The following is a 72089-nucleotide window of genomic DNA, read 5'->3' on the forward strand; positions in this document are numbered from 1 at the left end:
CATTAAGCATGTAATTGGGTCATAGGAGACCCAATAACATGTATTATTTATGTTGGGCCCAGAAGCTATGTTAATGAGTCACGAAGGCCCATTAAGCATGATTAGAATCTCTAAAGCCCAACCACTTGAACGTTTACTTGTTTTATATAGAATTTATGTTGCGAGTTGTTTAATCGATGTGTCGTATAAATCACGAATTTGTTTTATAACGATTTATAGATTTATAAAAATAGTTATTTTTCTATTTACAACCCATAAGTTATAAAGTTTTGTATATTTTGCCCCAATTATTATTATTATCAACATAATTGACCAAAAACATTTGTTTGACATTTTCAACCCCTTATTTTGTAAAGTTGACAATTTTTGCCCTTTTTATAAAAAGAATGACATTTTAGGTCCTTGAACCATTTTTCTTGACACCTTTGACCCAAACACTTATTTAAATAATGTTTTAAGCCCAAAAGTAAACTTTGGAAAGTTTCAACCCTTTAGTTAAAAGATTTGCATTTTAGTCCACCTTTTTTGCAAATTTTACACTTTTTACCCAATCTCCCAAATCCGGTACCAGGTCAATTCGGAACTCGACTTGTCTTTCTGGGGGTATCCCCGGAAGATCTTCGGGAAAGACGTCCGGGAAGTCGCAAGCCACTGGGATGTCTCGAATATTGACCTCTTCCTTGGACTTATCTACTATGTGTGCCAGAAACGCCAAGTCCTTCTTTTGTAGACACTTTTGTGCCTTAATGCAAGAGATAAGACGAAGGTTCGTGCTGAGTTTGTCTCCGTATATAATTAGGGTTTCGTGATTTGGGAGATGAAGGCGAACGGCCTTCTCGCGACACAAAATTTCGGCATGATGGGGGCTCAACCAGTCCATGCCGATAATCACATCAAAACTCCTAATAGTTACAGGCATCAAGTTTATTTGAAAGGTATGTTGATTTAAAGTTAGGGTACATCCTACATAGATTTCCCTGGCTGATTCTGTTTTCACATTAGCCATTTCCACCGTAAAGGTTTCATTAAGCTTTTGGGGTTGTTGTTTTAGCAAGTGTTTGAATTTGTTACTCACAAAGCTTCGCTCTGCCCCGGTATCAAACAGGATGCATGCATAAGAGTGGTTAAGGAGAAACGTACCGGTGACGACAGCGGGATCCTGAACCGCTTCTCCTTGCCCTATAGTCAACACTCTTCCTGCTGCTCACGTCGCCTGGGTGTTCGCATTGGGACAATTTCGTCTGAAATGTCCAGTTTTCCCGCACCCATAACAAGTATAACTGGCTCCGTCCTTGGTGTTGTTGTTGTTGTTGTTGTTGTTGTTGTGCATCTGGTTTTGTGGAAACTGGGCCCTACAATATTTTGCTGTATGGTCCTTCCGGTTGCATCTTGTGCACGTCATCTCTCTGCATTCCCCGAGGTGATGGTAGTTACATTTGTTACACTTGGGAAGATTCCTTGTGTACTGCTTCGGAGTATTCGGCGTGGATGAGGCTGGAGCATGTGGTGCTGGGGTAGCTTGGGTTGCTGCGTGGACAGTCACTGTCTGTTGCTTCTTAGATGATTCTGAGTTCTGTTTACCTCTTCTCTTGTTACTCTTTCCTTTCTTTTTCTCTTCTTTCTTATTAACATCCGCTTCCACGATCTTAACACTCTTCTTGTTGCCATGATCATACAGTTTCTTGGCCAATCTTTTGGCACTATCAAACGTCTCAGGGTTTGCCGCAATGACATTCTCTTGGATAGGTGCAGTCAATCCCCAGATGAACCTCTCAATCTTTTTCCCTTCTGAGGTGATCATACCCGGACACAGAAGGGATAGCTCGCTAAACCTGGATATGTATGCTTCGATGTTGGAGTTTTGAACTGTCAAGTTCCACAATTCTTGTTCCATCTTTTGTATCTCGCCTCTAGGGCAGTACTCTGCCAACATCATTTCCTTCAGTTCTTCCCAGGGCATCGCGTTTGCCACTGGAAGGGTCATGGCTTCAATGTGACCATTCCACCATGAAAGAGCTTGATCAACAAAGGTACATGCTGCGAACTTGACCTTGCACCCATCTGGACAACCGCAAATTTCAAAGACGGATTCGATTTTCTCAATCCACCTCTTTAGGGTTATGACGCCTCCCGTTCCATTAAAGGTTCGTGGCTTGGCGTTGGTGAATTCTTTGTAAGAGCATGTTTTGGTAGGTCCTTGATTTATTCAGTTGTTTGAACTTCCAGCTCCCTGCCCGTTTCCTCCGCCATTGTTCCCCTAGTGGATTTGCGCCATGGCTGCTGTGACCGCAGCAGATACATCGGCTTGAAATGCGGCTGAGTTGACTTCCGGTGGTGTCGGTGGTTAGTTATTTCCGCGGTTTGGTCTCTGAGGCATCTTGCTGTTACGGAACAGAAAGATGTTGAGTATGTATTGTTTTTAAGTTGAGAGTTTCGTGAATCGATTTTTGTATCTAATTGTTCCCATAAATTCACACCAAACAATAATAGTATAAAACACATAGCAGGTCACAACATCACCATAAAACACATAATATTTTTCACTAATAATTTCCTTACTTTGATACATGAATATTTGCTCGAAAGAGCATACATAGAGGTACAAAGTTCGACAGAATAACGACTCTATGAGTAGTGTAATCACTTAAACATGGAGTCGGTAGTACATAATATAGCGAACATAGAGAACATAGCACTAGTAGGGTAAAGCTGGTCCTAACACACTAGGAAGCGCCCAATGGCGGTAATGAGATCATATGCCGAAGTGTTGTCCCAACAACTGGGCCATCTCAGTCATTTCTCCAATGACTTCATCTCTTTCGTGTTCCGCCTGCACCGCTCGTGCTTCCATGGCGAATAGCTGTTGTCGTAGTGTGGCAGCCTCAGCCTCCGGGGAACGATTCTCTCTTACTGGATTTCCTGGTGGGGCGGGGTGGTTCTGTGGTGTCGCGCCAGTAGGTGGTGTGACGGAGGCTTCGTCTATGCCTCCTTCTTCCTCCATATCGTCATCGGTCCCATCAAACTCGTAGTCTGTGTCTGTGCACTCGTCGGGTCCAATGTCGTGTGCTCTCCCTTGCTTTTCCCCCAGGTCGTCCTCAATCATCCCATGGGCCACCAAGACCTGATGAAACTGGATGCCCTGATGCTCCTCGTCCATGGTGGCTGTGAGGGGGAACACGTAAGGAGGTCCACGTTGGGCGTATGTCACACCTCCGAACCAGACGGCGGAAACGTCCGAGGGCTCGCGTGACTTAAATTGAAATATCATCACAATGAATATATATGAAACATAACACGTGCATCACCAACCATTACATAGTACAACTGGCATTGTTTACATCAAGTACAAGGTTTACATTACATGATTTCCAAATATAAAGTGTTTGGTGATTAGCAACTACAAAAGAAACTTTCAACACACTGGATGCTTCCTTGTCTAACGATTACCTGATAATACAAGTTATTTTGAAAACGGTCAACATATATAATGTTGGTGAGTTCATAAGTGTGTTTGATGTAAAGTAGTTTATGTCATTGGTAAAACCCAGAAAATCCGATATTTTCTGTAATAAAACTTTTCTTGAAAATGTTGTGATGATCCAGTAAGTATATGCGTGAATGATTTCAAAACATGAATAAATGAGAAGTTTTGCATTATAGTTTTTGAAAGTACAAATGAGTAAGATTGGTTTCCTCGGAAAACGATGTCTTCCGAATAAAAAGTTATGATTGTTTTTGCTTTATTGAATCGTTACATCGAATGGATATGATTTCCCTTCATTAATGAGTTTCCTTTGATTAATGATTTCCCTTTATTAATGATTTCCCTTGATTAATGATTTCCTTTGATTAATGATTTCCCTTGATTAATGATGTCGGATTTCTACGTGAGTCGTTATAACCATGCATGATAATGACTAGTTCGTCTGTCTTGGTATTCAAATGAACACCAAAATTTGATCTTAAGACTTTGTCACCCTAGACTGGCCGAGTCTAACTGTAGCGAACAACTTAGGTTTGGGGGAGTCACCCCCGTATAGATTTATACACAAACTCTCGCTCTCCATCTAGGAGACTTTGATTACAACTACAGACTACGACCGACACTTATTGGTGTCACCCGTTATTACTCACTCAATCCACATGAATTTGATTAACCTTGATTAATGATCTAATTTTATTTCACTTGAAGAGAAGGTAATCCTAACAGACGAGGAGAAGAGGACTACTAGGCCCTACTAATTTCGTATGTTATTTAAGGCTGTGGAGTGTACGAAAAGCGCGTTGGCCCATTTCGCATATAATTTATTTGGACCTTACTAGTAATGCATAATGGGCCACTGAGGCCCAATAGCATGTAAAAACCATTGAGGGTCCATTAAGCATGTAATTGGGTCATAGGAGACCCAATAACATGTATTATTTATGTTGGGCCCAGAAGCCATGTTAATGAGTCACGAAGGCCCATTAAGCATGATTAGAATCTCTAAAGCCCAACCACTTGAACGTTTACTTGTTTTATATAGAATTTATGTTGCGAGTTGTTTAATCGATGTGTCGTATAAATCACGAATTTGTTTTATAACGATTTATAGATTTATAAAAATAGTTATTTTTCTATTTACAACCCATAAGTTATAAAGTTTTGTATATTTTGCCCCAATTATTATTATTATCAACATAATTGACCAAAAACATTTGTTTGACATTTTCAACCCCTTATTTTGTAAAGTTGACAATTTTTGCCCTTTTTATAAAAAGAATGACATTTTAGGTCCTTGAACCATTTTTCTTGACACCTTTGACCCAAACACTTATTTAAATAATGTTTTAAGCCCAAAAGTAAACTTTTGAAAGTTTCAACCCTTTAGTTAAAAGATTTGCATTTTAGTCCACCTTTTTTGCAATTTTTACACTTTTTACCCAAAATCCAAAATCTTTGCATTTTCAATCCTTTTTAACAAATATGACCATTTTAAACCCCAGAAATAGATTTATTTACCTTTCTACCCACTGTTTTGTGAAGTTTACCATTTCAGCCCCTTAAGAAACATATTTTTCGCAACTTTGGGCCTATGGGCCGAAAAGCCCAAAATTTAGCCCAATAAGCCACAAATTTCATTTTTAGTCCTTTAAAAATACATAATGTTCTTAGAAACTTTCATTTTAACTGTTATGACAAATTGAACCTTGTAAAAAAAACCGTAAATGACAAATATTTCCCAAACTTTTGTTTATTTGACAAAAATAGTCCAATATTGAGTTTTATGTTGTAGTGTGTTATTTTAAAGCTTGTATGTTAGTTTATCTTGACATGTTAGGTGAAACATGAACTATATCACATATTTTTCCTTTTTGAACTATAGATCTCGAATTTATCTTTCATTTTTAGCACATATATACCACAAAAACACAAGAAATCACACATATCATACAAATACACATAGATCTTCACATTTTACTTGCATTCTCCCCCATAAAACATATGAAAACCGAAAATAGAGGGGTATGAACTCACCTTGATTTGTTGCTCACGGTTTTGAAGAAAGAAATGAAGAAAATTTGGTCCTAGCAAGCCTTCTTGGGTGGATCTCGATCTTAGGGGTTTCTAGGATGATGATCATGAGTTTATATGAGTTGAGAAGAGAATTTTGATAAAACAAAGAATCTAGATCATGGATCCAAGCATCAACTTACCTAGTATGATGATTTTTGTGGACAATCCTACTTGTAATGCCCAAGATCTTCGAATTTTGATGAAGAAGAGGAGAAGTTGTTGTGAGTTCTTGAGAGAAAACTTTAAGTGAATTGTGTGTGTGTGTGTGTTCTTCCTTGGCCGAGAGTAGGAGATAAAGAGAGAGGAGGTGAGAGATGAGGTGACATGCATGGGAGTATGAGCTTGGTGCATGTGTTTTCAATGGATAATTATGAGGTGTCTTGCCCTCATAATTCTACATTTCTCTTTTTTTTGTCTTCTACTTGGGCCGAGAGAGAGGAGGAAAGAAAAGATTTGGGCCTTAGTGTTTGAGTTTCGAAATGTGAAGCCCAACTTGATAGTTTTCGGCCCATTGGGCCTCTAAGGCGTCTCACGGCCCATATGACTTAAAAGGTTAGGTTTTATGGCCCATAATAATCAAATTAGGTTAGTTATGGCCCAATAAGGAATTTAAATTACTCATGGCCCAATAAGGCCCATTAAAGGTAAACCAATCCATTTTAGGCCCATTATGGCCCAAAAAGTTAAGTTTCATGAAAGTGGGTTGAATTTCAAACACAACATGAATTAGGGTTTACGGGTTTACAGTAGATAATGTTTACAAGAGTACAAAATTTCCTAGCTAGAATGCTAGTTGTGACAGCGTACGTGTGGTACGTCGGGCGTATTATCCCAGACTCCAAACTCTAATTTTAAGGGTTCCTCCCTGTTTAAACAATCTTATATCCCCTTTTGACCATCCTTATCATCCACCATTCCCTCCTCAAACCCTAATCCTGAGTCTAAGTTGTTTATGTGAGTTTTGGGAGCTTATTGAGTGATTTTGGTGCATATTGTTGAAGAAGGAGACCAGAGAAGAAGGAATGGTTGCTTGCAAGCTTGTAGATCCAGAAACCTTTCCTCTTTGTGCATCTTTTTCAGGTATAAATTTTATACCTTGATGAGTTTTCTATTTCATCTACATGGTTGAAGTTTTATGAGCATTTTGTCCCCAAGATTGGACCTTTATGAGTTTGGAGCACTCCAGGGAATTTTAGTTATACTTTCATGCATTTTAGGACGTGTAGATTCATAAAAATGGTTGCTTGATCATTCCCTATGGCTCATGCATGAGTAAAGTAGCTTAGAGTGTGTTGGAAGTTAAATTTTGTTGCATTGGGTCCTTCCTAGCCATACAAAGGTTTAAAGTCGACGACTTTATGGATTAAGACACCTTAGGATGGTCAGATCTAAAGTTGGGTTAGATGTCTTAAAGGATTACGACACAAAGTTGGTGAAAGTTGAAGGAGACGGAGTACGCCGGCGTACTCTTGGGCATAGCCGGTTCCGTCCACGATGGGTCACTGATCACGTTGTACGCCCCGCGTAAAGAAGTGTACGCCCAGCGTATACGCTGGGCATTTGACTTTCGACTTTTGGTCAAGATTTAGGGTTTTGGCCCATGAGAAGTGCAAAATAGTCTTTTTGTTCTTAGAGGACTTAGTTGTGAGATTTGGACTCGTGAGTTGAGCTTTGGACCTTAAATATTAATTAGGATTAATTATTTCGTTGACTAGGCGGAGTCTAGTTCCGACAGTTCGGGTGTGAGATTTACTTGTCGTTAGTATCAGGTGAGTCTCCTCACTTATTCTTACCCGTGTGGTAGAATACCTGTATTTGTGATGACCAGCTGGGTCTACTGTTATTATGTATTATGTTGTTATGTGTGAATGAGACTACGGATAGTCTCCAGGGTTGCTGATAACCCATAGGGTGTGTTGTTGCCCACTGGGACTGCTGATAGTCCCCGGGGTTGCTGATAACTCATAGTTGTTTATTTATGTTGTGTTATATGTGGTATCTTGGGGAACTCACTAAGTTTCGTGCTTACAATTGTTAATTTATGTGTTTCAATACTTATGAGGACCGCGGGAAGGCGAATGTCTAACTCTACACACTCGCTGGGAGGATTGTTACTGGGACAGTTTGAGAAACTATGATATTTTGTGATAATGGTTGTTTTGGATAATTATGTGTTTGATAACTTGGTTTGTGAAACTTGTTTTTGGTAAATTAAAAATGAAAATTTTGGTCTGCGATTTGAGGTGTTACATTTTGTCAATAAGTTCTTTTTGACAAAAGTCTTTTTCAACTTCAAAATGAAATCTCAAACACAGAGTAACACATTAATATTATCATATTTTACTACATATAAAATGATTATAAGTTGAAGATAATATAATTGAAGGCATGAAACACTATCTTTTTTTCACATACACAAAATAGAAATTAATCAGTCGGAACTCATATCTTATATAATAATGAAATGATGAAAATTAATTTAGTTAATCCAAATTAAACATTTTAAAACAAATTACTAAAATAGTCTTTGTGGTTTGTAAAAAATACACATTGGTCTCTAATTTTTTTTTGCACTTGGATCGTCCTTACTGTTTAATTTTGTTGCATTTTTTGGTCCCTTATAGACATGAAAAAAAGCTATATTGCCATTTATATTTTTTTCATTTTTTATTATTTATTAATAAAAGAAAATATATTAATACAGATAGGTCACACCATCACCACCATCTATTAATGTCAATCATTACCTACCACCATCAAGGTTGGAGCCAAAATTTTAAAATAAAATAAAGTAAAAAGATATTAAATTTAGAACAATAGATGCTTAAATGGATGATAGACTTTAGGGTTAGTTAGTTGTGAACTTATTGTCCAAGTAAAAGATATTAATTCGGGGGTGGGAGTGGGGGTGGGTGAGGCGTCAAAACCCAACTGCCCCTATTAGCTTTGCCACTAACATTGAAGATTGCCCGTTGGACCCGTTGGACCCCACCGGGGCGATGCCCCTTGGAACCTGACTAAGGGCACTTGTATTTGACCCCATGTTTTCGAGAGTAATTTAGTTTATTCGATGTTTTCGAGAGTAATTTAGTTTATTCAAACATACATTTCGTACCTCTAAACTTGCATTATAGCTAAAATTGAACTCGGTTCATCTTGAGTTAATAATGATTAATACTAAGTGACTTGATGACACTAAAATATCAATCATAATGTTCTCTACAAATACACATGGGTCTATGATTATCGTATCAATTCAAGTATCATATCACAAATTTGAAATTTAACCAAACACTAAAGGGAAATTGTCATAAAAGCCCTTAAGTTTTCCAAAAAGTGACGGTTTTACCCTTGGATGAGTTTTGGGGGCATTAAAGTCGGATACTTTCATTAAACCTATCAAATATTTCATTTAACAAGTTGGACCCTTTGTAGCCGGTTACCATGTGCTGATTTGGCACTTAATTGACATGTCAAACAACGTGGGCCCCAACCCTCTCCCCACATAACCCTTCCCCACCCCCCTGTTTCTTGCATCCTCTCGCACCGCAATATCCCACGCAAAATATTCTCCCACGCAAAATGCCAACATCTTCTGCAAAATCAAGCTCGAATTCACATTCACGATTCAAGAAGAAGATCGAAGTTAAGTGTTGGTGTGAAGATTTATGCCCTGTGTTTGTTTCACGCACACCAGAAAATCCAGGCAAGAAATTTTGGGGGTGCCCTAATTATAAGGTAAAAATCATTTTCCCTTTTCTTTAGCAGGATTGCAGTAAGGGTATTATGCATTGACCTAATTATGTAGGGAGAAGGAGGTTGTGGGTTTTTCAGATGGGTTGACGATGAAGGAATTCAAAAGCAAGACATGATGCCAGAGTCAAATCGCATTACAGAGCAGCGACAAATGATGGCATTAATGCAGATGGTTGCTGTTTTGTTAGGGGCTATATTGTTCATCCTTGTTCTAGTGTTATGCAAGATTTAATGGCAATAAAGGGTGTTTTCTGAAGGAAGTAGTAAAGGGTGGCTTTTCTGAAGGGAGCAGTATTGTGATCTTGAAATATGTAGCTTTTGAGCTTTTGATGGTATTTGATAGTTTGTTAGGTATATGTAATGTTAGGATTGTAATTTGTAATGTGTGGATGCTAATTGCAATGTATGGATGTTAATTTCTAATGTATGGATGTTAATGGATGTTAATTTCTAATGTATGGATGTTAACTGGAATTCAAGTTGGTTTGCAATGTATGGATGTTAATTTCTAATGTATGGATGTTAACTAGAGTACAAGTTGGTTTGTTTTGTAAGTATATTGAATTAACAATTGGTAATTGGTATAAATTTCTGAATGGTAACAACTGGTGAATGGTAACATTTGGTTTGTTTTGTTTTAGATTGAATTAAAATGGTAATTGGTATAAATTTGTAGTACAAGTTGTTGAATGGTAAGATTTGGTGAATGGTAACAAGTGTTTTGGTGAATGGTAACAATTCTAAAAGACTGAACAATTGGTGTGTATTTGCAAGTTTGAATGGTAACAATTGGTGTGTATTTGCAAGTTTGAATAACATTGCATAAAATGGTATATTGCAGAAATAATTAGTGAATGGTCACAATTCTAAAAGATTGAACATAATATAGAAGGGGGGGTATCCATTACATATAGTTTAATTACATACTACCAATATGTAGCAGCCATCCATTTGTACCAAAATGCCTAAACAATGCATAAAAAAGGCAACCTAAATGGTAAGAAAATTAACAATTGGATGCATGCTACAATCAAAATGCCAAAAAACAAAGTTTACAAAAGCGGCAACCTATACCATTCCCCCTACACCCCCATCCCCCTTCTTGCTAACAAACTACTCCAAGTTGATTGGCTTTACAGAAGAAGAACCACCACCATCTTTGTCATAGACACCCTTCCTTAGCTTTATCTTGGTAATCCTCTCAGAAGTTTTCCTTGTTCTCTTCCTAACGATTGGGACAACCTGATGTCCTTCATCATCACCCTGGTTTTCCTCACCATCATCAACATCTCCACCACCATGACCTTCTTCATCACCATCACCTTCAGGCCCATCACCATCATCAACATCTCCGCCACCAGGACCTTCTTCATCACCATCACCAGCAGCTTCATATCCAACACCATGATCAGGTCCAGCATCCAGACCAACATCATCATCCAGACCACCATCACCAGCAGCTTCATCTCCAGCACCTTCAGCTCCACCATCCAGACCAACATCATCATCAGAATGATGACCATCAATGAAATCATTTACATCCTAGTGTAAAAAGATATAATTAGGTCACAAGAATCACCAGAAAAATTGTTAATTAATAAAAGATAATAGGTCTTACCAGTTCAACTGGTGGGGAATCATCCAATTCCACTTGTACCCCTGGCATAGCTTCTATTTCTGCCATGCTATAACCAGCTTCTAGCATACTAGCAATTTCTTCAGGTCCTAATTGTATCTTCTCTGGGAGAATATCATCCTCTTTGCCCTCAGTAAACTCAATAAACTGATTATCTTCCACCTCATTGTCACCATTTAGTGACTGGACTTTGTTTTGTTTGTGAAGTTAACCCCTTCTAAAATTGCATCAATACCTTGTTCAATTTCATCATTTATTGATTTAAGCTTCCTACCAATACTGGACCCTACTTGCCCAAAAGTGTCACTACCTTCCATCACACTTGCTTGACTACTTTCTCCTTCTTGCATCATATGACCATCTTGAATATGAATTACTGGAACTTCCTGCACAACTGGAACTTGTTGAACCACACTTTGACCCACATTATCACCCATCACATTTTCACCCTCATCAACAACTGGAACTTGTTGAACCACACTCTCTTAAGTACCTATAGTTGCAGAACCAATCCTCCCACCACCTCTCCCTGTGCACAACTTCTTCCTTGGTACATCAATACTATTTCTCCTAAATCTTTTAGAACCTGCCTGTTGCTGATGTTTTCTAGGACTCATCGTCAATGTGTTATGTTTTCTTGGACTCCTCCTCACTGTGTTAGAGCATGAAGGTTGACTTAGGGGTTGACTTGGGACATTTGGTTGACCAGGGCTTGTAGACACATGGGGGATGGGATGTTTTCTTGGCCTTCCTGTCTTCTTTGGTGGGGGAGGCACATATTGTTTTCTCTCATTCTTACATGCCCTCTTGTTATGACCATATTCCAAACAATTACCACATCTGGTAGTTCTTGCAACCTTCACTTTTGTTGTTGAAAACTCGCTCTCCTTCTCACTGGCATGCCTCTTTCTTTTGGTAGCAGGCCTACCAGGCATCCTCCTAGACATTGGAGGCAATGGCTTAATGTATTCAGTTTGGGCCCAAAGATTGCTGCCATTAACAGGTTCAATGTTTGTTGAGTAACATTGCCTAAATTTATCTTTAGAGAAGTATGCATTGATGTATGCATATGGTGTTTGATGGATAAAATTAATTGCTGCATTTGCATGCACACAAGGGATGCCAGCCAAATCCCACAGCCTACATGAACATGTCATATCATCTAAGTCCACCCTATAACTGTCACACCCTCTTCTGGCCTCAAACACATGCCCTTGACTATGAATTATTCCCCAGAACCTACAATCAAGTATCTAGTTAGTAACAATAATTAATGATTAAGATAAGTTTTAGAAAGCATAAAATAGTACCTCATATTTTTTCCAAATCTATTCATTTTTTTCAAAATTTTTGGACAAACATTTGAATTCCACTTTTCACTTTCCACATTCATGTAAGCAAACCTGTCCATGATATAAATCCGCATCTCTTCAAGCATAGTGATCAAAGGTTTTTTCCTAGCATCCAATATTATTTAGTTGAAGCACTCTGAGATCCCATTCTCAACTGCTTCACATGCATAGCCTGTTCCAAAATAGGCTCTACACCATGTTTCTGGTTGCTTTGACATCAAATATTCATATGCAGAAGGGCTCAATTTCTTGATGCTTTCCATATGCCTCTTGAAGTCACCTTCTGTGCAACTCATAGAGGCAGCCCAAAACAACTTCTTATACTCCACACCTGTGAAAGCCTTTCTAAAGTTGGCATAAATGTGCCTAGCACAATTCCTGTGTTCAACATGAGGCAGTATATCTTTCACAGATTCAAGCAGACCCTACCAGACAACCATTTAATTAGTTTAATAGAGGACAAATATGTAATAAGATAATTATGCAATTAAGTAGAGGACAAGTATGTTAAATTTTACCTTGTGTTGATCTGATATCACTACCAAACCTCTTCCACTATCAAGATCTAAATCATCCCTTAGAAGCTCAAGGAACCATGTCCAGTTAGCCTTATTCTCAACATCGACAACAGCCCAAGCAATTGGGTAGACCTGATTATTGGCATCTCTACCTATGGCTGTCAACAACTCACCCTTTACTGCTCCCTTCAGAAAGCACCCATCCAAACCAATAACTCTTCTACACCCTCTTTTCCAGCCTTCACATATAGCTTTGAAACCAATATAAAACCTATGAAAATAGTTTATCCCATCTGGATTGACAGTAACACACACCTTACATGTAGAACCTGGATTGGATCTTAACAACTCTTGTGCATAATCCCATATTCTGGCATAATGTTCAATCAATTTACCTTCAATTAGCTCCTTGGCCCATTTCTTTGCCCTACGACATTGGCCTATAGACACGGCACACCTAAACCTTTGTCTGATGTCAGTAATCATCTCTTTAAGCTTCACCTTAGGTTTATTTGCAATTTCAGTTATGTAGTGTCTACCTATCCATTCAGGAGTAACCATACAGCCAAGTTTGAACTTCCTACCACAAACATGAGTAGCTTCTAAAGTCTTGATTTGAATAGATCTTTCATTGAACATCCATGAGGCATATAGTCTAAAAGGGCAACAATTATCCTCATTTCTTTTCCCACATCTTACAACTATTCTTGTACTGTCACACTTCTCAAAGTAAAGTTGATACCCATTGTGGACTGCGTAGTTTTGGATACAAAACTTCAGTTGTGTAACATTCTCAAAAATGTCACCAAGTTTTGGTTCCATTTTGTCCCATCTTGTTTTTGGATCATGTAATCTGTACTTGTTTATCACCTGTTCTTGCTCTTCTTCATCTTCATCACTTTGCAAGTCACCACGATGATACACTTGTGCTCTTACATCATTAGTCAAACTAGAGTTTCTAATATTTTCATCACTTAGTAACACATTAAGAAATGCATCCTTACACTTGTCTAGTGGAGTAATGAACTCTTCGTCTGGTTCATGATCCATGTAGATGCCATGAAGCTCAAAATCCATCTCATTAAGACCAGAGAAAGGCTCGCGTAAACCAAAAAATGGGTCTGTGTTACCTTCGTGTTCTGAATCCCAATCCATCATAACCTGAAAAAAACACAAACACATATTGTCGTTATTCGTTAACCTTTGAAGAACAAAGAACTGTAATAACACAATCTTCAAAGAAATTACACATACCCTGTGATAACGGCGTAACGTCTGTGCCAACATGTCAATTAAGTGTCAAATCAGCACATGGTAACCGGCTACAAAGGGTCCAACTTGTTAAATGAGATATTTGATAGGTTTAATGAAAGTATCCGGCTTTAATGCCCCCAAAACTCATCCAAGGGTAAAACCGTCACTTTTTGGAAAACTTAAGGGCTTTTATGACAATTTCCCAACACTAAATGCTAAATTATTTATCTAGAACTAGGGAAGGACCCATGCTTTGCATGGGTCAAGAAGGGTTTTGTTTTTTGTTTCAATGGGTCAACATAATGCACTTATATACGAAAGTGGATTGCACTTAAGAGTAGATATTACAAAAATAGTAAAACAGCCCCTTTAATGGTCATGTAAACAATTTTTGAAAAATAAATTCCAAAACAAATGAAACTATGATGAGTTTTGTTCTGTGCTCTATCTCTTTGTCCTAAAGTAAATATAATCACCCATCCCAGAATCCCATCAGTGTTGTTTTCATATGAAAAGCATGCTTCCCAACAACCGGTCATTTCTGTAAATACAAAATTTCACAAAGCCAAAACAACAAATTAAGATTCAATTCGGGTTATAATGTGATGATTAAATATCTAAATTCTAAATATTTAAAAAAAGAAAGACAGGTTACTAATGTATCCAACTGAAATTTGAAATTTTCATTATTATGGATCACTTTCTTGGTTATGAAGAAGTACAAAATGTTAGTCCCTCAAAAGTTTCAATTTTTTTTTTTCAAATTTGTTTTTAGCCGGCTCACAAACACATTAACAAACCTGATGGTTACCTAGCAGGTAACCTGGTCCTTTTTTTTAAACTAAAATAACAATAATGGTCTTTTTTTTTTTTTTTTACAATTTTGATACCTCATTATCTTTTCAAGTCATTTTCCTAAAAATAATTATTAAAAAGTATCATCATGGGCTGATCTGAACAGAAGCAGGGATGCTGAAACTAAGGTGAAAGAAACATGATCTGGTATTATGGGCTTGGCTGCCCATTTTTCACAATTTTTTGCTTTATGCATTTAAGAATCAAATTAGAGGTTCCTAACTCATATAACATTTAATAAAAGATTATAGCCTTCTTTGTAAAACAAAGAATTGAAATTATAATTAAGATGCTAAAATAAATACATTAATAAAAGTACATTTTATTTCTGCATCTAACCAATAATAAAATGTGATAGTCTAACGAAATATCCCTGGTTGCTAATATAATATCTTTATCACCTACACAAACCACATTTTCAATAAGCGATTCCAAAGTAAGTAAGCTTCTTTCCTAATATGAAAACTTCTCAAGTTACAGGCTCCTAAGAAAAAAAGGGTTTCAAGTTAGTTTCAAATACTTGGCTACTCCAGTTCCACCTATACTGTTGGTATCTGACTTGGGCAAAATAATAAAAATAAACCGAATTTGAAATCTAAAAGTAACCATAATTAATACCATGATGAAGTACTTCAGGATTCTTCCATGTGATTGTCAAAAGAATGGCCTTCAGAAAAGACTGTTAAAAATGGATCATTAATACCTTATTGTACACATCTGATTTCTTTCTCAATCTTCAACGACTTCCAATCATGGTTTTTTCATTGGTGTACATCACAAAATGATTAGCCTTAAGAATTAAGATCCACCAAGCCGTCAACAACAACTACATTCACCCATTATACACCAAAAAGCCAAATTAGAACAATAAACAAAGAAAATCAAATTCACAAACTAAAACCTTTCAAACAAAGTCAATAACTAAGTAAATGCAGAGAAAGGGAAGCCAACATACCTTGATACGATGTATATGAAGAAAGATTGATCTTCATTGATAATTTAATTTAGAAACTCGGTTTGTTCAGATTCAAAGGCTCGAATATCATCCATCTCTTTGTTCTGCTGAAGAGAGTGAGAGAGGGCCTGAAATTCACGCCAAAAATATGGAATAATTTCGAAAAATTTACAGGGAAATTGGTTTAATGTTACCAAAATAGTTATGATTGAAGAAATAGGAAAAAGAAAGAAACCTTGTTAGGATGAATGACAGTTGAGAACTAACAAAAAACAAAATTGAACCCTAAAATCAAAAGTTGAGAACTGATTAAAAATCCAATTTCATCCAAAATTTACGCCTGAAAGTGAAAAAGTACACAGTTGCAAGATATTCTTACCTGATCAACAGTAAAGAGGCAGTGGGGAAGGATCCGGAGGCGGTGACCAAGGTAGAGTTAGAGTAACCCGACGAAGAACACGTAGTAAAGGGCGTCGTCGGAAGCGGGATCATTTGGAAGAATAGTAGAAGAAGTCTAAGGAGAGAGACGGTGAAGGATTCAATCGAGAGGCAAACAGGTAGAGATAGAAGCACAGGCGGTGGTGGTGTTCTCGAAGAGGCAGAGAAGAACACGTAGCAGAAGAGCCATGAGTCACGCCGGTTTGGTGCATTTACTGTGCCCAATTAATGATATTTGGAGGAAAATGATTGAGTAATACACAACACGTCTCCAAGACATTAATCCACATTTACCACATATATTTATTGTTCACAAAGGAACATAACGGTCAATGTGTGCATTAATGCCTATTACTCCCTCCGTCGTCCTAAAATTATTGTCCACGGATAAAAAAAAAAAAAAAAAACAAATAAAATGACAATTTTATCATCACTTTGCATTTAATGTTTCATTAAATGTTTAGTTGGTTCTGTAATAATAAGGGAGTATTTTGGTAAAAATGTTATTTATTTTTTGAAATTGATTATTATTTTAGGACAAACCGAAAATGAAATATAGACTATAATTTTGGAACGGAAGTAGTATCATTTTTATAAAAAGTCAACCTATAATCAACTTTCTATAATCAGCTTTTTCGAAAACAATAAAATTTCAACCAATAAAAATATTTTAAATTTTAATTAGGGTGTCTATATGGTAATATGGGGTGTCTTTTTAGCCAAGGTGAACTCTTTTTTTTTCAAACTAGAGAAGAAACCCCGCGTTGCGGGATTAGAATTGGTAAAGGAAACATTGAAACTTGAATTTATTAGCTTAGATGGAAGCTATGACATAAGTTGTATTTGATCTAATTATCGTTTATTATATATTTATAATTTCCAATTCTTATCTGGATACATCCAAACATGAAAGCTATATTGTCTTCCATTGAGACTTGCAAAGGATGTGTTGACTGGTGATTTGAATGGACTTCCCTACTTCTTTTTTATAGTAATGCCACCATCGAATTCCTTTTCCTCCTACATACAATGTGATGAATAATGAATATTAACCAAAACGATGGTTTATAAGAAAAAATACCATCCTGTAAATAGTCTGATTTTAACCTAACTACATTGCTATTTGGTTCATTCACCACCCAAATATGGGAAGTTCACCAAATGTAAAGTACATTGCTATTTAGCACATTTACCACCTAAATATGAAGAAATGCAACAAATAGCAATGAAATTTGTTTTATGGTAAAAAAATCAAAACTAATAGCAAAAAATCCGCAGCTAATGGTAGTGTCTTTTGGTTTTTGGATGTCATTAAATTAAATAGATTTATCAAAGTACAAAATAATAGTAATTAAATTCTTATCAATGTGAATATTACAACGATTGTTGTTTATCTTTTCAGAAAATCAAATTGCAATTCACATGAGCAAGTGTTTTTTGAACAAATTTCAACTTATGCAATTTTGGACTTAAGTAAAGTTTTCTTGGCCAAAAGATTGAATGCAAAAGAATTAAATGATATAAAGTTGGTAAAAAAATATAAGTGCAATTCATCACATCATGTAACATAAACGTAGTTAGTTTCTTCAAACAATTAAAAGTTAAAAGATAAAGAAGATAATATAATTATGAGATGATGGAAATACCTTTCCATATGATTTTATGAATTCAATATCGACCTCATTTGCAACAAAACACAGATTGGAATAAAATTCAATTCTAATTCCGACTAAATCCCAGGGAATTATTGATCATCTATATTTGTATGCTCAATAAAAGAAATTGTCAAACTGAAGATGGCTATTTATTTGGATCACTTGGCTCGTTATTTATCGTCTTCTGGCTAGGGTTTTTCAACCACTCACAAACTGAAATTAAAAGTGAATAAAAATTAGATAAGTAAACCAACTTTGTGCCTAAGTAGCTTACTCTTATAATGATTGTCGACTACCGTTTAGCATTGTTGACATAACCTAAAAAGATAAAGCACTATAATCAGTCTTAAAACAAAGCATACAAATTTTATTAAAACTGATCAAATGTACATGTCAATATTAACAAAGTTATGAAGGAGTTGATTTACATACTTCTTAGATGAAGCTAGTAATTTTAGGTCAGCTTGTGGTAAATAGCAAAATATGAATTTCATTTTTCAAATTTGGTCTTACCCTTGAAAATAGCTTAATCTTACAAAATTTAGTTCGTTCTTTTTTGTAAATATAAGATCAAATATGATTATTAAAAAGTCAAAAGCATAAATGAATATTTAACCTAATTGTTTTTGTTTCTTGTTATCTAGTACATAAGGCGTGGACTTCCAGCCACCTGGCTTTTGTTGGCCAGATTTCGTTTGCAGTGATGGTGGTGAAGAGTGGTGATCAAGGGCTTTTCTGACATCATTTTCTGGCAATGGTGATTTAAAAAGTTAGGGTATTCAATTAAGAATTAATATGAAGAAATAGAGGCGTGATCAGTTTCGCCCAAAGCGAAATTCCATCTGTTATCTAATAAAACTCAGTCCACATTTCTCACAAAACCCAAATCGCCAAAAAAAATAGAGTACAATCTGTTTGTATATGCTGGAATGGGAGGGGGGAGGGGAATCAATTTTCTAACCTGAAACTGAAACGAAGGCGCCAGATGTTCTCCAATGGAAGATGGAATCTACGCCTTTGACCACTCAGATTCGTCACCCGATTGGAGGAGAAGGCCGGTGGTAGGGAAGGATCAGAGACGGTGGTGGAAGATAAGTGGAGAACAATGGCCGTAGACGGTGAGTGTAATAACACATGTTAGTAACTCAATAAACCAAATGTCAAAATCGATGACCTAACATGCTCGATAAAAAATAAAATAAAGGAATGAAGATTATTTTCTAGAATATGAGTTCGAGTTCGGCGCATAACCAATTTCATAGGTATTTTCGTTTAGTGTAATCTCCAAGTTAAATGATTTTGTGACCAAGTTTTAAAAGTTTTTATTGACATTGATTAGTTCGTTATGTTTATATATTCTTAGTAGCGCTCGTATAAGAATATGAAATAATTAAAACAAATAAATGCAAATTTTTTTATGAAAAAACTTCAATCAACATACACAATCTTTTCAATCAAGAATTTAGTTTTATATATATTTGAAATTTTTATTATCATCACCTAATATAAACAATGAATATTCATTGATTTCAATTAGACCTGGCAATGGTGCGAGTTTTGACCCTGATCCAATCCAAACCCTTAACAATTATACGAGTTTGGAGCATAGTTTTTGATCCGTTTACCCGTTAACGACCCGTACCCGCTAACCCTTTGATTAAAAGGGTCGGGTATGGATCATCACCGATCCGCTCCATTTATAACCCGGCCCATATAAATTTTAGAATTATACATTTATATTTTATACTATCTAAATTTTACTATAAATTTCAATCGAAAGTTTAAAGAGAAAAGGCCAAAGAGTTAACTGTTTTTACATAGGACTCGAAGACTCAATTTCCAGCCTTCCAGTATTCTCCCAAGAATCATGATGTCATTTCATTTATATTTCATCATGTAATCATCAATTTCATTTATAAATCAGTGGGGTCGTTTGATAGTTCCTAACTGGGTTAGAGCTGACTGAGTTTGAAGCTGACTGGGTTAGAAGTTCTGACTGAATTAACTTCTGATTGAAACTTGTTGTTTGATTTTGCATCTGACTGACTGTACAAAATGACTATATTACCCTCACACAACATTTTTTTTATAAAAATTCATTTATGATTTACCATTTATTTTATAACATTACATTTTTTATAAAAACATTCAAAAAGATGAAAAATGACCATATTACCCCTCGATGGATAAGAAAATAATGCCCTTATATTTGTTTCAAACCATAAGAAAATGCATATAAATTTTTCTATGACAAAAGTGCAACTAATTTTATAGTAAAATAACACATAAATATAAACAAAAACATACAAAACCACCTAAAATCTAAAATGATACCTGAATGCATTCTATAAATACATCTTGTACATCAATATCATATTCCTAACCATTTGTCACAGTGGATGCATAATTTGTTTTTAATTCATCATGAGACCCATAAACAGATTCATAATGTGAGCCATTGATCTTCATGCCTCTAGATAAGCTTCTTTCCCCTTTAGTGGATTTTCTCTTTGGTGGATTCTTTCCGTTGGTTAATCCTTTTTTATTGTATGAAAGATGAAAGGAATGCTTTTTGTGGCACTCTAAAAATTGATTTGGCATATGTTAAGTCATAATTTCCTTTTCACACATCTAGTAGTCTCCACATGTGCCTTCTGGTGCATAGAAATAGAACCTTCAATATGGCGATGCTAATAAAAAATGAAAACAAAAGGTTATTTTAATATGTGTAATTGATATTACAAAGTGAGATCCTCTTATAGAAACAAAAATCATAATGGTGCAAGAAGCATCATAATCTTCATTAAACAGAAAAAAAAAGTTCTGGAATTTAGTAAGAACATAAACATGATTAATTCAAAAACGTTGTTGAAGAACATCTTATCTAGGAAACAATTAAGGTAATCAATCAATAAAAACGCAGGAGAAAGAGCAGGTCGCACCTGAGTTGGAGGAAGGATGGTCGGAGGTTGCGTGATCGGAGGAAACCGACAGAGGAAGAGGACGGAGGCTGTGGAGGAATACGACGGCTAGAAATCACTTTCTTCTTCCGATCTGTGCTTTTGTGTAGACGATTGTTTAGGGCATAACGGGAATTGGTTATTTTGGAGCCGATTTGTCCCGGTCCTTCACTCTAGAATAAGGGACCGAATCAATACATTTCTTTGGACCGAGTCTAAGTTTTGGACCGAGTCCAACCTTTTAGAAGATGTGTCAAACATTCCAATTGAGTTTTTTGGTCCCAGTCCACCCTTTGGACCCAATTAGAAAGGAAATCAAACGGACCCTAAATTCATTTATCAACCAGAAGAAAGTTTGTAATTGCTATTCTCTATCAATGCAATCGAGGGTCAAAAACCAATCGAAAATAACTACAATAATGATTTTAATTCCAATCGAAACTCTTCGAGTACATAATGTGTTTTCTAAATCAAGATTTGTTTTATTTAACAAATGTGGTTTTATGATTTAAGTAAAATGTGTTTGATTATTCAAAAAACCTACGGGTTACGGGAAGGGTTTGGATATCTTTTGATTCGATGGATAAGGGTATGAGTTTGATTATTCAAAACCCTGCGGGTTTGGATGGGGTTTTAGAATTTGCTAAAAGGGTTTGGATCAAGGTCGATTCGGTCCAAACCCGCCCCATTGTCAGTTATAATTTCAATTTATAAGATAAAACGGTTACAATATGTGTGATTTTTATCCATTTATCCGTTGTGCTGTAAATGCATAAGTGGGTAGAGATTACATGTTGAGCTACCAAAAAAAGTAATAGCAAAACCTAACAAAAAAATAAAACGAATTATTAATTATATAATAAACACCCTTGTGTCCACGTCCTATTCACCCTCCCAAAAGAATAAGTGCATATCATTTTATAATGTGTCTGTCCCTAAATTCATTCTATGTATACCCAACAATAATAAAAGTACTATTTCAAAAAAACAATAATAAAAAGAAATACAAACAACTATATAATGGTGAGTTATATCAGTCAAACCATAGTTTGCAGACTTTGCAGACGTAACCCAAAAAAGGTTAAAACAGTAACTCCTACTCCTTGGGAGTTGCCAATCATGGCCCCTATAGAGAAGTTGCATAAAAAATTCCTCTAGAAAGAAGCTTAGTGCATCAATCACGACGCTCTTTTTTGTGTTTGAGTGTTATTTGGGGTTTACTTTGTTGACTTCAAAGTCTTTGTATGGAAGACTTTTGGCCAAATGCATTTACGTGACTATACTCAAAATTTAAAAGTGTTCTAATTCAATAACACCAATTCATCCAATGCCAAAAAAAAAAAATTATAGCAATATTGATATCAAATTTCAAATAAAATGCAGTAAATTACACGAATGTTCCCTTTGATTTAAGGTAATTTACATGCTTGGTCCCTTATTCTTTTTTTTTTAAAACTCCGATCATTCATGTGGTATTTTTTTGTAACGATTTGATTGTCTATCAGACTAGGTTAGAAGCTGACTGTGTTAGAATTTCTGACTGAGTTAATTTCCGACTGAAATTTGTTGTTTGATTTTGTATATGACTGACTATATAAATTGACTATATTACCTCCCAAACAATATTTTTATAATGGACACTTGTATATTTCTTAACACGTGTATACTTCACACATTCTTGAGGTTTTTAACATACAGTTAACCATATAGAAAATGATCTTGAACTTATTCTTCTCCTGTATAAATCTCGTACCTTTTTGTATTACAAAATCCGGCTCGAAGCCATTACTAATCATATAAATAAACACCATTTTAATCCCTCTGATCTAACTTCAAGCTAATACAATCATCTACTAAAAACTCACTCGTATTATAGAATCATAAACCCAAAATAAAAGGTAATTTAACATTCAGTTAACTATATAGACCGCCATATAGACCGTTGTAGCTGCAAATCCTAAAAATAAACCACATCAAACCATAAAAGAAGCTTTATCGAACCATCAGCATAAAGGAAATTTGATCAAACCATGGGTGTATTATAGAATCACAAACCCAAAATCAAAAGGAATTTCACATACAGTCAAAATTAAATTCAAGTCAATTGATTTCAACAAGTTGAAAATTTACATTAAAGAGAGCTGGCATAAGATCTAAGAAACTTGATCTAACCATCAGAATTTCACAAACACCAACAAAAATATCTTAACTCATCAACAATCTACAGCAACAAGCACAACAAACAAGCACAACAAACAGCAACAAAAAAAATCCCAGAAACAAATCGAGAATTTCACAAACTGAATCTATTAACTCAAAACAGTGGACAACGATCGTGTAACTCTCGTAGATCCGGGCTAGTCAATTTAGAGACGATAAGCATCAAAAATGACTTTTTGATGAAAGTTTATTTAGAATGAATAATCTTAACCAAGTTGAGGTATATGTCACAAGGTTTCCGAAAATATAAAGAATGCCGAAATCCGAGTTATAACGGAGAAGTTATGACCTGTCGAAGTTTCGCGACAGAACCGACACGACACAACGCGACGTAAATAGTGAATTTACGATAGAGCGATATTTGGATTTAGCGATCTACACAAAAGTCGTAGAATACGTTAAACCGAGAGCGTGCATAAAAAGAACGTCTAAATCTGACTTCGTATGAGGAAGTTATGATTTTTCGAAATTTCGGCTTAGCAGTGTACAACCCGAAGTTCGAATATGAGATCGAGCGATATTTAGCCGAAACAATCTAAACGAGAATTGAAGATCTCATCGTTAGTAGTCCAACGGTAAAAAGACAGACGAAAACGGACGTCGGATGAAGAAGTTATGATTTTATAACGGAGTTTTTCCTGTCCCGGCCTACTAAAAATAATATAATAACAATAAAGTCAAAATTAGGCAACGGAGTCTAAATGAAAGTTGTAGAGCATAGTCTCAACTATGCGTGGATATAAAGAACGTCAAAAACGGAGCTCGTATGCGAAAGTTATGAATTTTTGAAGATCGTGGCACGCATACCAAAGCTTATCCGAAGAGTACGCCCAGCGTACTCCGAAATTACGCCCAGCGTAAATCGAGTTTCAGCACCCTATAAATAGAATGTGAGGGCAGCCGATTCCTTTGCTCATTTTCTCTTCTCTCTCTCCCATTTTGCATCGATTTTCGTGCAAGAGATACCTCGAAGCCCCGGTATCATTCCCGAGCCCCGAAGCAAGTCCCGAAGCCCCGAAGATCCCGAGAAGCAAAGTTTCCGAGCCGAGACTCTACCCGCGTAAAGCCCGATTTTGGAGAAAACGTCCCGGTTTTATCGGAAAAGATTATTTTAAGAGACGAGGTGCTGTCTGATCATCGTGTTATCAAGTGAGTGTATAGTCACTTTCACCTTACACATATATATGAAGTATTTTCTTTAAAATACGTGTTATGTGTAATTATATTAATTGTTTAATTAATGTGACTGTTGAATAGATGTTTTATACAAGTTTTAAACTGTATATGTATTTTTATCTACAAATATGTTGGGTAAAACATGGGTAAATGAATTAGATGATGTGTGATGAAATAAAGGTGATGAGAGGTATCGATGTTTAAGATGATCTAGTCATCTAGCAGAGTATAGACAACGGCCACAGACTATTTTAGATAGTCCAGTGGAACGTTAGCACACTTGTAATCGGTAGGTATGTTTGAACTATATGTTCATAAGGTGTTCTCGAACTATATGTTCATTAAGTGTTTTTGAACTATGTGTTCATCCGTTAGTTCTTCTTTTTGACACTATTACGTGTCGGGGTACGGGAGCGTACGAGAGTACTTTATTAGTATTTTCCCTATACTTTTATTTTGAAGAGCTTTGGAGTCTTTGTTTCTTTTATGAAGTGATCGGACGAGCTTCATGAGTCAGTGTTTCCATTTTCGATGCCGGATAGGGGTGAGTCTGGGGGTTATATATCTCACGATATTCAGACCACAGCCTAGGCATTAGTCCGTGTTTCCATTTTCGATGCCGGATAGGGGTGAGTCTGGGGGTTATATATCTCACGATATTCAGACCACAACCTAGGCATTAGTCAGTGTTTCCATTTTCGATGCCGGATAGGGTGAGTCTGGGGGTTCAGACCACAGCCTAGGAATTAGTCAGCGTTTCCATTGCCGGATAGGGTGAGTCTGAGGGTTCAGACCACAACCTAGGCATGAGTCAGCGTTTCCATTGCCAGATAGGGTGCATCTGGGGGTTATATACCTCACGATATTCAGAGCACAGCCTAGGCATTGATAATTACCCCTGACTTAATTGTCTTGTGGTTCTTTCTTTTACGAACAAAGGTTCGTGGTTAAACTTATTCCATTCATTTGATGTCTTCTTCGATCCTCGTTTGCTGCTAGGGAATTTCCGAAGCAGTTTCGTTAGTTGGTTATTCATATCGATCCTTTAGGCTAGATCTAGTAAGATCACTGTATATGATCAGTATGTGGGGATCGACGTTGGTAGTGCTTGTAGTATAAACCTAGCAACGATGGACTTCGTGCCTATTCCTTAGGATGAATCCTTAGGAATGAGTGATAGTTGATTCTTAGGGTAAATCCTTAAGAAATGAATAAGATAATGGGGTTTGGGTAATTGGGTTGATTGTTTGATGTTTAAGCATAATAAATTTATTTATTGTGGGGTGAAAACCCTATATGCTCACTAGGCTCCCAAGCCTGACCCACTCAGTTTTCTTTGCATTACAGGTAATAACACAAGAGTATAAGTTGGTGGACTTGACGAGAGATTTTGGATTATAGGTCAGTAGTTATAAATAACTGTTGTAAGGTCTATTTTATACTGTTTATGCTTTTGGTATGTATCGGATGATGACATCCCGAGATTTTGTTATTTAATGAAAATACATTTCTTTAAAGAAATGCTTGGATAAATTCTTATCATATTTTTTTTGGGAACAAATTCCGCAACCGTTTTCTTTAAACGATTACTCTGATTTTAAAACAAAGAATAAACAAATCGGTCTTTTCTGGCCGTAAAATTGGGGATGTCACAGATCGACACATATGTAAGTTATCGATTTGTCAAATTATCGTGATCACATCACAGAGAAGAAATCTGGATTTCAATAAAATAAGTCGGCGACCTGTTTGAGTTCCAATCGTACCCGTTTACGATCCCAATATCACCGATTTGTGTTCCAGAGTCGATCAATTCTCGATCCCAATTGAATCAGATACAAAATTGGGATCGACACATTTCACGTTCCAGGTTACGTATGCAGTTTGTCGATCTTGGTGACTATGAGAGAAACTATGTGGTTGATTGAAGGGAACCTGCGTCGAAGGCTTGACATAGGACGAACGAAGCAACGCAAAGGGCATAAATGAGAAAGACGCACAATGGACTCGGTCAGCTCTCTTTCAATCATGGACCGAGTAAGGAGCTAGGTCAGTTATTGCCGACCGAATCAGACTTTAGCAAACAAGTTGACCCGGGCCGAGTCAGCCTAAATTACTGACCGGACCCAGTCAGCTCACCATCAAACGGAGCCTCAAGCCATAGTTTGCAGACTTTGTAGACGTAACCCAAAAAAGGTTAAAACGGTAACTCCTACTCCTCGGGAGTTGCCAATCATGGCCCCTATAGAGAAGTTGCATAAAAAATTCATCTAGAAAGAAGCTTAGTGCATCAATCATGGCCCTCTTTTTTGTGTTTAAGTGTTATTTGGGGTTTACTTTGTTGACTTCAAAGTCTTTGTGTGGAAGACTTTTGGCCAAAACGTGACTATACTCAAAATTTAAAAGTGTTCTAATTCAATAACACCAATTCGTCCGATGCCAAAAAAAAATTATAGTATTGATATCAAATTTAAAATAAAATGCTAAAGTAAATTAGACGAATGTTCCCTTTGATTTAAGGTAATTTATATGCTTGGTCCCTTATTCTTTTTTTTTTAAACTCGGATCACTCATGTGGTATTTTTTTTGTTACGATTTGATTGTCTAACAGACCTAAAAAGACATTTTTATCCTTGCTACATATTTTACATTTTTATTTATTTTACACACCTTATTATTAATATTATTGATAACGGTGAGTCTAAAACCGTCAAACACAGCCGTTTAAACTCCCCTTCTTTCGATCTCAGCCGAGGTTAATCAGAAGAAGTTTCTTCCTTCCTCAGCCGACGACTGCCCACCTCTCACGTTCTACATCCCACAAATCACTTGCATCTCTCCTCCTTCTTCTCCCTAGGTTCTCAATCAATAACTGTCGTCACTATATAAGAGGTCGATTTCAATGTAATCGATCATTCCATCAATCAATTGCTTCAAAACTTTGTAGCGTCTGATCAATGATGGAACACAAACCCGCTGAAAACGCTTTTTCCTGGATTAGTACAAGGACGTTCTCACTCAATTGGATGAGATGACGTCGTTTCAGTGGTGGTGGTATGGAGTTCAATAGTGGAACACAAACCACGATTCCTCCTTCTTCTCCCCATTTCCTCAGAGTCAACGGTATTGGAGAAATCGGTTTTCAGGTTTTCATCACGGAGCCTTCTTATTCGGTAACTGCAGTAACCACGTCCTACAAATCCTGTCTATATAAGGATGCGATTTCCCCCTATTTTTCTGATTGTGTGTGTGGTTTAGGAGTATAAGAAACATCTTCTCGATCCCGGTACATATTTTTTCTTTCCCTTCGTCCTCTCTCCTAATTTGATTTGAATTATTGTTGCAGGTTTCAAAATAATTATATTATGTTTCGATTTTTCTTTATGGTGTTCATGTTTCAATTTTTATGAACAACTTCCTAATTTCTACTCTTGCTGACATATTAGTAATTTAGTATAAATTATGAATTTTTAAAATCGTTATTTGTTAATATGTTGCTTTCGAAAATTGATTGTATGAATGTGTTTTGTTTACAGCGTCAACTACAAACCCTGTTCCGGAGAGCACCCTGAAGAAATTGCTTACATGAATTTGCTAATTACATGGACGGTGGTGTCACTAGATGGGGAGGGAGCGACTGGTATAGCAGAGATACATTCAAGGTGAGTTCATTTTCAAAAATATGAACTTTATGTTTTTCTTTCTCTACTAAACGAGAGATTCACATCTTAATCATCAACTTTCTCCTATGCTTTCGTTTCTCTTGCCAACAAGAACCTCATCAGAAATATCCTTAATGTTATCAAAAATAGGCTGAAGGTTTTTTTACCATCGATTTAACAGGTTCACCATCTCTTCTTCCCACCTCCTGACCTTGAATCTATATGTTTTATAATAATCTTTACATGTAAATGTCGAATTTATGGGTTTTCTTTTCAAGATCCTATTTCAGGGTATGGGTTTTCATTTATGCTTCTGCTAACAATGATTTTACCTAAGTTCTCCATCTTGGTTTTAATTGGTTTGTTGTTTTCAAATATCGTTAATTTCTTCTCTAACACTTTCACCTAATCGATAGTTTGAAATAAAAGCATCCAGATAATACCATGGAGTTATGTATTGGCTGTGGACATTATGATTTGGATCTATGAACCGGTTCATAGAGCCAAATCAATTGACAAAGTATAAACAAAATAATATCTACAGAAAATGAGTTTTAAAAAGTGAGTTTTCAAAGAATTATCTTCAAAATATTGGAGGTTGGATGCCTTATAAGTATGATTCTACAGAAAATGCCAGCCTAGGTATTTTTATTTATCGAAATTTGTTTTGACCTTGAAATGGCAGTTTTCACTGAGATGTGACATTTTATCTTTATGAAATGACAGTGTACGTATGTAATCACAATGTATCTTTTATATATAATTTTTATTGTTTAATCTGATTTTTTTACCTTTCAGAACTAAAACAACAAAACAGTGGGATTATTATCAAAAGCATTGTTCTTCTGTGCAGTTGCAAAGATAAACGAAGGGCATTTTTGGAATATTGTTTAAAGATTATATGATGGATACAGTGAAAAAGAAAGGAGAATTGAATGTATTTTAAAAATCTCTAAAAATTCTACTTTTTGCTGGTATATTTTTTCAAGATAGGATGGTAAAGCGTATGTGAATTCTAGCACGTGCATGTTTTCAGCCAATAAGATGTGGATTTTAAAAAACAAAGTATTGGAAAATTGGAAAAGTTTAGTGGTATATCATACACGAAACAAGGGTGGTCAGCAAGTGAGTTTTATAGATTCTTTATGTATTTATAGATCATTTAATTTAATGATTTATTGTTTTCATTTTAACATTGTTTCAGTTAACATATGTCAACCAAAAAAATTTGATATCATCAAAAGTTACCGAAATATATAAATAATAATGATTTTTATTTTGTGCTAACATAAAAATATTTTGTTGTTTTTATATTAAAAGTACAAGAATGTTTTTTGTTTAAAACAAAATAAATTGATGTTATTTATTTATTATAAAAATACATATAAATAACTTTATGTTTTGTTAATGCTTATTAAAACTAAAAGGTAGATTGTTAAGAGTTCATTATGAAAGGGAGGCGATCATAAATTTATTTATCGTAGTTATATTTTCAAACTAAAAATATTAGTGTACTAATTTTTTGAAACCAAACATAAACATAGTTACGATCGTAAACCAAAACAACAACGTCGTACATAACTAATATAGAAAGGAATGAAAGTAATATGCTATAAAAATAAAAATAAGATAAATCAATATATTGTTTATACATTTATCAACCTGTCCACCGGACGGATATGCTACTAGTTTTTATTATTATTAAAACATTACGTCCTATAAATCCTCCAACCCCACCCAACCCCTTTTTATATCTCCTAGCGGCTCTTTATATACCTATTTTTTGTTATTTTGAAAATTAATATTTTTATTATTAAACATATCATAACGACCACGTCCTAATCACTCTTCCATCATTTTATAATTTGTATAATCCCTAAATTAACTAAATTAGTTCTATACACACGTCCAACGACAACAAGAAAATGAAATACAACTATATGATAATTAGGGGTGAGCAAAAACCGCACCGCAACTAAAATTAACCGCAAAAACTGCAAAAACCTCAACCGATTAACCGCAACCGCAATAAAAACAAATGGTCAGGTTTTCTGTTTTTCAAAAACCGCAAATTTGCGGTGCGGTGCGGTTATTAGTTTTCAAAAACCGCAAAAAAACCGCACCGCACCGCATATATTATATAATTTTTTTTTATTAATTACTAATATATTAAATATTAAAAATAAGACAAGTTTCATGGATGAAAGAAAGATAAAATTCTAGAAGACAAAAGTGTTGGTTTTTTCTTATGTTTAACTTTGAAAAATGTTGAAATTTGACAATTTTAAGATATTTATTGTTAATTACTAGTGATTTAACGTTTTTAAGATATTAATTGTTTGTAATTTAAGTTAATTGTCTTATATCTTATGATTTTTTATTATTACAAGTAATATGTTTAAACCTTTAAAGTTGTTTGAACTCTAAAGTGCGGTTAAAAACCACACAAAATAACCGCACCAAATCCATGCGGTTAATAATCGAAACACAAAAAAACAAAACCGCACCGTAAAAATAACCGTCTAACCGCACCGCAAAAATAACCGCACCAAGCGGTTTTGAAAATGGATTAACCGCATTTGCAGTTAGTGGTGAGGTTTTGGTCAATAACCGCACCGAACCGCACCGCGCTCACCCCTAGTGATAATGAGCAATCAGCCATAAACCAAGTTTGTGGATATAATCCCCTAAGAAGAGTTAAAGTGGTAATTCCTACTTCTTGATAGTTTCCAAATAAATAACCACTTAAATCGAGATTTTAAACATGAGATTTTTTTAATATATGCCTTAAGACGCATATAAGAAACATTAATTTTAAAAATATTACTATAATTAACTGTGATAAACATTAATTATGTACAATATTACAATAATTAAATGTAAAATATATTAATTATAAATAATATTATTTATAATTAATACTTATCACATTTAATTATGATAATATTACTTATAATTAATATTTTAATTAATGCTTATTATATGTGTCCTTAGGACACATTAGAAAATCCATTTTAGCATTAAGATTCCACTAACATGTAAAAAGTTGAGAATAACCTTTGGGAATTAGGATAAGATACATTTCCATTATACATGAACATTTTTTTGTATGATTTTGGAGTTGTTAATGTGTGTTTACGTATTGTATATGTTATTCAAATCATTTAGAAAATCTAGCATCTCGACAACTCGACCTTCCAAAAATAGTCTATATTTAAAAGTTCACAATTTTATTTTAAGAACATTAAAAACAACTCCTTTATTTGTGAAGTAATAAGTGTCGTTTTTAAGAAAATATTTATAGATCATCACTACACAAACTACATCTTTATAGCAAACCAAACCAAGCCAAAATAGTAACCTACTAAAAAACAAGAGTAAATTACATGAATGGTCCCTATAGTTTGGGGTAATTTGCACGTTTGGACCCTAACTTATTTTTTTAACTCGGAAGGTCCCTACTTTTTGGTTTTGTTACACGCTTGGTCCATACTATTTGTTTTTGTTACGCGTTTGGTCTCTGCCTTACCTAAAAAGACTATTATTTAAATAGGGAAAAATGGTGAGGTAGGTAAGGTAATGTGAGGGGGGTGGGGTTGGATGTGTGTTTATTTAAATAAATTAAAAAATCAATGGCAAAATAGTCTTTTTAGGTAAGACAGGGACCAAGCGCGTAACAAAAACAAATAGCAGGGACCTTCCGAGTTAAAAATATAAGTTAAGGACTAAACGTGCAAATTACCCTAAACCATAGGGACTATTCGTGTAATTTACTCAAAAAACAATACCATAAAAAAATATCACAAATTCAACTCCCTAACCCTACGCATGTATAAATAACCCTCCATTCAAAGGAGGTTGACATAGTTTAATGTTACAATTTTCATAACAAGTATCATCAAATTACATATAAAAGTGAAACTAACAAAATACATTTTTATGGGAATTTATTAAATTGGAAAATGCGTACATTACATTACATATGCTTATAACCATTACATGCATCAAATCTTACACATCTATAGACCATGGTCAAGGGCCAGTTATCTTTTCATGTTGTGGATCCTATCTTTCACAATATTAAATAAACAGAAACAATCCCAACAAAATAAAATCAAAAATTTAGAAAACAAGCTAATAACTTACAAACCTTTTCTTCAAAAATCACCAATACACAATCTTGTAGTTGTAGTAAACACACCAATTTCTTCAAGAAACACCATATCCATAGACAATCTTTAGAATTTGCCATTTTCTTCAAGAAACACCATAAGAGAATCTTGAAAATCTGTCTATTTCTTCAAGAAACACCATAAGAGAATCTTGAAAATCTGTCTATTTCTTCAAGAAACATCATAAGAGAATCTTGAAAATCTGCCTATTTCTTCAAGAAACACCATAAGAGAATCTTGAAAAGCTTCCTATTTCTTCAAGAAACACGAAAAGATAATCTTGAAAAGCTGTCTATTCCTTCAAGAAACACCAAAAGAGAATCTTGAAAATCTGCCTATTTCTTCAAGAAACAACAAAAGAGAACCTTGAAAATCTGCCTATTCCTTCAAGAAACACCAAAAGAGAATCCTGAAAATCTGCCTATTTCTTCAAGAAACACCAAAAGAGAATGTTGAAAATCTGCCTATTCCTTCAAGAAACACCAAATCCATATACAATCTTGAAAATCTGCCAATTTTTTCAAGAAACACCTAGTTTCTTATCTACCCCCTTTCAAGAATCTACTAAAATAGGTACACTTTCTACAAACTCTTTCCTCATTTTCTTCAAACGATGTCTAGTTTTCACTTTTAAACACATACCCACGAACAAAAAAACATTCAGAAACCCGTTCATCTAGCCATAAAGGCAAAACCTATAACTCGCTTGTTGATAATGACCAGATTGCCCCGAATCAACACCCATATCTTCATCTTCACCACCATTTGTGAAACTCAAAATCTGTTTTAAACAATGAAAACAAATGAAATCCAAACAAAACGTCTCCATGTAATTGCGTTCATTCAAACAACATCCACAATTGATGCATCTAGGAATGCAAAAAGTACACGCCCTACAACAATAACGTTTCCCTTGACAGGTGTCAGCTGGACAATCGTACACCTGTCTCAGTTGATGACATTTCGGGCAGGCCTCGATGTCAATCGGGCGGTCATCTTCTAGTGAAAGGTGCAACTGCCCGCCATTGTAGAATCGGGGTTTAGGGCAAGTGAGGTGATTTTTGTTATTATTATTATTATTATTATTATCTATGGATAATACTTTTTTTAGGTCTTCAAATTGCTCCATTGTTATGGAGTGAAGTCCACCGATTCTTAAACGCTTTATTCCACCTCCATTGGTTGTCTTCAAAGACTTTAAATTACTTAAAAGCCCTTCCATAGTTAGCCCGTTACATCCCAGTAAACTTAACTGCATTCACCATTTTTAAAATGTTAGTTAAAAATGACCATTTTACCCTTCTGTATGTGCTTTTTGAAAGTGATAAGGGCCAACTAACACTAGGTTTAACTATTATTAAAGTCTAAAAGACTTTCTTTTTTTGACCGAATGAACTGTCTGAATCTGAGTAAATGACCATTTTACCCTTCTGTATGTATTAAGCCAAAAAGAAATATGACCTTATACACCTTTATGTTATAAATTTACTTCCTTATATAGTCAAGAAACTCGAAAAACTCAACGTCATCAAAAGTGATTATTACAACTTCATGTAGCAAAAAAACATTTAGGGGTGTTTGGATGTGGGTTTTGACTTTTGAAAGTGATTATGTGGTATTAAATAAGAAAATAAATTTGTAAATTTGTAATAAAACGTATTACAAGAGATAGTGTTTGAAAGAGCTTCTTGATGGTTTTGAGTGTTTGACAAGTTTTGATCAAATAGGAAAAAGGTAAAATAAAGGTATACAAGTACTTTTATTTTACACTTTACATGAAATTGACTACTTGAACCTATATAATCCAAAAAAGGAAATTTCTTTCTAATCACTACCACACATAAGAAGTTAAGAACACACCCTAAATGCATATATGGTTTGATACAAATACATACCTTTGTTAGCCCTGGATTTTGTTGGATGACATTCTTGAGACCATTATCTGTGATTTTCAAACACTTTACAAGACTCAATGATTGAAGACTACCACTTGCTCGATTTGTAATTCTTAAAAGAGATTCATCAGCAAATGATTCGCCTGGTTGTTGATCAATGTGTATATTTCTCCATAACAAGGGATCATTACGAACACCATCACGTAAAGATTTACAAACCCTTTCAACAGACATCAAATCCCTCATTCCTAAATGACCAAGAGCAAAAAATAAAGCATCATGAGGAACACCAACATGGATATTATCTTTCCCATCACTTTGACAACAATTTGTGTTCTTGTTGAATGAATGCTGCAAGGCTTTAGATTCCTTACTTCCATCGAAGAAAAACAACCCATTTGTTGTACTTGTATCGTCTAAATTGATCTCATCGCCAATTGATTTTTCTGAGATTTTGATGTATCCGATATCGTCATCAACCTCTTGAATCCACCCCCTAATCATCGTACACCCACCGCTTATATTCATCTCAAAAGGATCAGAAGGCAGCATATCAAGAACATCCTCCTTCTTCCATTCCCAATTCAAATTCAAATAATCATCAAAACCATCGAAATCGAAACTGTTATCTGTATAATCATCCATTCGGTACCAATCACCGATCTTCAATGAAGAAAGTAAATAATCTGGACTATAAACTTTAGGATCGCATAAAAAATCATCAGCCATAGTTCCTAGAAATACTGGAAACAAAGAAAAAACCCCCCAAAACTATAATCTGATATTATTACCAGCCAACTTGTTAACAAAAATAAACCAATAGTTGAATGGAAATAGCTGAGTTTTTGTAGGGGGGGAGAAACAAAAACGAAAAAGAGGCGGATTAGACGAGAATCTGAAAAAGAATCGAAATTGGGATTAGATTAGATTAGGGGGTATGATTATTATCCTGAGGATGACGAAGAATCTAGTTTTTGCGAAGAAAAATGAAAAAATAGATCTGACCTCATTGAAGATTATACAGGTGGTATATACGAGCAGAAGACGAAAGGAAATGAAGGCAAGAGAAGAAAGGAAAGTCAAAGCTCCATGGCGAAATCTCCATGGAGAGAGAGATTTGTGGTGGCAGAAGCCCTAATTACGATGGAAATTAACAGACTTTGTTTGATGGATTGCTATTTGGTAGGGCTGCCGGCGTTCCATTTTATACGGACGAAATATTGGATACCGGTACTCATCTGCAAGCCTCTCTACCATCCGTCCATAAGTCAAATACCTAAAATAACTACATTAAATTTCATTTTAATTAATTAATTTAAAAATAATATACATTTAATGATAAAAACCCAAAGTTTGAGCAACATGTTTTTTGTTATGTGATTCATTTATCATTTTTGTTCACAATAAAACCTAAAGTATATTAATTTAATAGACAAAATAAATAGGTTTGTAATGTCTTTTTTTAGTTTTCCGTAATATTATTATCAGTTATTTCAAAGAAATTATTATTTTAAACTGTCAAAAAATTAAAATATCACCGTATAAAAAAGCTAACAAAATAAAAAATAATCTGTGCGGATGACAAGTAGCTTATATTAAGTAACTTCAGGAAAATAAGTCTATCAATTGTGCAGATCTGATTGAAGAGATTGCATTAGAAAATGATATTAAGTAACTTCCGAAAATTAAAAAAAGGTCATCTGAATTTGATATTTGTATTTTGCATAAAATTAAATTAATACTTAAAGAAAAAGTATCAAATAAAGATCATGATATCGGTGCCAATATGTAATATAAATAAAATTAAAATTAAAAGTAGCCGATAAAATGTTTTTAGAACGACATATTCCTTTGATGACTATTATGTTTTTAAACTACACATACTGAAATGAGAGAGAAACAGAGGTGAATCTGACCGAGATGTGAAAGGTGAACGTGAATCTTACGTGAGATGGGAGAGATGAATGTGAGGGGATGATTAGCTTCATAAGAGATGAATTTGTAAGTTCATCCTAGGTACATATTCAAAATTGAAGATGAATTGTTTCTTGATTTCTTGCGATTAGCTAGCTAGTTTGTTAAGAGTGTATTGTTGATTTATTGGGACGGGAAGGGTATATTAGGTATTTTACTTTATAAATTTTTTGGACTGGAAAAAAAATTGAGGTAGACTGACGAGATGACACTTGGAAACAAATGTACTCTTTTATTAGAGTAGGAAGATATGTTTTAAAAATATAAAAATACTTATAATTATTTATACACATGTTTACAAATTTATTTATACGTTATGACGCGTCTTTATATAATTTTAAAATGTATATTACGTATAAGTAACTTTTTTATACATATTCAAACATATGGATTTTTTTTTTGTGAAAACATATATTAAACAACTAATTTTTTTTCTTGGTTTGGTTGAAGGTTTTAATATTGGTTTCTCATATGTAGATTTAATGAATTCAAATCATTTAATGAACAAGCTTGGACGGGTAATTCTATTTCTTAATTTCTGAGACCATCTAAAGTCAAAGGGGAAAAGTTAGTGGTGCTTTAATTGTACTCTATATTTTTAACGTTACTCTATATTTAATTATCTCATACAAATGAACAAAGCTTTGGATGATTTTCCGTTCATTGATGGTCCAGGCATGTGTGAATGTAAAACAATTAGAGTTTGGTCTACCAGTCTAAACTCATATGACAGTCATTACATGCAGGTATGCCAAAATCGAAGGTATTTCAAATAGTAAAAATGGTGGGATCTTATCAAAATTCTTAGAGTAGCCCTCAGATCTTATGACATATATGAATATATCATCCTAATAATGCATTTCATATTAAATAGTTGTTATTTTTCATCCCTGTTTGCAGCAAAAGACAATAGAGGAAATAAATAAAAAAATAAATTACAAACATCGTCCATATAGCATCACTTAATGGTTATTAATACCTATGTGCACCAAGGTTGAGAAAGAAAAAGAATATTGAGGATATATATATATATATATATATATATATATATATATATATATATATATATATATATATATATATATATATAAAAGGATTATGGTATAAACATATCCTCATTAAGCCCTTATATGAAACATGTAGCAAATCAATTCTTAAAAGAAAATTGGAAATCATCTTCAAAGGTTATACCTTAATGATAATTATATTTGACATCATGTTCTATAATCATCTATCTATCTATCTATCTATCTATATCTATATCTATTAGGCGTGGAATTGGTACGGTACCAATTCATTTTTCTCTAAACTGTGTACCGTACCAACTATAATTGGTATAAAAAAATTTCTACCGGTACCGTACCAAGTATATTTGGTACCAATTTATTTGGCAACCAACATGTTTGGTTGGTACAAATTGGTAATGGTATATACCAACTTCTTTTAATTTTCTATTGTAACATTTAAAAATAAGCAAAGACATCGGGATTTTGATGTTTAGTATATAAATTAGTTACGTAGTTCTTTTTTTTTACAAAAGAATTCTACTAAAAATAAAGACATCGAGATTTTAATGTTTAATATAGAAATTAGTTACGTAGTTCTTTTTGTTTACAAAAGAATTATACTAAAATAACGCTAAAGTACGTTTTAATTTTGTGCTTTAACGTGGTAATAACTATCGACTAATACAATCAAATGACTAATATAATGTTATTAAAACTGTAAACACTAAACACAATTAATAGTTGAAATATACGATTTCATTTATATATATATATATATATATATATATATATATATATATATATATATATAATAAATGAATTGGTTGGTACGGTATTACCATTGTATTCAAAATTTTGTATCATTACTGTACCAACATTGATCAATTGGTATGGTACTACCAACCAAACATGTTGGCTACCAAATATATTAGCTACCAAGTTTATTGGTTCGGTTGGTAACATGTTGGTTGGTTTTCCGTGGTACAATTTTGCCAGCCCTAATATCTATATCTATATATATATATATATATATATATATATATATCTATATCTATATCTATATCTATATCTATATCTATATCTATCTATCTATCTATCTATCTATATCTTCTATCTATCTATATATATATCTATCTATATCTATCTTTATATATTATAAAACTATTATTTTTCCTAAAACCTCATGCATTTGAAACTCTCATGCATCTTTCCTTTCACCACATTCATTTGAAACTCCCATGACTTTTCAATTTCTTTCTAATAATAATTATAAGTTGGTTAATAAGGTTAAATAAATATCAAACCTAAAGTGTAATCATATATAAACTAAATTTCAATATTAAAATAATATATTTACTTCTTCTTATAAAGTTATGTTTTTAAATTTGAACATATTATACTTCATTTATTAGTTTAATATATTGTTGGATGTAAACGATTATCATTTTAAAGATACAATTTTGGAGCAATTTGTATAAAATAGTTAAATTATTAATTTAAATATAACATTATAGGGTCAACTTAAATGTAAATTTTACTTTACCTTAAACAACCCAAAAAATATTTTGTAAATAGTTTAAAGTGATAAATTGTAGTGGCTTTCTAATAAATGATTATAAGTTGATTAATAAAGTTAAATAAATATCAAACCTAAAGTATAATCATAAATAAACTAAATTTTAATTTTTAAATAATACATTTACTTCTACTTATAAAGTTATGTCTTTAACTTTTAACATATTATATTTAATTTATTAGATTTAAAATGTTGTTGTATGTAAACCATTATCAGTTTAAAGCTACAACTTTTGAACAGTTTAAATAAAATACTTGAATTGTTAATTTAAATATAACATTACAGTGTCAACTTAAATATAAATTTCAGTTCCACTTAAAAAAACCAAAGAATATTTTGTAAATAGTTAAAAGTGATAAATTGTAGTGATAAATGGAAAAACTAAAGTGTAATCTCAATTTAACTAAAATATTTCCTAAAGATATTTTTATAATCATTAAAAATTTTCAAATAAGTAGTTTAAAATAACTTACAATAACAATAGTGAAAAATAATTATATATAAATGATTATATTGTTACCTTTAAAATCAAAAAACAATGTTTGATGTTTTAAATAATTATAATGACAAAAATAAAAACATTAGGCAAATAAATTTTAAAAACTTTATTAACAATAACAATAACTATAAATAACATTAAACCATATATTATATTTAATTTTATCCATGTGTAACTTGCGGGTAGAAGTTATTCAAACGATTGAGATAATGCGGTTATAATAGATGTATATATTATCATATAATTCAAAATAATCAATATATTATATCAATTTAGTATACAAATTATTATATCAAATTTAATAACAACATTATTGTTATATTTTAAAAAAACATATATTTGTAAAGACTTCAACTATATAGGTGTTTCTGCGCAACGCGCGGGCATTCGCCTAGTACATACTTATAAAGCTAGCATTTTTCCTTGAATCTCATGCATTTGAAACCCCCATAAAAATTTGCCAGCACCTCATGTATTTGAAACCCCCACACCCTTTCACCTTCAAAGTAATGAATCTCATTCATTTGAAACTTCCAAGACTATCCAACTTATATGATTTAATTTGACTTTTGAAATTCCCTTCACACAAATGTAGTTAGCCTATAAATACTTACTTCTATAGAAACAAATATCCTAAACGAAAACAAAATACTTCTTTTGTCTAATTAGTTATCCTTTGATCTCTGTTTTGTTTTAAATGAAAGTCTTATGTAACACCCCCAAACCGGAACGGCGGAAACGTTCGGGGGCGGAGGACGTCATGCTCAATATCATAACCATAGTGAAGAAAGTAAACACAACCATCATAAATATAATTTAAAAGGTTACATCGTTGCAAAAATACATGTTTCCAAATAAATTACATATGATGTCAAAATAGTTCAAAAGAAATCTGCGCCTTAGCGTCTTGCCTTCAAAAATCTTGTAGTTACCTGAATTACTGAATACCTGAGAATACAAGTTGTTTTTGAAAGAGTATCAGCATAAAGCTGGTGAGTTCATAATCAGTTTATGAATGAAAGATGAATGTTGTTCCTTAAAGTTTGTTTCCAGAAAATCCAATATTTTCTAAAAGGTTTGTTGTAGTCTTATCTGAACCAAGACTTAGTATATGTAAGTAAATCGTCATACTTATGTGTGTGGTTTTATATTTAAATAAAACTCTTTAAATCCCCGTGAACTGTGTGTTTTGTTAATTCCCCATGTGAGTTGTTATAACCATGCTAAAACTCGAAGACCTTGTACTCGACGTTCTTCAGGCGTCGGAATGTTATGACACTTGTCACCACAGACCTGTCGGTCTAGCTGTTGCAAGCAGCTTAGGTGTGGGTTTGTCAGACCCAATATAGATCTATACACAACTATCATGCTCTCCCTCCAAGAGATTCTGATTATAACTACAAGACTTTTCTGTGGTACTTAAGAGTACCCTGAAGGAGAATGACTCACAAATTTATTCATTAACAAGTTCATGTAATTTGTAAGAAAGTACCCGTTTTTGTAATTTGATTGTGTTAGTGTTTCTTTGTTAAATGAAGTGTTCAAACTATACCTATTATAGTTTATCAAGAGTGTTTTATGTTTAATGAAAACTTGTTATGCATGACTTTGTATTTCAATAAAAATGACATTGAAAATACTAAGTGTAAATCCTACACACCTTGCTCAGCATGTTACAAGGTGTGAATAACTCTTAAACTTGTTTTGACAGTTTTTACCCTTAACTGTCACTATTTTAGAATATTTATAGAAAAATCATTGTAAGTCGAAAAGTGAATCCGTAAACTCTGAGAGTTTGGAAAAAGAGTCTACTGTATTCATAAATTTTCCTATAATTTTTGGTGGTCTCAAACCAGTGTGAACATGTTCATCTTCACAGCTTGGTCCGATTTTGTTGCTGCTGTGACAGACAGTTTTGTAAAAATCACCATAAATTATAGAAAAATCGTATGGAGTTGTGCAAGTAGTCATTTTAAAGTTATAAACCTGAACTATTTTCATGTTAAACAATTTTGAAAAATATTAAGTTTAAGTTGGGTAAAACAGTTCGTGAACATGTCACAACTTTTCTGTTGTAAGATGTCAAGTTAAGTTTTAAATATGTTTTGGTGTTTTAACTTGTATTCCCCCCCTGAAAACTAAAGAAAACTGGAAAATATAGGGGTATGAACTCACCTTGAGTGATTTCTTGAATAGTGGAAAGTCGAAGACGAGGAGTATCAAGTCAAGAACACTTGATGAACACGTGAGAGTTTGGATGATCCTAAGAACGATTTTTGGTGTTATAATGTGGGTAGATGATTCAAGGATGTTATGAAAACATGGAATAACACTTGAGTTTATATGAAATACTTACCAAAAAGTGAAGTAGTAGCTCAAGAACACTTCCAAAAAGTGGCTGAAAGTAGAGAGAAAAGAGGCTCTCTTGCTTGATAAGAAGGGTGTAAGAAAAGTGTATAACTGTTTGAAAATGATCAAAGTAAGCCAAGAAATCCTCCAGGGATTTCTTTATATAGATGTTGCTGGAGAAAGTTGTAAGGATGAAGGGATGGTTGCCTTGGTTTGTGTGATGTGGATAGGGTTGGACAAATGATAAGATGACACATGGAGACAAGTGGGCACACTTGACCCACTTGTGGGGTAGAATATTCTTCTTAATGTAAAATAATGATTTATATTTAATAAATCCTTGAGAAATAAATAAAATATGAGTTTAGGGAGTTTAAAATGATAAAAATATGAATTTGGTGAAAAATCCCCGTCAAAATCGTCAAAAACGGGCTTAACAGGCGAAAGTTGTCGAAAACCAGGAATTAGGAGCGAACCTACGAGGTTCGGTCCTTAGGAGGTGAGAACCGAGAGAAGGGAGAAGGAACCGAGAGTGGGAGGTTTCGGTTCTGACTTCGGACCAAAGGTAGAAGAGGAAACCGAAGGTGAGGAGGGAACCGAAGGTGATGAGGGACGGAAATGGACCGAGGGTTCGGCTGTATTCGGTCTATGCGAGGTTCGGTCTGAGAGGGAAGGTTCGGTCCTGAGGAGCTTCGGTCCTAATAAGAGGGTTCGGCTCTAAGAGGTTCGGTTCCTAAGAGGGGTTTCGGCCCTATTTAGCTGTTTTTCGATATAACTTCTCGATTCAAGCGGTTTTTGGCCAAGTTAAGGGTCGGGATGACTCGGATGACTATAAAAAGTTGACAGAGATTTTGAGAGAGATTTGTTTTTAGCCATTATTATTGTATAATCTCGCAATGCAAGGTTCGTGAACCCTGTTATGCTTCATTTATGATTGTTTTAAGTCCCCAAAAGGGTCCATAGTCGTGTTTTGATGCGTTTAACTCCCTTCTTAGGGTTTCCCATTGATAAACACATAGATTCTCCGAGACACTTGAATTTTTGACATACAAATGCACATTCTTATATATAGAATAACTTTTAACATACAAGTACTAGTTAAGTTTGACCGGTTTGACTTGTTGACTTGTTGACTTTGACTTTGACTTGAATTTGACGGTGGTCACATCTTATGTTGTCAATATAATATTGAAGTTCAATAATCTATAATAAGCAAGGTATGCATTTTGTGTTTTTTAATCAAAACAATTGGTTATTTTTGTTGGTTTGTTCACATATTGTGTTTTTAATCGTGAATAAAAGTAGCTCTTAGGTTTGAGAACTTTCTAACATCTATTTTAAAAATTTACACATGCAATGTTTTATTGAGCATACAGGTACGAGCAATTATTTTTTGAAAGACAAGGCTCTACACCATCCATTTCTTATAAGTTTATATTATTGGGGGTAAAACTGAAATTGGTGAATGGAGCAATCAAGGGTGAGGATTTAACTTCAAGTTTTATGATTCTAACTCTGCTTGAAATGTGATATGCATAATTTGTTGAACTTATTTATAAACACTCTGAGATTTAATGAATATTTAAGTTGAAGATTACCTCACATTTTGAACACTATGCAAGTTTTTGTGTTGAAGTTCACATTGATATGTAGAAATTCACTTTAATGAGCTGATGAGTTTATCACTTTATGAGGAAATTTGTAGTTTTTAATGAGATTATGCATTGATGTTTTAAAGATGATGTCAAAATTTTACCCTTTACCGTTGTTAATTGTTGTAGGTTTGTTGTACAAGCTGTATATCTTGGTTTTTAATTCTATTGTTGTTATCCATTCACATGTTTCATATTCTTGAAAATGATCAATGTAGTGATTTTCTTAAATCAACATTAACAGAGTAAGGAGTCAAACACATTAATTGCAATAAAATAATAATTAGACTTTTATGAAGAAACACATAGCTCGAACAAGCTACCTCCACAACTTAAACCTACAAAAAATTCTTAATAGTTAATAATAGAAATGATAATAAATGTTGAAACTATAAAACAAACACCTAATAAGAAATATCAATGCCAAGATTATTAAAATGTGTATTTTTTTTTAGTTATTCACTAATCTTGGTTTTTATTTTATAATAAATGTCATATTAATGCAAAATATTCATTTGAAAGTTACAGAAACTCTTGATCTTTCAAGTAATTAACCAAACATACTCGGTTTTTTTAACTTAATTAAATCATTCACTTTAACCTCCTTAATTTGATTTATTTAATACATTAAAATCAATTATTAGTCTAAGTTCAAACCAACTCTTCATTTTTCAACCTAATATATACATATAACTTATTGGTTAAAATAAAAATAGTTTTAAATCGCAACCATAAATCAAAATATCATAAGACTATTTTCTAATAGTTAAATATTATGTATATTTTTAGATATAAAACATAAACTGAAATGTATATTGAATTAAACGTCAATGTGAGACTAACCCACTTAGTAGAGGTTTTTCTTTTAGATTGAAGGTCTTGCGTTTTAATCCGGACGTTGATGAATTTTATTAACTTGGTCATAGTAACTTCTAACAACTAAACACCCGTTATAAAAATCAAGATTTTAAACAATATAATTGCACACTGCGCAACGCGCGGGAATTCGTCCACTATACTTATAAAGGAAACATTTTTTCCTTTCACCACATTCATTTGAAATAGTGATCCTTTGTTCTCTGTTTTGATGTAAATGAAAGTCTTATGTTGTCAATATAATATTGAAGTTCAATAATCTATAATAAGCAAGGTATGCATTTTGTGTTTTTAATCAAAACAATTGTTTTTTTTGTTGGTTTGTTCACCTATTGTGTTTTTAATCGTGAATAAAAGTTTCTCTTAGGTTTGAGAACTTTCTAACATCTATTTTAAAAATTGACACATACAATATTTTATTGAGCATACAGGTACGAGCAATTATTTTTTGAAACGCAAGGCTCTACACCATCCATTTCTTATAAGTTTATATTATTGGGGGTAAAATTGAATTGGTGAATAAAGCAATCAAGGGGGAGGATTTAACTTCAAGTTTTATAATTCTAACTCTGCTTGAAATGTGATATGCGTAATTTGTTGAACTTATTTATAAACACTCTAGATTTAATGAATATTTAAGTTGAAGATTACCTCACATTTTGAACAATATGCAAGTTTTTGTGTTGAAGTTCATATTGATATGTAGAAATTCACTTTAATGAAATGATGAGTTTATTGCTTGATGAGGAAATTTTATAGTTTTTAATAAGATGATGCATTGATGTTTTTAAAGATGATGCCAAAAACTTTACCCTTTTACCGTTGTTAATTGTTGTAGGTTTGTTGTACAAGTTGTATCTCTTGGTTTTTAATTCTATTGTTGTTATCCATTCACACGTTTCATATTCTTGAAAATGATCAATGCAATGATTTTCTTAAATCAACATTAACAGAGTAAGGAGTCAAACACATTGATTGCAATAAAGTAATAATTGGACTTTTATGAAGAAACACATAGCTCGAACAAGCTACCTCCACAACTTAAACCTACAAAAAATTCTTAATAACTAATAATAGAAATGATAATAAATGTTGAAACTATTAAACAAACACCTAATAAGAAATATCAATGCCAAGATTATTAAAATGTGTATTTTTTAGTTATTCACTAATCTTGGTTTTTATTTTATAATAAATGTCATATTAATGCAAAAGATTCATTTGAAAGTTATAGAAACTCTTGATCTTTCAAGTAATTAACCAAACATACTCGGTTTTTTTTAACTTAATTAAATCATTCACTTAAACCTCCTTAATTTGATTTATTTAATACATTAAAATCAATTATTAGTCTAAGTTCAAACCAACTCTTCATTTTTCAACCTAATATATACATATAACTTATTGGTTAAAATAAAAATGATTTTAAATCACAACCATAAATCAAAATATCATAAGACTATTTTTCTAATAGTTAAAAATTATGTATATTTTTAGATATAAAACCTAAACTGAAATGTATATTTAATTAATGTGAGACTAACCCACTTAGTAGAGGTTTTTCTTTTAGATTGAAGGTCTTGCGTTTTAATCCGGACGTTGATGAATTTTATTAACTTGGTCATAGTAACTTCTAACAACTAAACACCCGTTATAAAAATCAAGATTTTAAACAATATAATTGCACACTGCGCAACGCGCGGGAATTCGTCCACTATACTTATAAAGGAAGCATTTTTCCTTTCACCACATTCGTTTGAAACTCTCATGACTTTTCAATTTCTTTCTGATAATGATTATAAGTTGGTTAATAAGGTTAAATAAATATCAAACCTAAAGTTTAATCATATATAAACTAAATTTCAATATTAAAAGAATATATTTACTTCTACTTACAATGTTATATTTTTAAATTTTAACATATTATACTTAACCTATTAGTTTTAATATTATGTTGTATGTAAACCTTTATCATTTTAAAGCTACAACTTTTGAACAATTTGTATAAAATAATTAAATTGTTAATTTAAATATAACATTATAAGTCAACTTAAATAACCCAAATAATATTTTGTAAATAGTTAAAAATGATAAATTGTAGTGTCTTTCTAATAATGATTATAAGTTTGTTAATAAGGTTAAATAAATATCAAACATAAAGTATAATCATAAATAAACTAAATTTTAATATTAAAATAATATATTTACTTCTACTTATAAAGTTATGTCTTTAACTTTTAACATATTATACTTAATTTATTAGATTTAATATGTTGTTTTATGTAAACCATTATCAGTTTAAAGCTACAACTTTTGAACAGTTTGGACAAAATACTTAAATTGTTAATTTAAATATAACATTACAGTGTCAACTTAAATATAAATTTCAGTTTCACTTAAAAACCCAAAGAATATTTTGTGAATAGTTAAAAGTGATAAATTGTAGTGCTAAATGCAAAAACTAAATTGTAATCTCATTTTAACTAAAATATTTCCTAAAGATATTTTTATAATCTATATCATATCATATCATACTATACTTATAAATGAGGCATTTTTCCTATCACCTCATGCATTTGAAACCCCTACATAAATTTCCAAGCACCTTATGCATTTGAAACCCCCACACCTTTTCACCTTCAAAGTAATGAATCACATATCATGAAAGGTTTTATAACTTATATAATATGTTTAATTAGCAATTAATGAATAATATACTATAAAAATGTCATTCTTTTTGAATAGACACACAAATACAAATCACATACAAAATTCACAAAGAAAACAAGCTTAAATATTTTGTGTTGGTTTGAGGCTTTGTACCATTTTTCGAGTCATGTTATTATGTTAAAGTTTTTAATTTGTAAGTCTGTTATATACTAATTCATTTTTTATATTTTTCTTGGTTTAATTATTCTTTTAAAACAATCATTGTATGTTGTGGTTGAAACTTTAATGTAAATTAGATTAGATTCATATTATCGATCATATGTTACGGAAAATGATATAGATAATATTTAATTAAATATTGTATATATGTTTGTATGTTTGTGTTGCTTCAAAGTAATAATTAATAAAAAATCATGGATATGCAATATTATACATAATATCCATGTAAGTCTCTTTAAAATGTAAATTGTTTATCTTATCACTTTATATTTTAGTATATGTTTAACATTTAATTATAATAAAAAGTGTCTTTTAAAAGTTTTCTTTCATTATTAATAATAATAAGTGGTTTTAAAACTAATAAACCATAATTATAAATAATAAAATCAAATTATAAAAATCATGAATATGTCATATTATCCATGCAAATCTCTTTTGAAATGCAAATTGTCTATCTTATCAGTTTATTATTTAGTGTATGTTTAAATGATAAGTGGTTTAAAACTAAAGAACAATAAATTTTAATGATAATAACATCAATTTATAAATTACATAACGTTAACAACAAATAAATTGTATTTTAAATGAACATCATTATTGAAATTAGAAAATAATCGCATAAGTAAAAATTTAAATTAATCAATCATAAAAATTATTAAAAATAATATTAAATAGATAATTATATTTAATTTTTATTAATGATGAATGTGGATTGATGTCAATGAATAATATTGTTCAAAATATTATGTCAAAGTTAATGTCAATAATATAACCATTTTAAACATATATTTTTCAACATTTTAACAATATATTTTTAACCTACGCTGCGCAACGCGTGAGAATTCGTCTAGTACTATATGTGCAAAATAATTCTTCAAATAAAATTGGAAATCATCTTCAAAAGGCATACCTTAAGGATAATTGTATTTGACATCATGTTCTATAATACTATATATGAATGATTCCAATCCTTTAACCTGGAAATGGAAAACCAAATCATTTTATGGTCATTCTCATAAAAACATGAATGGTTCTTGATAATAATAAATAGCATGCATACTTTTTCTACATATTATTGTTTTACAACACTTAGTGAGAGTTATCATCTACGTGATAACCCATGTACTACACGGTTGACAGATTAAAATAGCACATATCTTATTTAACATACTTATGTGGTCCTTTCGACCAATACTTTTTGGGCGGTGGTTAGTTTCCTTTCGATGGGTTGTATTGGGTCGGAGTGAAAATAATTTTTTTTAAATAAGAACGACATGTCTTTTTCTACGTAGCAGATGGAACATAAAGAAAATGTAATTTAGTGATTGGTTATAGGGTTGTTAAGTATAAAACTTGAATGATCGGTTAGATTCAAACAGGTAAAAGAATCAAAACACAAAAAGAAGATCAAAGTTGTGCTGCATGATTAATAAGCACAGCCTTAGAAGAGCTCGATGAAGAACTGCTACTGTAAAGGCTGTGTAGGGTTTACAACGTGGACGATTATAATATACGGTGCACGCATGCACTTTAAATAGTAAAACCCTAATAATAAATAAATGGGTGGACATGCCCAACCCGCTATACAAAATGGACTAAACATTAAATACACAATGACGCAACCCATATGACCCAACAATCTCCCCCTTTGCGTCAATTGAGGCAGGAGACCTTCACGGTTGAGTACACCTCTGAACTTCAAAAAGCTTGTGTACAATGCTCAGCAATGTCACAACTAGCATTTTTAGCTAGGAAATTCTATTTTCATGTAAACATCAGCTGTTGTAAGATTTGCACTCTAAGTGAATATCATGCTATATGCTAACATGAAATCATCTATTTGAATCTAAACTCCAGATTGAAGTTCAAAACCTAATATGATACATCTCATATATTCAACTATGGGTTGAAAACCCTAAAAATCTCGGTTCAAGTTTATTATGGACTAGGATCCTCTTATTGGGCCTAATGGACCAATAAACTTTCAATTTGACTATTTTGGGTCACGGAACCCTATTTGGGCTCTAATTGGACCCACATCCATGAAACTAAAGCATTTTGGGTCATGTGGGCCTAGAATGATTCATCTTATCTCTAATGGGCCATAAATGGTTTCATAAGCCCTAATGGGCCGTAAACTATATTCTTGGGCCTAATTGGGCCATGAGCCCTCATAAGGGCCTAATAGGCCGAAAAATCTTCATATTGGGCCTCATAAACTCGAACTAAGTCAAGAAAGGGCCCAAATTCTCTCATTTCCTTTCCTCTTCCCCCTCTCTCGGCCCAACAACAAAAAAAGGAAAAACAAATGGGAGGGAAATGGAGTGACACCTCATCAATACTTGGTGGGTATCCATGCAAGAGTGCATGTATCCATGCAACTCTCACATCATCCTCTTCAAAAGTCAACCTTTCTCCTCTCTCTTATCTCTCTCCCTAACTCTCGACCTCACTCACTCTCCAACCTCTCTCACATTTCAAATTCAACACCTATTCTCTCAACCATTCAACACTCTTCCACTCTTCTTTTCTCAAGAAAAATCGTGAGTAGTAGGTGGGTTCTCAAGAAGATCACTCCAAACTTGACATTATGGTAAGATAATACAAACTCAAGTTGATGTACTTCATTTTAAACTCAATTACTCCTCTCAGACACATGTTTTAGTTAATCATGTTTCCTAGAACCATCTAAGTTCAAAAATCTCCTCAAGAACACATCTAGGGCCGAGATCTCATCCATTCTTCATCAAAAACCGAAAACCTCAAAGCAAAGTGAGTTCATACCCCCTATTTTCGATTTTTACCTTGTTTTGGGGGTGAATACAAGTTGTTTTGTGTAGATCTATGTGTGTATGCATGATTTTGTGTGTTTTCCTTAGTTACATATGTGTTTATGTGTTGAAATCTTCATGAACTAAAAGATCTACTAAAAGATGATGATATTGGTATAACATAACACCTATTTCAACATATCTCACAAGAAAAAGGTTTAAAATACATCAAGGATACTTGAATCTAAGAAAAACTTCATGAAAGGGGCTAAAAATGAGAAAGGTGACAAGATATGGGTTGTTTATGTAACTCTCGGCTAGTAAGGGGGGTTCAAAAGGAAAGTTTTGCTAAATAATGGCTAACCTCGACATTTGAGACCTTATAGGAACCAAAAATGTAAATATTTTCATAAATAGGCCTTATTTGGGCTTCTCACGGTTTTGGGCCCAAAAGTTGAAATTTTTGGTCTTTGGCGGGTTAAATTGTCACTTTCAAGAAAGTTGTGTCAAAAATGTAAATTTTTGATAAAAAGGGGTTAAAGTTGCAAAATTATGAACATTTGGGCCAAAAAGATGAAGTTTTCTATAAATGGGCCGAAAATGTATATTTTCACAAAAACCAAGCCAAAAATGATATTTTTGACAAACATGAGTTAAAAATGTTATTTTTACAAATACTAGCCTTAAATGCAAGTTTTGTCCAAAATGGGGCCTAAAATGTTATTTTTACTAAACTTGGGCCTTAATTGTAAATTTTTGGCTTAATGGGCCAAGAATGTCAATTTTTACAAAAAGTTGGCTTTTTATGCCATTTTAGTAAATAATTGAGCTGCTACTAGCAAAATAATAACAAACGAGCTAATTTTGTCGTTCTCATGTTATTGGGCCTTAGTGGCCCATTTATATGTTTGATAGGTCATGAATATTATTTATATGTTTGTTGGGCCTCATTGACCCATTAACATGCGCGACGAACCTTGGATACTATTTGCATGCTATTTGAGCCCGTAAATACCTTACATGTGAAATGGGCATCGGTTGTCCTTTTACATATATTTTGGGCCCATGTTATATAATCTCGTTCCTTTCGGGCCTAGAAAAGACTTACATGTTTAGCGAGCCTTTGTGGTTCGTTTACATGACCCAATGGGTCTGGAATGAGTTTTATATGTTTTTCTTCGCGTAAATTCGATTAAGGATCTAGTGAGACATGTCGGCTGACACCTACTAAGTGTACGATCGTAGCCTGTACTTATAATCAGAATCTCTTGGAGGGACAGAGGGGGTTTCTGTATAGATCTATACGGGGATGACACCCCACGCCTGAGTTGTTCGCTACAGTTAGACTACATCAGTCTAGGGTGAACAAAAACCTTATTCTATTATCCGTTGGCGTTCAACAACGCCAAGACAGGCGACATTGTCATTAATTAGTATGGTTATAACGACTAACTGAGAGGAATTAACGTTATGAAATTTACGGGAGACCATTCTCTTTTCTCTTTGGATTACTCAGGAACATACTCGCACCGGTACTCGACCTCGGGGGTTGATGAGTACCTCGGGGGTTGATGTACCGACATTCTTTTTACAGGCAACATAGGGTTGTCTGGGGGCATTCTCTTTACAATCTTTTCATTTACCATTTGGAATTCTTTCAAACAAAAACACACATGCATTAGTACAAGATCGGACACAACCATACTAAACTATTTTAAGAAAATACAAGATTTTCTTGTGATTACAAAGCTATACAAATCATTTTCTCAAATATGCTTATGAACTCACCAACATTTTTATGTTGACCTTTTTAAATTAACTTGTATTCTCAGGAAACCGTTGAAGCAGGTTGGGCTGAATAATCTAACAGATGTTTTGCTATATTTTGTTTCATCATACTTTACACATTTTGGCATGTAATATTTAAACACAATACTCGATGTAAACAATGTATGTTGTTATATTACATGTGTGATTATGATGATGCTATGTTTCAATTATATATTATGTGATGATTCTACAAGGATAAAGTCACGCGCAAGCCCCCGGACGTTTCCGCCGTTTGGTTCGGGGGTGTGACAAGCAAGGCCTTGCAAACCTGGATATACACAAGGATCATATCGGAGAAACACTTCTTATCCCATTTACGATTCGCTTTGCATTTATCCATAAACTCCAAAATGTATTGCAGGCAAGAAGAGAAGTAAAGATTCTTATCAACAAGATAGAAGCAAACTTTGTGGAAATCAGCATCTGTTCGCTCTTTGATTTGAAAAGCCATGCACCAGCCTTCCTGTAGTATTTTCCCCAGCTTCATTTTGTCAAAATCTTCTGGAGCGGCCTTGGGGAACACAGTCGGCCTCTTTCGTAGAACTGTTGCAATCTCAATGTCCATTTTGCCAACCTCTTGAATGTACGAAACTAGCATCCGCTTGAGATGAGCAACAATGGGTTCACGTTGTCACAACTGGCATTTTAGCTAGGAAATTCTATTCATGTGTAACCATTCAACTATTGTAAAACATATACTCTAAGTAAATCTCACTCGATGTTCATTTAGATTCACCATTCACGTTCATCAAAGAGTCTGAAGCCCTAAGATCCATGGTTTAAGTCCATATTGGACTAGGAGTTCCTTATTGGGCCTAATGGACCAATAAGCACCCAATTCAACTTTATTGGACTTAGAAGCCCTAATTGGATCCTAATTGGACCCAATTCATAAATCTAAAACATTTTGGACCATTTGGGCCTAGAATGATTCATTCTAACCCTAATGGGCCTTATGTTGGGTTTTGAGCATTCTAACACTCCTATGGTGTACATGCAACCCTATAAACCTTGGATCTATGTTTTCTCTATTATACATGCAAATATTAACTATTCCAAGGTTTCATCCTAACTAGCATATTATGAAGCACCTATACTACAAAGTTCTAGTTAGATGACATACCTTTTGATGTAGCTTGATGTCTTCAAGCTTTAAGAGCTTAGCCCCAATAGTGTGGAAGCCTCAAATGGAATCACAAATCACCAAAACACCTTGGAAGAACTTGAGAGAATATGTATGCACACTAAAATCGGCCCACTCTTATTTTCACACACTGGTGCCAATTTTGTGAGCCAAGGACCCCTTTATATATTATGGAGGATTAGGGTTACATCCATGTAAACCCTAATACCCATGACCTTTCATTTACATAGGATCCATGGGTTAAAAGCTCCATGGACCATCCATGAAAGCTTAGCCCAACCTAAATGAACTTGGCCCATTCCATATATATAAGAGTCCATATTTAATTAGTTCTTTTTTATCACTTAATTAATTCTAAATTAATTCTTGATCAATACTAATTAAATAATATGATTCCATATTAATATATTAGAACTTATAATATATTAATATAAATCATAAATATACTATTCTCAAAAGACTATCCATATAAATTGTGCCGGTGAAGTGCAACCCAAATGGACCATGCCGGGTCGGGTCAAGTACATACCAAATATAGTTATGGACTTAGACATTAATCCAACAGTCTCCCACTTGGATAAGTCTAAAACTATTATTGAGTATGACTTCAAAACCTAACTGGCAATCGTAGCTCTTAAAGCCGCTGTCGAACTCTGACCTTGTCAATGACTTGTCCATTAGATAAGGGATCATATATTCCTCCATTCTAGATATCATATGGACTGAGACATGGATTATAATCATTCTCTCTGTCCATTTGTTTTTTCCCGATTTTCGATTTATGATGACTGACTGATTGAACAAATCAAATCAGTCCTGGCTTGGCCAAGCACTCACATGTGTCATCGCTAAATCATCGAGGGGCCCACATATATCGCTTTTATCCCGAAGGTAAAAGGAATGGATGAACTTCCACTCATATGGCTTGTTCTACTACTTGTTGAATCATACACAAAGGCACGTTTTATAACATCGAGTTACCAATGCGTTTTCGTGCAATCAATGTATAACCAACTCATAGTAACAACTCATATCTCTAGGTTTTAAGAATATAAGATATTATCGTCTCATGATCACTCGTGATAAAATCCATGAAGTGATTCAAATGAGCGTGGGTTGAATCCAATACTCAGAACTTATGAGCACTCATGAGTGTTGTAGCACCACTTTGTCCACCAACTTGGACCTCTACAAACCAACCCATGACAGTCTTGATTCATATCTACTTCCAACATATGACCGACTGTGGATGGTTTGAATAACTTAATCATTCAGGAAGAGCGACTTAGTTATTCTGGAAGTCAAAACATGCAAAGTGAAACACAAGAATAAATGAATCAAATATGGTATCAAACCCTATGAATATAAATAAACACTTTTATTTATCACCATACTGATTACTCATTATTCATTGTTTCGGTTTTATCAACTTTATACTTGAATTAAAAACACTAGTTGTCCCATGCTCCAAGCATGTACACTATGTTTTTCTTAAACGATAGCTTTGCCATACACCAAGTATGCACTCTATGTTTGTCTATGATCCTTACTTTCTGAAATAAACCAATTGAACATAATTTCAATGATTCTAATTTCACACTCCCAAATCCTTATCGAAAAATGTGAGAACTTCAAATTCCTATCATTTATCGAAATCTGTTTAGATTTTAAACTTATATGCACTGACCCTCCTGTAATGAATATGTACAAAGTCACAAAGACTTGTCAACAGTCATTATAAGGTATTCCAATGGAGATCAACTCCATGGAAACTAAGTCTCATATTCAAAGTACATTGCTTTAGACATGCTTCTTGCATTAAGTTTTCTAATCTTACACAGATAACTTCCACCTATGGAGACAACTCCATATTCTCATTTTGACTATCACTTCTAAATAAGAGATGCCTCTTTTCAGAATATGTCAATATGGTCCTTCCAAAATTAGCACTATACTTCCAACTGTCCATGAGCAACCAATCTTTGGTAAACCTCAGATTGTCCTCGACAATTGCTTAATCATTTTAGTCATATCCAATTCTAGACCTTTTCCCTTCTTAATGCCTCTGGGCATTTGGAAAAATTTAGAAATGACAAATATTATAGCACATGCAATCGATCCTGTACCCAAAGCAAATGGTACACGATTCATGATGTCTCACATAAAGACATGATTCTAGACCAGTCTTTTGCTACAATATTTTTATTGCCATGTTTTCAAAATTTGACTATGAAGAGGGATGCCGTAATCATAATCGAATTTTGAGAACGCAATATATAGAATTTCCTTAAGTTGAACCAATCCAACATGAAATTCATATATATATTCTTGACTAAAGATGATTAAGGTCTCAATCTAAGCCTTTAGAACTGAAATGAAGTATATCCTCTCCCTTAATTATAGCAAAACAACTTTTTCAATCCCTGCAGCCTCACGAATTGAAAATTTTGTTTTCTATAATTAACATTGCTAACTTGCAACACTAACAATAATTATCATGCTCCCACTTACATGATGATTATTAGCATAACACTTATGCTCCCACTAGCTTTGACATGTACTCAGAAATCAGCTGGACTTCTAGAAATCAATACTTTATTGACTTTCTTACCAAAGTTCAGATTTCTGATACGAGATGCTTTGATAAAACTTTATCAAAATCATACACCTTTCCTTAGATAGCATGTATGTGTGTCTAAACAATTTCAGATTTATGAAAAGGGATGTCGTAATCATAGTCTCAATTGTTTAGACCTTTTGCCATCTGCTTCAAATCTACTTGGTGGAAGTGTTTCCTCACCATCATTTTCATGAATCGGAGAGAAACCTTATGACCCTTAGATTTTATGGTGTATGTGTTCTTATCCATGTGAATCGTCAAAACCATAGTCACAAGACAAGGATAATGACAAATCCAAACTCATATGGACTGAACTTATGCAATCTTAACTTCTTGCCACATGGCAGTACAGGGCCTGCCATTGCTTCCAAGTTGTTATGCAACCAATTGAGAACTTTCAGAACTCCTATGCAAAGCACACTTTAACTGGAATGGGCACAGAATATGTCAACACGATAGGTTATAAACCTCAAGTCGTGTGCTACTGAAGAACCTCAGGTTTTATTCTTGATTAGTTCTTGAAATTCTTTTTAGGATCTTTAAGACTCCCACTATCCTCTTGACATATAAGACTATCTTGCCAAATATTCAAGAGATAGTGCGGATTCTTTATCAAGACAAACACTTCACACAATTGGCCTTAGTTGGTCTTTGTTTTATCCAAAACATCACAACTTACCAATTTCAAATGTACAAGAGTAGGACACTTTTACTCTTACATTTGACAAGTGTTTTAAACCTTTCTTTAAGATATGTCACTCAAGTTACAATCTTGGAGTATGACTCTAAGAATTGTTTTGGAACGAAGTATGACTCATCTTCCTGATCTAACCATTTCAACAATTCATGACTCCTCTTCTTAGTCATAAGAATGCACTAAGAAGACCTTTAGAGGACTAATTGTGATATGATTTCTAAATCATTAAGATGATCACAAACATGATACTAAAGTACTCTCCCATATTTTCAGATTTGAGAAACTTTTATCTTTCTGCCTAATTTGATTCTTCCCATTCGTTCTGCCATACATTGAGACTTTTCCAATGTTTCAGAATTATACTTAAACTTGTAAGTATAACCATATTTACTAAACTTTAGTAAATCAAATAGTCTTAACGAGCTTTGTGGTGGACATGACCAGTGCACAAGAATGTGTACTCGATCCCTTTAGTCCTTCACTTGACTCACACATCCATGTGAACAAGTAATTAGTCTTGATTTTCCAATGCTTGAAAGTTCTCATTCATCATACTATTCAACTTGCATGATTCCAAGTTTCGGTCCAATTGAAACTTGGGCGATGAGGAACTTTCCTGATTTGGTAAATTTAGACACTACCACAAATGAAAGAATCAAATCCATTTTCCAATATTGCTGTCAGTGGAATCATATAAGCAACAATTTTCCACAAATGCCATTGTAAGGATACTTCAAATAAATAAAATTAAACAATTTTCTTTTATTTTAAAACTTTGCGGAAAAACTTATCCTTACAATCCACATGGAAAATTGTTGTTATCTATTCCTTAGCAATATATCATAACTTCTTAAGCAACTGCTCAAAATTCTGATGCGATCGAAATCCACCTTCGCGATCAGAATCAACATATACTTCCTTTAAGATTTCTCTCTATTCTTTGATTCTTAAAACATCAACATGTGACCCAGTCACATCATGTAATGAGGATCTCAGAATAGAACTTAACAGAGTTAGATAATGGGCTCTACCTGATGTAGAGTCAAACTTATTGACTTTAACATCCTTAGGTAAATTTGGCAGCTTTGCAATCAACGCCCCTTCCTTTGGAAAAATAAACATATGGACCCTTTGGTAATGGGACTATCTCAGACTTAGCCTTTCTCTTTACCATTTGGTCAACCGGGTTGACTATGGCCAATCCCTTTCCATTGGGAAGAGAATGCTTTTTCTGGATTTCCAGTGTCACCATTGTCACTGTCCATAAAGTTTTTGGGAAGTTGATCTTCTAATCAAATTTGCTTTACTATCGTTCCAAATCATTGCTGATTCAGCAGCACCAAGCAAATAGATATGATCATTCAGGTTCATGTCATAGTCTGTTTCATAGTAGTCCCAAAGGAACTCACTATGTGACTTAGAAAGTGATTGAACATCCAACTTTCTCAAGACTTTGACACCCAACTCTCCCAGCTTGTCAATATGTGACTTCATCTCTAAGATGTGATCACACATAGACCTTGCTTGCCATTAGGGCTTGAGTGACCTTGAACTTGTGGGTTAGGGAGAATAATTGGAGGAGGTGGAGGAAGAGAAGTATGACTTCCATGAGCCAAACTCGGGAAGTCATATTCATTAGGAAAGCTTGGTCTGGGAAGATCATTGTTGTCTAAACCAGACATCAACAATGGGAGAAATTCACGTAAAGTTGATTTAAGTCTTTAATATAACACCCAATATGATATATTAAGGCTAGGACCCAACAAACTATTTTATAACTTGGAAGAGGGATGCTGTAATCCAAGCTATAAAATATTTGAAGGTAGGTGAATGACGATTCACCAATTTCCACCAAGATAAACGAAATGTATTATTAGGTTTTAATTGGTTTTGAAACTCCTAGATTCTTTTGAGATTCATTGAACTTTTCAATGACATGTTTCAATCTCGAGTGTGCCCTTCAGGTTTTGTGATTGGGATGCCGAGGATCACAAAACAAGGTGTAAAGTAACCATGCAAATATACTTGGTACCCTTAATATTTACCCCTCAATCGATGTGCCGGTTAGCCACACACGCTCCAACGATACTATGATAAACATTAAGTTACCCTTTGCCTACCTTGTTAAGTCCAGGTTAGTGTGCCGGTTAACCACACACGCTCCACTAACAGCTTAAACAAAGTGCAAAGTGTAATTTCATGGATTAGCACCTTATTCACATTTTCCTAAGTAACTAAGATTGGGAATTTATAAGTGTTTAGTTACTTAGTATTTATCATTATACTTATAATGAAGGGAGAATTATAGTCCTTGTCCTACCTGTTCGGCTAACGACCCTCCACCAGTCAATGAAGCGGTGGGTGAGAGTGGACACCCATTAAACTGCCATTCTATAGGCAGTAACCTTATACCCCCTTTATAGACCGGCTTCGTGAATGAGGCCTAGTAATGGTAAGACGAATTGCTCTTATACATATAATATATTAAACTTTTAATCTTATAATAGTATAAGGGTGTATTTTAGACATTTAAAATACTTGGTGGTTTAATCTATTAATTAAACTATACTCTTAATTTAATTAAATTTAAACCATGTCATTATAGAATTATTAATTCTCTTTTAATTAAACACTTTAATTATCTATTAATAAAGTCCATAAGAGTTAATTGAATTATTCAATAAAAACATCATAATTCCAATTATTAAATTCAAAATTAAAACCATTTAATTAATTGTTTAAGTTATGAACCCAAGAGTTTTAGAATTCAATTCTTTTTTTTATCATAAAAAACTTTTTCCAAATTCCAAAACTTGAGGGTAAGTTTTGTAACTCTTGAAAACTTTTGGATTCCATAACTTATGGAGTTAAATACTTGTTTTATGATGAAACTTTTTCATGTTCCATAACTTAAGAACAAGTTATGAAATTCTTTAAAACATTAAGACCAAGTTTTCTAACTCCATAAAAAACTTTGAATCAATTTTTTTAAAAACCTTTTCATATCCATAACTTATGGAGGTTTCAAAAAACTCTTTAGATCAAACTTTTAAAACTAATAAAATAATCATATCATTTTATCTTTTACTAAATTTGACCTAATTCAACTCATATAGAAAATGATTCAAATTTTACAAATAATTAGTTTTTCACAAAAACAAGTAATTATCTTAAAATTTGACAAACGTCATGTTTTTTTTCCTTTTTTTTTTCAACTTGAAAATAAAACATTTGCATCAATATAACAGAAAACAACCTGGCTCTGATACCACTGTTGGGTTTTGAGCATTCTAACACTCCTATGGTGTACATGCAACCCTATAAACCTTGGATCTATGTTTTCTCTATTATACATGCAAATATTAACTATTCCAAGGTTTCATCCTAACTAGCATATTATGAAGCACCTATACTACAAAGTTCTAGTTAGATGACATACCTTTTGATGTAGCTTGATGTCTTCAAGCTTTAAGAGCTTAGCCCCAATAGTGTGGAAGCCTCAAATGGAATCACAAATCACCAAAACACCTTGGAAGAACTTGAGAGAATATGTATGCACACTAAAATCGGCCCATTCTTATTTTCACACACTGGTGCCAATTTTGTGAGCCAAGGACCCCTTTATATATTATGGAGGATTAGGGTTACATCCATGTAAACCCTAATACCCATGACCTTTCATTTACATAGGATCCATGGGTTAAAAGCTCCATGGACCATCCATGAAAGCTTAGCCCAACCTAAATGAACTTGGCCCATTCCATATATATAAGAGTCCATATTTAATTAGTTCTTTTTGATCACTTAATTAATTCTAAATTAATTCTTGATCAATACTAATTAAATAATATGATTCCATATTAATATATTAGAACTTATAATATATTAATATAAATCATAAATATACTATTCTCAAAAGACTATCCATATAAATTGTGCCGGTGAAGTGCAACCCAAATGGACCATGCCGGGTCGGGTCAAGTACATACCAAATATAGTTATGGACTTAGACAATAATCCAACACCTTATTGGGCCAAAACTAATCCAATTAACCTTAGTGAGCCATAAGCCCATTCTTTTATTCTATTTGGGTCGTGAATGCTTCCAAGGTCCCAATGGGCCGAAAAATGTTATGTTTAGGGTACCAATATCCTAACTAAAGTTAATGGACCCAAACCACTCCACCCTTTCTTCTTGGCCCAAAATATCAGCCCATGTATAAATCAAAAAAAAGGAAAAAGAAGTGAAATGGGGGGGGGGGTTGACTTTGGAGTGCCACCTCTATTTTGTACATCATGTATCCATGCAAGGACCCCCATACATCCATACTAGTCACCTCACCACTCTCTCTCCCCTCTCTTCTTCTACTCTCGGCCGAAGATACACACACACACACACTCCATTTGCAAATTTCTCTCAAAACATTCACAAGAACACTCCTCCTTTCCTTTCTAAATTTTCGAGACTTTAAGCATCTTCAAGAAGGTTTCCACCACCAAAAATCATCATTCTTGGTAAGTCTTTACATATCCAAGTTACATAACTTCTTTCTCATGTTAGATCACTCCTTCTAAACAAGCTTTTGGTGATCATACTCCTAGAAAACTTCTTAAGCTCGAGATCCATTCAAGAAAGTTGCTAGGGCCGAAAATCACTTCATCCCTTTCCATTCTTCTTCAAAAACCGAAATATCAAGCTAATGTGAGTTCATACCCCCCTTGTTTTCGGTTTTCAAATGATTTTGGGGGAGAATGCAAGTAAATGTGTAGATCTATGTGTTATATGCATGTTTGGTGTGAATACTTAGCTTATTTGGTAATAATGTGTTAGTTAGTAAATCTCGAAATCTTAAGTATTATTTAGCAAAGATCTATGAACTATGACATTATATACATCACATTATCAAGCCAAAGTGATTACATGTTTAAGACACAAAAGATTTCAACAAAAACCTTGTTAGAGGTCAAAATTGTCAAGAAAACAAAAGAGAAGGGCAAAAGTGACATTTATGTTTTTATAAGGGCTAAACAGATCCTACATGTATAAAAAGGGGTTTTTATGTTAAACATACTTTAAAAAGGGCCAAAAATGCAAATTTAAGCTTAATGGGCCAAAACTTTTGGGCCACGGTTTTGGGCCCAGTTTGCTAAAAAAATGAAGTTTTTGGGTTAAAAATGTTATTTGGCCAAAGTTTGAGTCATAAATATAAATAAACCAAATTTAGGGGTGAAAATAACATTTATTTTCAAATTGGACCAAAAATGTAAAATCTTCCAAAATGGGGCCGAAAGTGTAAATTTTTACAAACAAGGGGCTGAAAATGCACTTTTCTGCAAAACAGGGTTCTAAATGTGAAAATATAACTTTTTGGGGTAAAACTGTAAATTTTTAGACATTTGGGACAAAATTGCAAGTTTTTATAAATTATGGACTAAAGTGTCATTTTTACAAAACTTTAGGCCTTAATTAAGAATTTGAGGATTATTGGCCAAAAACGTCATTTTTACAAAAAGGAGGATTTTTTTATCAACAATCTATTAAACCCCGAGCTAAAACAAACAACAGAATAATACAAACAAACGAAATACGTCGATAACTATTTATTGAGTCTAATATACACGTTACTTGACCATTGGACCCTAAGGGCCCAATTAAGTGTATATTGAGTCCAATGTTTTCCATGACATGTTTATTGGGTCTTGCGACCCACTTACATGTTAATTTGGGCCTAAGTTATGGATTACATGTTTAATGGGCTTTTGTGGCCCATTTACATGCCTATTGGGCCTAAATTACCCTTTTACATGTGATTGGGCCTTTGTGGCCTAATTACATGCTAATAGGGCTTGGAATGGAAATTTCATGTGTTAGTAAGCCGTAACGATACCTTTACGTAATCATTAAACTTCGTATACTTATTCATGTACCTTTCGAATACAAAAATCTATCAATTACACGTAAACATTAAACATAGTACGAAATGAGGTTGAGAATCTAGTGAGACAAGTCGGTTGGCACCTCTGAGTGTACAATCGTAGCCTGTAGTTATAATCAGAGTTTCCTGGTAGGAAAGCGGGAGTTTGTGTATAGATCTATACATGGTGACCCCCACGCCTTAGCTGTTCGCTATAGCTAGACTTGGCCAGTCTAGGGCGACAACATCCTTAGCAAGACCGGCATTTGGAAAAATACCAAGACGGGCGACCTAGTCATTATCATGCATGGTTATAACGACTCAAATAGGAATTCAATACCAAAAGTTTAAACTTTCGAAGATAAACTCTTCGATTGTGTCAATGCAAAACAAACTAATTAACGATATAAGAATCTATACGTTGTTATAAAACAGAAAATATTGGATTTTCTAGGGAAATTATTCATATACATTTATCATTTATTCACAATACAATGAATCTAAACTTCACTCCTATAAGTTATAACTATGAAATTCACACATGCATTTATACTTGATTTTCACAACATTTTCAAACATTTTACAGAAAATATCGGATTTTCTGCGTTTTTATGAAAGATACAAAGACTTTTACTCAAACATACTTATCAACTCACCAACATTATATATGTTGACCGTTTTCAAAATAACTTGTATTCTCAGGTAATCGTTAAGCTGGAAGATATGCAAGTGTGTATGGTTTCGTTTTACGTAATAGCACTTATCGTACTTTTAACAATTTGAACTTATGTATTTTAACAATGTACTTGATGTGAACAATGCTAGTTGTATTATGTAATGTTGGTGATGATCGTGTTATGATTCATGTATATTCATTGTGATGATTATTCAATTGTTAGTCACACGAGCCCCCAGACGTTTCCGCCGTCTGGTTCGGGGGTGTGTCAGGTTGGTATCAGAGCAATGTTTATAGTGAACTAGCATATCTAACCATACATGATATGCAACTATAAACACAATGAGACTAAATAACTCTGAACAAAACAAAAATTTCACACTTATGTGCGCAAATTTGAATAACAATCTAACAATATCTAATGAAAGCTTCCGGAGGAAACTGAACACTATGATTAAACCTGGGCAGTTATGTAGTCATATTAGGGATAAATATAGCCTGATCAACTATATTTATTCAGAATATGACCAACATGTGTTCGGGAGTAATCATAGCGGGAAATGAATCCAAAAGCCTACCTCACTCTCCAAAAACTCTAGGGAACCCAAAACTTAAATGACTAAAAATATACTATAGGAATAATCAAAACATGACTTGTTCCCACACTCCCGTGCAGTCATCATGGATGATGATTAGCAAGGAGTACATTTCTACCAAGCACTAGTGGCTCAAGGGATGCTTGAGGGGGATCCCGAAGAAGAACAGGGAGGAGCCCATGACGTTGTGCCCGACGAGTACACCGATACCGACTACAAGTTTGAGGGGACTAACGAGGACATGGAGGAAGATAGGGACACGAATGAGGCCCCTGTCGAACCACCTACCGATGAGACACACCAGGACCACCCTACTCCGCCAGCGGACCCCGTTGGTGAGGACCGTTCTCCGGAAGCATAGGTCGCTACTCTTCGGCAGCAGCTGTTTGCTATGGAGGCGTGAGTCGTGCAAGCTGAGCAGGAGAGGGATGAGGTCATCGGAGAAATGACCGAGATGGCCCAATTATTGGCACATCATTTTGGGATATGATTTCGCTACCACCTTTAGACATTTCTTAGTATGATCAGGATCAGTAGTGTACCTCGTTAGTATTAGGCTTCTCTTAGGCGTAATATGCCATGTACTACCGACTCTATGTTTAAGTGATCACACTACTCATAGAATCGTTATGTTGCCGGATTTTTATATTTTCCTCATGTACCGTATGCCTTTTGGCAAATTTTCATGTATCAAAACTATTAGTATTAATGAAAACTCTTTATGTTTTATCATGACGTTGTCACCTGCTATGTGTTTTATTTTCCTTGTTTTATGTTAATGCATGAAATTACTTGAATACACACACTATGCCCCTAGTCTATAGGATCACAAACTCGCAAAACAATAGGCACTCAACATCTTTCCATTCCATGACAGAAATATGCCTCAAAGACCCAACCGTGGAAACAACGCAACACCGACCCCACCTGAGATAAACTCGATTGCATTCCAGGTAGCAGTGTCCGCTGCGGTCACTGCAACACTTACGCAGATTCGCAATGGAAACAACGGAGAAGGCAACGGGCAGGGAGCCGGAAGCACCAATCAAGGGACAAACCACGGAGCCGCACGAGCATGCACCTACAAAGACTTCGCCAATGCCAAACCTCGGAACTTTAATGAGACAGGAGGCGTAATAGCCCTTAAGCGATGGATCGAGAAAGTAGAGTCTGTCTTCGAAATATGCGGGTGCCCGAATGAGTGTAAGGTCAAGTTCACAGCCTGCACGTTCATTGACCAAGCTATCTCCTGGTGGAATGGCCACGTAGAGGCCATGACACTTCCGGTGGCAAACGCGCTGCCCTGGGAAGAGGTGAAGGAGATGATGTTAGCAGAATAATGTCCTAGAGGTGAGATCCAGAAGATGGAACAAGAGTTATGGAACCTCACTGTTCAAAACTCCGATATCGACGCATACATATCCAGGTTTAGTGAGCTATCTCTTATGTGTCCTGGAATGATCACCTCAGGAGGGAAAAAGATTGAGAGGTTTATCTAGGGATTGACTGCACCTATCCAAGGGAATGTCATTGCGGCAAACCCTGAGACGTTTGATAGCGCCAAGAGACTGGCCAAGAAACTGTACGATCACGGTAACAAAAAGGGCGCCAAAACAGCTGAAACGGAGGTCAAGAAAAAAGGTGAGAACAAGAAGGGGAGAAACAACAAGCGAAATGGAAAGCAAAACTCGGAATCATCTAAGAAGCAACAAACGGTGTCTGTCCATGCTATAACACAAGCTACCACCACACCACATGCTCCAGCCTCTTCCACGCCAAATGCTTCAAAGCAGTATTCAGGAAATCTTCCTAAGTGTAACAAATGCAACTTCCATCATCATGGGGAGTGCAGAGAGATGAGTTGCACAAGGTGCAACCGGAAGGGGCATACGGCAAAGTATTGTAGAACTCAGCTTCCAAAAAACCAAATGACGAACAACACTAATGCTGGAGCCAGCTATACTTGTTACGGATGTGGGAAAACCGGGCATCTCAAGCGAAACTGCCCCAATGCGAACAACCAAGGGGCAGGAGCAGCAGGGAGAGTGCTGCCAATAGGTCAGGGTGAAGCAGTGCAGGACGCAGCCGTTGTCACCGGTACGTTCCTACTTAACAACTCGTATGCATGCATCTTATTTGATAGCGGAGCAGAGCGAAATTTTGTGAGTAATAAGTTTAAGCACTTACTAAAACAACTACCCCAAAAGCTTAATGAAGCCTTCACGGTGGAAATGCCTAATGGGAAGACTAAATCCACTAAGGATATCTATGTAGGGTGTACACTAACTCTAAACAATCATACCTTCCAAATAAACTTAATGCCTGTAAATATTAGGAGTTTTGATGTAATCATCGGCATGGATTGGTTAAGCCCCCATCATGCCGATATTATGTGTCACGAGAAGGCCGTTCGCCTTCATCTTCCTAATCACGAAACCTTAATAATCTACGGAGATAAAACCGGCGCAAACCTTCGCCTTATCTCGTGTATCAAGGCACGAAAGTGTCTACAAAAGAAGAACTACGCCTTCCTTGCTCACGTGGTGGATAAAACCAAAGAGGAAGCGAGCATTCACAACATCCCAGTGGCGTGTGACTTCCCGGACGTGTTTTCAGAAGATCTTTCGGGAATACCCCCAGAACGACAAATCGAATTCCGAATCGACCTAGTGCCTGGAGCCACTCCAATCGCCAAATCACCCTATAGGTTGGCTCTTGCAGAAATGCAAGAATTATCAAGCCAACTGGGCGAACTCCTGGAGAAAGGATTCATCAGACCCAACTTCTCGCCGTGGGGAGCTCCGATTCTTTTCATTAAAAAGAAAGACGGATCCTTTAGGATGTGCATCGACTATAGGGAATTAAACAAACTCACCGTCAAAAACCGGTATCCACTTCCACGAATCGATGATCTATTTGACCAGCTTCAGGGAGCTAGTTACTTTTCAAAGATAGATCTGAGATCCGGTTATCATCAACTCAAAGTCCGAGATGAGGACATTCCTAAGACTACTTTCCGAACTCGATACGGTCAATACGAATTCGTCGTAATGCCCTTCGGTCTAACAAATGCCCCCGCTGCATTTATGGACCTCATGAATCGAGTCTGCCGCCCATTCCTTGACAAATCCGTGATCGTATTCATCGACGATATTCTCGTGTACTCTCGAAGTGAGGAAGATCATAGCCAACACCTCCGACAGATTTTAGAAACCCTACGGGCTGAAAAGTTGTATGCGAAACTCTCCAAGTGCGAATTCTGGCTCCGTAGTGTAAAATTTATGTGCCATGTGGTCAGTCAAGAAGGAATACATGTGGACCCCTCCAAGATCAAAGCAATCGAAAACTGGGCAATTCCGTCAACGCCAACAGAAATTCGCCAATTCTTGGGTCTTGCAGGCTACTACCAAAGATTCATCTAGAACTTTTCCAAGATTGCCAAACCCCTCACCACGTTGACCCAAAAAGGCGTACCTTTCAAATGGACCGAAAAGCAAGAGTTTGCCTTCCAAACCTTGAAGCAAGCCCTCTGTAGTGCTCCAGTGGTATCCCTACCGGAGGGAACCGAAGACTTCATAGTTTACTGTGATGCTTCAAATCAAGGTTTAGGTTGTGTCCTCATGCAACGAGAGAAGGTAATTGCTTATGCATCCAGACAACTGAAATCACATGAAGTAAATTATACCACACACGATCTCGAACTGGGGGCGGTGGTCTTCGCCTTAAAAATTTGGAGGCACTACCTCTATGGTACCAAGTGCACCATCTTTACAGACCATAAGAGCCTCCATCACATTCTAAATAAAAAAGAACTGAACATGAGGCAGTGAAGATGGGTTGAGCTGTTAAATGATTATGAGTGTGAGATCAAATATCATCCAGGCAAGGCTAACGTGGTGGCCGATGCCCTGAGCAGAAAGGAGTATTCAAGTCGTCGTGCGAAGACTCTGTCGATCACCATCCAATCTCATCTAGCCTCCCAGATCAAAGAAGCCCAACTGGACGCATTGAAGATGGAAAATGTCGCTAGTGAGTCACTATGAGGAATGGAGAAGGAGCTCGAAGCTAGAGACGATGGAACCCACTACTTCATGAATAGAATCTGGGTTCCCAAAAATTGGGGGATTCAGAGAGAAAGTCATGCATGAAGCTCACAAGACGCGATATTCTATTCATCCGGGGTCAGATAAAATGTATTTGGATATCAAGCAGCAATATTGGTGGCCTAATATGAAGGCAGAGATAGCTACTTTCGTGGGCAAGTGTCTTACTTGTGCCAAGGTGAAAGTGGAATACCAAAAGCCCTCGGGACTATTACAACAACCAGCGATACCCGAGTGGAAATGGGAGAGGATTACCATGGACTTCATGACCAAATTGCCAAAGACATCAGACGGATTGGATTCTATCTGGGTAATCGTCGATAGATTAACAAAATCCGCCCATTTCCTGCCAATAAAAGAATCCTACAAGATGGAAAAGCTGACCCAAATCTACCTTAAGGAGGTTGTGAAACTCCATGGAGTGCCAGTATCGATTATCTCGGATCGAGTTAGCAGATTCACTTCAAGGTTCTGGCAATCTCTTTAGAGGGCAATGGGAACGCAGCTAGATATGAGCACCGCCTACCACCCACAGACGGATGGTCAGAGTGAGCGTACCATCCAGACACTCGAGGATATGCTCCGAGCTTGCGTGATTGACTTTGGAAAATCATGGGATGCCCACTTGCCTCTGATTGAATTCTCTTATAACAACAGTTACCATACGAGCATCAAGGTTGCTCCCTTCGAGGCTCTCTATGGTCGTAAATATAGATCGCCCCTATGCTGGGCCGAAGTGGGTGACACTCAACTAGCAAAAGGGCAATCGCGAGCCAGTGCTCTTACAGGACCCGAAATCATTCGTGAAACAACCGAGAAGATAGTTCAAATCAAAGCTCAACTTCAAGCATCGCAAGACCGACAAAAGAGCTATGCTGACAAGCGGTGAAAGCTACTAGAATTTCAAGTCGGGGATCGCGTATTGTTAAAGGTCTCTCCTTGGAAAGGAATGATTCGCTTTGGGAAACGAGGAAAATTGAACCCGCGGTACATTGGACCATTCTAGATTCTTGCCCGAATTGGTCCAGTGGCTTACAAGCTGCAGCTACCCGCCGAGCTCAGCAACGTGCACCCAGTGTTCCACGTTTCGAATCTGAAAAAGTGTCTATCAGATGAAACCCTTGTATTCCCTTTGGAAGTGATAGAGATAAACGAGAATCTCCTATTCGTCGAAGAACCAGTCGAGATTATGGACAGGGAGGTGAAGCGTACAAAGCAAAGTCGCATCCCGATCGTGAAGGTTCGATGGAGCGCAAAATGCGGACCGGAATTCACGTGGGAACGTGAAGACCAGATGAAGCAAAAGCACCCTCACTTATTCTTTCCTTCACGATCCTAGTTTTCAAAAGAATTTCGGGACGAAATTCCCTCTAACGGGGGGATGATGTCACAACTGGCATTTTAGCTAGGAAATTCTATTCCTGTGTAACCATTCAACTATTGTAAAACATATACTCTAAGTAAATCTCACTCAATGCTCATTTAGATTCACCATTCATGTTCATCAAAGAGTCTGAAGCCCTAAAATCCATGGTTTAAGTCCATATTGGACTAGGAGTTCCTTATTGGGCCTAATGGACCAATAAGCACCCAATTCAACTTTATTGGACTTAGAAGCCCTAATTGGATCCTAATTGGACCCAATTCATAAATCTAAAACATTTTGGACCATTTGGGCCTAGAATGATTCATTCTAACCCTAATGCGCCTTATTGGGCCAAAACTAATCCAATTAACCTTAGTGAGCCATAAGCCCATTCTTTTATTCTATTTGGGCCGTGAATGCTTCCAAGGGCCCAATGGGCCGAAAAAAGTTATGTTTAGGGTCCTAATATCCTAACTAAAGTTAATAGGCCCAAACCACTCCACCCTTTCTTCTTGGCCCAAAATATCGGCCCATGTATAAATAAAAAAAAGGGGAAAAGAAGTGAAATGGGGGGGGGGGGGTTGACTTTGGAGTGCCACCTCCATTTTGTACATCATGTATCCATGCAAGGACCTCCATACATCCATACTAGTCACCTCACTACACTCTCTCCCCTCTCTTCTTCTACTCTCGACCGAAGATACACACATACACACACACACACACACACTCCATTTGCAAATTTCTCTCAAAACATTCACAAGAACACTCCTCCTTTCCTCTCTAAATTTTCGAGACTTTAAGCATCTTCAAGAAGGTTTCCACCACCAAAAATCATCATTCTTGGTAAGTCTTTACATATCCAAGTTACATAACTTCTTTCTCATGTTAGATCACTCCTTCTAAACAAGCTTTTGGTGATCATACTCCTAGAAAACTTCTTAAGCTCGAGATCCATTCAAGAAAGTTGCTAGGGCCGAAAATCACTTCATCCCTTTCCATTCTTCTTCAAAAACCGAAACATCAAGCTAATGTGAGGTCATACCCTCCTTGTTTTCGGTTTTCAAATGATTTTGGGGGATAATGCAAGTAAAATGTGTAGATCTATGTGTTATATGCATGTTTGGTGTGAATACTTAGCTTATTTGGTAATAATGTGTTAGACCTTAGTAAATCTCGAAATCTTAAGTATTATTTAGCAAAGATCTATGAACTATGACATTATATACATCACATTATCAAGTCAAAGTGATTACATGTTTAAGACACAAAAGATTTCAACAAAAACCTTGTTAGAGGTCAAAATTGTCAAGAAAACAAAAGAGAAGGACAAAAGTGACATTTATGTTTTTATAAGGGCTAAACAGATCCTACATGTATAAAAAGGGGTTTTTATGTTAAACATACTTTAAAAAGGGCCAAAAATGCAAATTTAAGCTTAATGGGCCAAAACTTTTGGGCCACGGTTTTGGGCCCAATTTGCGAAAAAAATGAAGTTTTTGGGTTAAAAATGTTATTTGGCCAAAGTTTGAGTCATAAATATAAATAAACCAAATTTAGGGGTGAAAATAACATTTATTTTCAAATTGGACCAAAAATGTAAAATCTTCCAAAATGGGGCCGAAAGTGTAAATTTTTACAAACAAGGGGCTGAAAATGCACTTTTCTGCAAAACAGGGTTCTAAATGTGAAAATATAACTTTTTGGGGTAAAACTGTAAATTTTTAGACATTTGGGACAAAATTGCAAGTTTTTATAAATTATGGACTAAAGTGTCATTTTTACAAAACTTTAGGCCTTAATTAAGAATTTGAGGATTATTGGCCAAAAACGTCATTTTTACAAAAAGGAGGATTTTTTTATCAACAATCTATTAAACCCCGAACTAAAACAAACAACGGAATAATACAAACAAACGAAATACGTCGATAACTATTTATTGAGCCTAATATACACGTTACTTGACCATTGGACCCTAAGGGCCCAATTAAGTGTATATTGAGTCCAATGTTTTCCATGACATGTTTATTGGGTCTTGCGACCCACTTACATGTTAATTTGGGCCTAAGTTATGGATTACATATTTAATGGGCTTTTGTGGCCCATTTACATGCCTATTGGGCCTAAATTACCCTTTTACATGTGATTGGGCCTTTGTGGCCTAATTACATGCTAATAGGGCTTGGAATGGAAATTTCATGTGTTAGTAAGCCGTAACGATACCTTTACGTAATCATTAAACTTCGTATACTTATTCATGTACCTTTCGAATACAAAAATCTATCAATTACACGTAAACATTAAACATAGTACGAAAAGAGGTTGAGAATCTAGTGAGACATGTCGGTTGGCACCTCTGAGTGTACAATCGTAGCCTGTAGTTATAATCAGAGTTTCCTAGTAGGAAAGCGGGAGTTTGTGTATAGATCTATACGGGGTGACCCCCACGCCTTAGCTGTTCGCTACAGCTAGACTAGGCCAGTATAGGGCGACAACATCCTTAGCAAGACCGGCAGTTGGAAAAATACCAAGACGGGCGACCTAGTCATTATCATGCATGGTTATAACGGCTCAAATAAGGATTCAATACCAAAAGTTTAAACTTTCGAAGATAAACTCTTCGATTGTGTCAATGCAAAACAAACTATTTAACGATATAAGAATTTAGACGTTGTTATAAAACAGAAAATATCAGATTTTCTGGGGAAACTATTCATATACATTTATTCACAATACAATGAATCTAAACTTCACTCCTATAAGTTATAACTATGAAATTCACACATGCATTTATACTTGATTTTCACAACATTTTCAAACATTTTACAGAAAATATCGGATTTTCTGGGTTTTTATGAAAGATAGAAAGACTTTTACTCAAACATACTTATGAACTCACCAACATTATATATGTTGACCGTTTTCAAAATAACTTGTATTCTCAGGTAATCGTTAAGCTGGAAGATATGCAAGTGTGTATGGTTTTGTTTTATGTAATAGCACTTATCGTACTTTTAACAATTTGAACTTATGTATTTTAACAATGTACTTGATGTGAACAATGCTAGTTGTACTATGTAATGTTGGTGATGATCGTGTTATGATTCATGTATATTCATTGTGATGATTATTCAATTGTTAGTCACACGATCCCCCGGACATTTCCGCCGTCTGGTTCGGGGGTGTGACACATACTTTTTATTCATCCTTGAGCAACATATTGAGCAGCAAAATCCAATTGTATGGGTTCAGGCAAGGTAGACCAGCAACTGTAAACTCAAATACCTGACTCGTAGAACCTCTAGCAACCTTAAAACGAGCATTTGGGAAGCTATCGGTTTCAATTGGACCTGAAACCTTCACAATTGTTATCTTTTTCGCACTCCAGGTTTCATACTGAGGCTTCATGTGCTTTAAGTATAAGGAGAAGAGCATATGGTCAGCACCGTTGTCAGTCAGAGGAACGTTCGCAACTTTGATGAAGCTAC

At 34.7% G+C, this 72089-nt stretch overlaps 2 protein-coding genes and 1 long non-coding RNA gene across 13 annotated transcripts; 1 reads left to right on the forward strand and 2 right to left on the reverse strand.

Moving 5' to 3' along the window:
* Positions 1-10177: 10177 nt before the first annotated feature.
* Positions 10178-19200, reverse strand: LOC145167204 (uncharacterized). 9 transcript variants are annotated; one of them, XM_079086322.1, is made up of 12 exons: positions 18938-19200; positions 18593-18724; positions 18273-18294; positions 17968-18189; positions 16263-17341; positions 16119-16168; positions 15884-16011; positions 15632-15754; positions 14074-14614; positions 12820-13980; positions 12260-12726; positions 11018-12188 (listed from the first exon to the last, which is right to left on the reverse strand). In XM_079086322.1, exons 9-11 carry the CDS (start codon positions 14104-14106, stop codon positions 12424-12426), a joined length of 1497 nt encoding a protein of 498 aa, XP_078942448.1. In that variant the 5' UTR covers positions 14107-14614; positions 15632-15754; positions 15884-16011; positions 16119-16168; positions 16263-17341; positions 17968-18189; positions 18273-18294; positions 18593-18724; positions 18938-19200; the 3' UTR covers positions 11018-12188; positions 12260-12423. The 9 variants fall into 9 exon arrangements, with proteins under 9 accessions (XP_078942452.1, XP_078942448.1, XP_078942447.1 ...); XM_079086321.1 differs by lacking the exon at positions 18593-18724 and having other exon boundaries at positions 18938-19199; XM_079086320.1 differs by lacking the exon at positions 17968-18189 and having other exon boundaries at positions 18251-18294; positions 18938-19199.
* Positions 19201-27053: 7853 nt separating this feature from the next.
* LOC145167206 (uncharacterized) lies at positions 27054-29187 on the forward strand. 2 transcript variants are annotated; one of them, XR_013740990.1, is made up of 3 exons: positions 27054-27618; positions 27869-28353; positions 28793-29187. It is a non-coding gene; the product is annotated as an uncharacterized LOC145167206 (long non-coding RNA). The 2 variants fall into 2 exon arrangements; XR_013740989.1 differs by having other exon boundaries at positions 27869-27994.
* Positions 29188-31916: 2729 nt separating this feature from the next.
* Positions 31917-35315, reverse strand: LOC145167207 (F-box protein SKIP14-like). 2 transcript variants are annotated; one of them, XM_079086328.1, is made up of 3 exons: positions 35067-35315; positions 34062-34956; positions 31917-33418 (listed from the first exon to the last, which is right to left on the reverse strand). In XM_079086328.1, the coding sequence occupies exons 2-3, from the start codon at positions 34788-34790 to the stop codon at positions 32843-32845; spliced, it is 1305 nt and encodes a 434-aa protein (XP_078942454.1). In that variant the 5' UTR covers positions 34791-34956; positions 35067-35315; the 3' UTR covers positions 31917-32842. The 2 variants fall into 2 exon arrangements, with proteins under 2 accessions (XP_078942454.1, XP_078942453.1); XM_079086327.1 differs by having other exon boundaries at positions 34062-35315.
* Between the last annotated feature and the right edge of the window lie 36774 nt (positions 35316-72089).

The sequence above is a fragment of the Lactuca virosa genome, chromosome 3, assembly GCF_052849685.1.
Source record: "Lactuca virosa cultivar CGN04683 chromosome 3, Lactuca_virosa_CGN04683_v6, whole genome shotgun sequence".
NCBI classification, from domain to species: domain Eukaryota; kingdom Viridiplantae; phylum Streptophyta; class Magnoliopsida; order Asterales; family Asteraceae; genus Lactuca; species Lactuca virosa.

Excerpts from the sequence above, each read along its gene's own strand:
- LOC145167204 (XM_079086325.1), bottom strand. The coding sequence starts at position 14,106 with ATGTTGGCACAGACGTTACGCCGTTATCACAGG. Across the intron at positions 13,981-14,073 it reads CGTTACGCCGTTATCACAGG|GTTATGATGGATTGGGATTC; the intron begins GTATGTGTAATT and ends TGTTTTTTTCAG. Across the intron at positions 12,727-12,819 it reads TGATATCAGATCAACACAAG|GGTCTGCTTGAATCTGTGAA; the intron begins GTAAAATTTAAC and ends GTTGTCTGGTAG.
- LOC145167207 (XM_079086328.1), bottom strand. The coding sequence starts at position 34,790 with ATGGCTGATGATTTTTTATGCGATCCTAAAGTTTATAGTCCAGATTAT. Across the intron at positions 33,419-34,061 it reads AAAATCCAGGGCTAACAAAG|TTAAGTTTACTGGGATGTAA; the intron begins GTATGTATTTGT and ends TGGTGAATGCAG.